The sequence below is a fragment of the Geotrypetes seraphini genome, chromosome 12 (assembly GCF_902459505.1).
Source record: "Geotrypetes seraphini chromosome 12, aGeoSer1.1, whole genome shotgun sequence".
NCBI classification, from domain to species: domain Eukaryota; kingdom Metazoa; phylum Chordata; class Amphibia; order Gymnophiona; family Dermophiidae; genus Geotrypetes; species Geotrypetes seraphini.
The window spans coordinates 115,357,484-115,408,085 of NC_047095.1; the positions used below are offsets into that span (position 1 = coordinate 115,357,484).

The following is a 50,602-nucleotide window of genomic DNA, read 5'->3' on the forward strand; positions in this document are numbered from 1 at the left end:
CCCCTAGATCGACGGAGGCAAAATTAGGCCTGACTCGGCATGTTAGTGAGGGAACATGGTTAATGCGGTTTGCTTACTATTCCTTGGATATTACAGCTGAGTTTTCACTTCCTGTGAAACAGTGAAGCTTCCTCAGCCAAAACAAACCAGACAGGAGTAATTTGATTACTCACCAGCGTCTGATCTAGGAGTTAACCACCCAAATAAAGGATATTATATTACACTAAAAAGACATATATCCCTTATCTACCTTCGTAAGTCAATTGCAGCTTAACAGATGAAAGAGCTAGTAAATTAACTTATAAACCTTGAGAAAAGCTGGAGATAACCATAAAGGACAGCAGATAATCTGAATGGTCCGTTCAGCCTGCCCAATAGGTATATGTTTAAGACCTACAAGCTTTACAAAATGACTTACGGTAACATTACATCATTTTGCCACCTGATATGAAAATGATAGGCCTGATATTCAGCTAGCTGTGATCAGCATGTTGCTGTTGGCATGAAATCCAGAAATTCAACGTTGGGCTACATCGAGGCACCAGCATTGACATTCCGGGTTTGTGGAGCCAGCCAATACCTACGCACTTGAAGTACCATGTTCAACATTTAACCAGCTATGGGGCCCCTGTGTAACTTTTACGCCGTGACCTTGGCCTAGCGGTTAGAGCAGTTGCCTCAGCATCCTGAGGTGGCGAGTTTGATTCCTATTGCAGCTCCTCATGATTCAGGACAAGTCACTTAGCACTTATTGCCCCAGGTACAAAATAAGCACCTGTCTAAAATACATGAACCACTTTGATTATAACCAACCAAGTGCTGACCTTAAAATAAAATAACCAGTTACTTTTGGTGGTGCAAAGTGGTTATTCCCAGCACGTGCTTTAACCGACCAGGTTTCTAGCAGGTTAAATTGCATTTAATATTGACTCTGCTGTATTGGACTAACAGAAGTAAAGGCAGAGAAACTGGTGAAAAGACAATGCTAGACTTGGGTTCTCATTCCAAGCAAGCAAATGGAATAAATGTTTAACCAACTTTATTTCAAACGCACTTTCTTATCAAACTTTCAGGAAGTCAATCAAAACTTATCTCTTTGATAAATTTCTCTGACTCCACTTCTGCCTTGACGTATTCTTAAAACGCTCCCAGATAAACTCGATTAATCTTAACATGCTAATGAAATTTTGAAAGTTGGTTTTTTTGGTTGTTTTTTGTGGGGTTTTTTGTATTTTCGCTGTCTGTCTACAGTCTCTTCCTCTGTAAACCGTTCTGAACTGTTTGGTATTGCGGTATATAAAAATAAAGTTCAAGGGACTTCTTACTGCAGCAGAGTGGCTCTGGATAGAGTAATTGTCTGTACAGCCCAATAAATAGTACTCCAATGAGGAATAAGAACTTCATAAATTGCAGCTCAGAGATATACACGTGTATATCAATTAATATTCAAGCTGTCTAATATTTTCGGCAATAGAACAGGTACGATCACAGTGAAGTAAGTTCAGTTTTCTCTTAATTTTTTAATTACTGATTTTTAGGGGCTCAGTTTGATCCGAGCTTCTGTGGACCACACCCAGACCAGTGGGAAGATTTTCTCAGTGAACCTATGGTAGAATGTGTAGATATGCTCCATGGTTTCAGCGTTATAGAATGAGATCTCCCCCAGGTCAAAGTCCAGGAAAAGCCCCGCTTTCTGGAGTCCCTGACTCAGGGAGAGGTGGTTCACAGCAGAGGTCAGGGCCCTGTACTGGTTCCAGAACAGGCCTATGGCCCAGATGCCTTCCTCTGGGGTAGCTCGAACCCCGCCTTTCCTCCTCACAGATGCTTTGGTGACTCCCAAGGCCCAGTGCCTTCCATCTTCCACTTCCACCTCCCAGTAATGCCTCCCTGAGGTGAAGCCCTCGCAGGTCAGGACGCAGGGGTCGGAATCAAATCTCTCGGGATTGTCTGGCACATCTTGCTTAGTGTCGCAGCGCTTCACCCTCCTCCCGTTCTCATATACAACAAGGTAAGGATTGGCTGTTTTTCCATCTAGAGTCACATCCGCTTTGGGGGGGGGGGGAATATAAAAAAAAAGTGAGAATATGTTAGAACCCCAGCTCAGCTTCTGGGAGAGAAAGCTTAATGCCAATGATAAAATCAAGAACACAAGCCTGGATCAGTTTGACAATATAAATTGTGGCAATGCATGTGCTCAGTGGGTGTAGTAAGGGAGGAGTGGGGGTCCACCCCAGGTGCCATCTTCTTTGGGGTGCTGGCACCCCCCTTTCCCCACATCTCCCCCTGCCGCACGTGTGTCCCTTCCCCGTACCTTTTTAACTTTGGTGCGAAAAGCCACCAACTTGCTGGCCGTGTTGGCATTGGCGCATTCTCGGACGTCACTTCCAGGACCCGCACCTAGGAAGTGATGTTGGAGCGCTGTTCCGCCACTTATCCGAAGCTGACGTGGGTAGTAAGTTGGTGGCTGCTCACACAGACGTTAAGGTACGGGGAAGGGGAGCCGCTCCCCCTTGCTACACCACTGCCTGTGATTTTACCTTTGAAATGCTGACTGATCTCCTTTAGCAGAATACGGGAAGAAAAGAGCTGGCTGTCCTGATGTGGGCACTGAACCAAGGTGTTGCTCCTATCTGGAATGAGGGTTACATTTGGCAGAGGAAGCTTCGCAGTTTCACACCTTAGAAGAAAGTGAAAACTCGGCTGTGATATCCAGGCAGGCAGCATTCACAATGTGCTCCACCAAAATGTCTACCTAATTTCAATTATTTTCAAATCAAGCCTTTCTGATTAGTTGTTTAGTGAAATGGAGTGGAAGAGGAACCCAGTTAGAGCCGCAACCTGAGTCAGGAAAGCCAGATGTTCTCCAGGGTTGCTGCAGCTGGCATTGTGCTTGTTGCAGGTTTACAGGACTCGCTGTGTCTTGTGAAGACCCGGAAACCTGCCACAAGCAGGAAAGCCAAAGTTCATATCACTCTGATGATCTTGTGCAAACTATTTCAAGTACAAATTGCCCCTTTCTTTAGCACTCTCCAGACCAGTAGAGGTTAATCTTTACGAATGGGTATATATCCAATCATGACCAGCAGGTGGAGACTGAAAACAAAACTGTGGGACAGTATATAATATACTCCCTTCTCTATTTACATCAGTCTTTCAGTCTCTAGCAGGTGTTGAGTGAGCTGTACCCATCTCCCTTGACAGGGCTGTTGGAATTTGTTTAGGGCAGGGATCTCAAAGTCCCTCCTTGAGGGCCGCAATCCAGTCGGGTTTTCAGGATTTCCCCAATGAATATGCATTGAAAGCAATGCATGCACAGAGATCTCATGCATATTCATTGGGGAAATCCTGAAAACCCGACTGGATTGCGGCCCTCAACGAGGGACTTTGAGACCCCTGGTTTAGGGGGTTTCTAGTCCCAGTTTTTGGCCGGTCAGAGCTTGGGCAGGCCCTGTTTGGGGGTCCGTCCGACCTTGCGGGTGTTGAACCCGGCGGGGTCCCGTAGTTTGGGTTTTTTTTATCGCAGGCTGCAGCAGTAAAAGCTGTGTCATTCATAGAATTCCTATGAGCATTGGAGCTTTTACTGCCATGGCCAACTATTTTATTTTATTTTTTTAAAAACCCTAACACGACTTCAGCTGGGGGTGGGAAATGAGTGAGGCCATAGGCAGGGTCAGTTGTCCTCTTGTTTTTTTGACTTACCCTCAGTGCAAATCAGCTGTTCTAGGGTTACCAGATGTCCAGATTTTAGAGGACACGGCAGGCATCCAGATGGCTTTTCACAACCCGGCATTTTGTCCGGGTTTTGAAAAGCTTTGAGCTCGGGGCCACATCTGGAGGGCATCTGTGCATGCGTAGTTGCAATGTGGTGACATGCACATGATGTCACCAAGTCACATTCACACAGGGGCAGATGCTCTCCAGTCATGGCCTAAAGACAGGAGGTTGTGGGATGGAATGAGGCAGGGCCATGCCTCCTTTTTGCCCAGCAAAAATCTGGTAACCCTAAGCTTGGGCTATCCTTGGCATCAAACCATTTAATATAGAAATAGGTTTGGGGGAGACAATTGCAACTGGAAACGCTCTGGAACAGAAGAATCCTGGCCTGAGCAGCTGGGTTACCCCCTTCTGCAAATTCAAACATAGAAACATGATGGCAGATAAAGGCCAAAGGGCTCATCCAATCTGTCCATCAGCCATTATCAGTTCCTCTTTAAGAGATCCCATGTGCCTGTCCCAGGCTTTCTTGAATTCAGATACAGTCTCTGTCTCCACCACCTCGACCGGGAGTCTGTTGTAGGGGAAAACACCCTCCAGGATTTCAAGACTAAGGTGGACAAGTTCCTGCTAAACTGGGACCTACGCAGATGAGGCTGAACTCAGAGCACTGGTTTTTGACCTGGGAGCCGCAACGTGAGCGGACTGCGGGGCAGGATGGACCACTGGTCTGACCTAGCAGTGGTAATTCTTATGTTCCACACATTTACCACCTTTTCTGTAAAAAAGTTTTTCCTTAGGGCCTCTTTTACGAAGCCGTTTAGCACGGGCCACTGCAGTAACGGCCCCGAAGCCCATAGAGATTTAAAGAGGCTTCGGGGCTGTTGCCACGTGGCAGCCGCCAGTGCAGCTTTGTAAAAGAGGGGTTAGATTACTCCTGAAACCTTTGTAGTCTGTAGGGCAGTTATAGTGGAACTACTTTGGGAGGGGGGAAAGAAAGAAATAGCAACCATTTAACCAACCATGTTGAAACCTATTGACAAGCAGCCAAAGAAATGCCTCTCACTTCTTCCAAATCTCACAGCTGATGATGGAAGCAGTTCTACAAGAAATGAATCGACCACAGTTTCATGAAAGATAAGGTGGCAGAAATGTGTAGCTTCAGAAAGATGCCATGTTGAACGTAGAAAGATGCCAAAATGAAGAACTTACAAACGGCAAAAAAATAGTTCTAATTCCTACCTCATGATGGTGCTCTTTACATTCTAGAAGCAAAAACAACAAAAATCCTTGATTAAAACAAGTCAATTCAATGTAACCGTCCTCAAATCTCTTATTTGCATGGAAGACTCCAGGCAAAAAAATAGACATTTGCAGGGTTCATAGACAACCCCGCGAAAGACAAAGGCGCGCGCCGACAACTGAGCGCAAGACGGAGGCATGCGCCGAAGAAAATTACAGTTTTTAGGGGCTCCGATGGGGGGTTTTGTTGGGGAGCCCCCCCAGTTTACTTAATAGAGATCGCACCGGCATTGTGGGAGATTTGGGGGGTTGTAACCCTCCACATTTTACTGTAAACAACTTTTTCCCTAAAAACAGGGAAAAAGTGAAGTTTTCAGTAAAATGTGGGGGGTTACAAACCCCCACAATGCGGCGCAATCTCTATTAAGTAAAGTGGGGGGGGGGGTTCACGCCCCCCCCCCCCGTCGGAGCCATAAAAACAGTAATTTTCTGCGGCATGCGCCTCCACGCTGCGCTCAATTGTCTGCGCGCGCCTTTGTCCCGGCGCGCTTTTGACCTGACACCCATTTGCAGCTCTCCAAATTCCTGGCAGTTTCTGCAAAAGCAGGAGGTCTACAGAAAATCTCAGGAGTAAAATCTCATTGAAACAAAGCTGGACCTGTCTCAAGCTAGCCAAAATATATATCTCTCAGGGTGAAACCAAGCCAAATAGCTCTAGGTAGTTGGTAGCTGTTTAAATACCATTTGCAGTTTGGTAGATAGAAGAAGAAATGGGGACATAGGTATTGGGTTCTATATTTGTGAAGACCAAAAAAAAAAAATACATGACTGCCTCATCCCTCTCCTATTATAAAAAGTGCAGCCTCATGAGTGGATAAATGAAAAAGCCTCAGTCCCACCACTCCACCGCTGTAATATCTTGTTACTGCGGGAAGAAATTACGTGGTGCAATCACCACTGGCTATTTCATTCACTTATAAGTGCTTTTTGTTTAAATAGTATGTTTAAATAAATAATTTATTAGGTAATAGTAAGAAATGCTGAGGTTCAGTGTACTTATCTTATGCCAGCTAAACCCTGGGAACATGGCCCGACATGTTTCGCACCGTCTGTGCTGTATCAAGGGTCCCCCGGGTTGCCTATGTCATCCGACGCTGTCTAGGTTTGTAAAATAGTTCTGGGCTTATACTGGAATAAGGACTACTGAAACTAATGAGTCATCCCTCTCCTAGGCATCTTCCGACACGGAGATGCTCTACTAAGGCATGTGCTAGGGAAAATCTGGACCCCCCTAGACCCGCCCTCAGGCGTACCCAGTCCACCCACATGCCCCAGTCTTGCTCCCCACTGCCTGCTCTCATCGGGCAGAAGAGCATCCGCGCATGCAAGGATGTCCTCCTGCCCGACGGCGATTTGATTGAAGCTTTTCAAAACCCAGACCAAGTGCCAGGTTTTGAAAAGCCGTCCGGACATCAAAAGGGAGGACATGTCCAGAGAAATCCAGACATCTGATAACCCTAGCATGTGCTGGTCCGCTGCCCCCTTACAACACAGCCTCATCCCAGACGGCCTCCCGCTCTTCTGCAATTCTGCAGCCCTTGACTAAACAAACAGCATTGCCAGGGCTACCAGATTTTCCCACAAAGAAACCTCGGACACGTGGCCCCCCACCCTGTTCTGCCCCCACAAAGCCTCGTCTTTCTTTTCTGAACTTCGGGCCGCGTCTGGAAGGCCTCCGGGCATGTGCGGATGCCTGCGACATCATCTGCTCATGCTCAGAGGCCCTCCAGACGCAGCTGGGAGGTCGGGGCTTTTCAAAACCCAGACAAACTACTGTTTTTTGGAAAGTCCGGGCAGCCAGACAGTCCTCTTTATTTTTATTTTTTTAAGGTTTTTTTTATTGAATTTTTTTTCCATTTAACAAGTGTCATAAATTTTCATACAATTATCTTAACAATACACTTGATATTTTTATAATATATTTTATATATAACATTTCTTGTCTTATTTTTCTTATGGTTTTATATATCATATAATTGTAATTATTTTTCTTATAAAGTTATACAATATATATATTATAATGATTTTATCAATTATTATTTAAATATGAACCTTTTCCCCCTCCCTTTATTACGTTATTTTCATGTAAGAATATCATCTATTATAATATTTTATTTATAATATATGATAAAGAGAATAATTCCCTCCCCTTAACCCCTCCCCCCCTCCTTCTTTATACTATTTTCTTATCATGGGAAAATGAAATTCAAATATTGCAATATTCTGTTAATGGTCCCCAAATCTTCTTGAACTTATTCATATATCCTTTTTGTGTTGCAAATGCATGTTCCATCTTATATATATGGCAAACTGAGTTCCACCAGAAATTATAGTTCAATCTGTCCCAATTTTTCCAATTACGTGTAATTTGCTGTATTGCTATTCCAGTCATTATAAATAAAAGTTTGTTGTTATTTGATGAGATTTGACTATGGGCTCTCATTGTAGTACCGACGGCACAGTGCGCAACAGCCGCTAAGAAAGCAAATAGAATGCTAGGCATAATCAAGAAGGGTATTACAACAAGGACAAAAGAAGTTATCCTGCCATTGTATCGGGCGATGGTGCGCCCGCATCTGGAATACTGCGTCCAATATTGGTCTCCGTACCTTAGGAAGGATATGGCGTTACTCGAGAGGGTTCAGAGGAGAGCGACACGCTTGATAAAAGGGATGGAAAACCTCTCATACGCTGAGAGATTGGAGAAACTGGGTCTCTTTTCCCTGGAGAAGAGGAGACTTAGAGGGGATATGATAGAGACTTATAAGATCATGAAGGGCATAGAGAGAGTAGAGAAGGACAGATTCTTCAAACTTTCGAAAAATAAAAGAACAAGAGGACACTTGGAAAAGTTGAAAGGGGACAGATTTAAAACGAATGCTAGGAAGTTCTTCTTTACCCAACGAGTGGTGGACACCTGGAATGCGCTTCCAGAGGGAGTAATAGGGCAGAGTACAGTACAGGGGTTTAAGAAAGGATTGGACAATTTCCTGCTGGAAAAGGGGATAGAGGGGTATAAATAGAGGATTACTGCACAGGTCCTGGACCTGTTGGGCCGCCGCGTGAGCGGACTGCTGGGCATGATGGACCTCAGGTCTGACCCAGCAGAGGCATTGCTTATGTTCTTATGTTCTTATGTACCAAATAGAATTGTATCATATGTCAAGGCTACTGGATTTTCTAACATCCTATTTATTTGGGGCCAAATTGATTTCCAAAATGTTAATATGAATGGACAATAGAATAAAAGATGATCTAATGTCCCTGCTTCTAGATGACAATGCCAGCATCTATTAGACTTAGAGCTATCAATTCTATGTAAACGTGTAGGGGTCCATAGAGCTCTATGTAAAATAAAAAACCAAGTTTGTCTCATAGATGCTGACATTGTACATCTTATCCTCCAAGACCAAAGTCGTGGCCATTGAGATGCATTAATTTGATGCTTAATCTCAATGCTCCAAATATCTCTAAGACCATTTTTTTTTTTAATGTATAAATCCAGATATTAAGAGAGGACATATCTGGGTTTTGCCCCTGACAACGCTCAAAGCCGGTGCAGAGTATTGGATGTTGTAAATAAATCTTCAGATGTAAGCCTCTCCCCATCCCCGGTTTACAGCTGAAGATTTATTTTAGGACATCCAATACTCTATACTAGTTCTGGCCCCTAATCTACCCTCAGAATACATTTAAATACTACATAAACAAAAAACTGAACTTAGGGATATTTGGAGCATTGAGATCAAGCACCAAATTTCTGCTTCTCAATGGCCACGACTTTGGTCTTGGAGATTAAAAATTACAAGGTCAGCATCTATGAGACAAACTTGGTTCTTTTTGTTGTACAGAGCTTTTTGGATCCCAGTTCGTTTACAAAAGTTGGATAGCTCTAGGTCTAATAGATGCTGGCATTGTAATGATACTCGAGAAGGTCCAGAAAAGAGCGACACGATTGATAAAAGGTATGGAAAACCTTTCATATGCTGAAAGATTAGAGAAACTGGAGCTCTTTTCCCTGGAAAAGCGGAGACTTAGAGGGGACATGATAGAGACTTACAAGATCATGAAGGGCATAGAGAAAGTGGAGAGGGATAGATTCTTCAAACTTTCAAAAACTACAAGAACAAGAGGGCAGTTGGAAAAATTAAGAGGGGACAGATTCAGAACCAATGCTAGGAAGTTCTTCTTCACCCAAAGGGTGGTGGACACCTGGAATGCGCTTCCGGAAGGTGTGATAGGACAGAGTACAGTTTTGGGGTTCAAGAAGGGATTAGATAATTTCCTGAAGGAAAAGGGGATAGAAGGGTATAGATAAAGGATTACTATACAGGCCCTGGACCTGATGGGCCGCTGCGTGAGCGGACTGCTGGGCGTGATGGACCTCTGGTCTGACCCAGCAGAGGCACTGCTTATGTTCTTATGTTCCTAATAGACTGAAGACGTAAGAATTAAAAGAGAGGAAACAGTGGAGGAAATAAATCCCATATAAACTCTTAAAAACAACATTGGCACACTTAAACTGAATCCTCAACAATGGAGCAAAGCAAAAAAACTAATATAAAAATAAAATTAAGTAAAATAAAGGCCCTTATCGGTCCAGGATCTGTGCAGGGCCGTTGATTCATCAATGCACACTGCCTCTCTTACCTTCAGAAATTTGGCCGCTGGCTTACGACACGTCTTGGACCAGTTTTTGGAGGAAAGAAGTTTCTGTGGAAAGTTGGCTCCCAACATTGCTCTCTGTTTTCGAAAGTTTTGTGTCCACTGCGTCTAACCTGGTGAGCAGGATCTTCTCTTGCTCATCGAGGAGCTGACGCAGCTGCGCAAACCCTACAGTAACCTTCTTTTTCTCACTTTCCACTTTATTCTGTGTTGGGCATAAAGAGAAATATAGTGCTCATCTTTATTGTTTGAAGAAGATATGCCATATCAGGTAGGACCAAAAGTCGATCATCTCCAGAATCTTGTCTCTGACAATGGTCAGTCCAGGCCATAAGTACCTGACAAGACTACGTAGCTAAAGCACAGTTACTTACCGTAACAGGTGTTATCCAGGGACAGCAGGCAGATATTCTTAACGCATGGGTGACGTCACCAACGGAGCCCCGGTACGGACCTTTTTAACTAGAAAGTTCTAGTTGGCTGCACCGCGCATGCACGAGTGCCTTCCCGCCCGACGGAGGAGTGCGTGGTCCCCAGTTAAGATAAGCCAGCTAAGAAGCCAACCCGGGGAGGAGGGTGGGACGTAAGAATATCTGCCTGCTGTCCCTGTTAAGGTAAGTAACTGTGCTTTATCCCAGGACAAGCAGGCAGCATATTCTTAATGCATGGGTGACCTCCAAGCTAACAGAGAGGGAGGAGGGATGGTTGGCCATTAGGAAAATAAATTTTGTAGCACAGATTGGCCGAAGTGTCCATCCCGTCTGGAGAAGGCATCCAGACAGTAGTGAGTAGTGAACATGTGAACTGAGGACCAAGTGGCAGCCTTGCAGATTTCCTCGATGGGTGTGGAACGGAGGAAAGCCACAGAAGCAGCCATAGCTCTGACCCTGTGGGCCGTGACAGCACCTTCCAGTGAGAGACCGGCCCGAGCATAACAGAATGCAATACAGGCAGCAAGCCAGTTGGAAAGCGTCCGTTTAGAGACAGGACGACCTAGACGGTTAGGATCGAAGGTCAGAAAGAGCTGAGGGGACGAGCGGTGAGCCCTGGTACGGTCAAGGTAGTATGCGAGGGCACGCTTACAATCCAGCGTGTGCAACGCCTGTTCCCCAGGATGAGAATGGGGTTTAGGGAAAAAGACAGGCAACACAATGGACTGGTTGAGGTGAAAAGCTGAGACCACCTTGGGAAGGAATTTAGGATGGGTACGCAGAACCACCTTGTCATGGTGAAAAACAGTGAACGGTGGATCGGCGACCAGTGCATGCATCTCACTAACCCTCCTGGCAGAGGTGATGGCAATGAGGAAAAGCACCTTCCATATTAGAAGTTTGAGCGAAGTTGTGGCAAGAGGCTCAAAAGGAGGTTTCATGAGGGCTGATAAAACCACATTCAGGTCCCAGACGACAGGAGGAGGCTTCAGAGGTGGTTTGACATTGAAGAGGCCTCTCATGAACCGGGAAACTAGAGGATGAGCCGTAAGCGGTTTTCCGAGGATAGGCTCATGAAACGCAGTGATGGCACTGAGGTGGACTCTGATTGAGGTGGACTTGAGGCCAGCATCAGATAGAGAGAGCAAATAGTCCAGTACAATTTCCACCGCCAATGAGGTGGGATCGTGGTGATGCAGTAGACACCAAGAGGAGAACCTGGTCCACTTCTGATGGTAACATTGGAGGGTGGCCGGTTTCCTGGAGGCATCCAAAATGCGACGGACGGGCTGAGACAGATTCTCTGGAGAGGTCAGCCCGAGAGAAACCAAGCTGTCAGGTGGAGCGAGGACAGATTGGGATGTAGTAGAGACCGATGCTGCTGCGTAAGTAGAGTAGGAAACGCAGGAAGAGGAATGGGCTCCCTGGAGCTGAGCTGGAGCAGGAGGGAGAACCAGTGTTGGCGAGGCCACCGAGGAGCGATGAGAATCATGGTGGCCCTGTCCCTGCGGAGTTTGGATAACGTCCGCAACATCAGAGGTAGTGGAGGAAAGGCATAGAGGAACCGATCCGTCCAGTTGAGCAGGAATGCATCTGGGGTCAGACGATGAGGAGAGAAGAGTCTGGAACAGAACTGGGGCAGCTGATGGTTGTGAGGAGCTGCAAAGAGGTCCACCTGCAGAGTGCCCCTGCGAGCAAAGATGGAGTGGAGTGTGGAAGGGTCCAGAGTCCACTCGTGAGGTTGAAGGATGCAGCTGAGATTGTCGCCAGGGAGTTCTGTTCGCCCTGGATATAGACAGCCTTGAGGAAGAGATTGCGGGCCGTGGCCCAGGTCCAGATGCTGAGAGCCTCCTGACAAAGGAGGCGAGATCCGGTGCCGCCTTGCTTGTTTATGTAGTACATGGCGACTTGATTGTCTGTGCACAGGAGAAGAACCTGAGGGTAGAGAAGGTGCTGGAAGGCCTTGAGAGCATAGAACATGGCTCTGAGTTCCAGGAAATTGATGTGATGTTGACGCTCCTGAGGGGTCCAGAGTCCCTGGGTGCGTAGATCTCCCAGGTGAGCTCCCCACGCATAGGGGGAGGCATCCGTGGTTATGATCATGGAGTGAGGGGGTAGATGAAAGAGTAGACCCCTGGAAAGATTTGAGGAGTTCAACCACCATTGAAGAGATTGCTGAAGAGACAATGTCACAGAGATGGGATGAGAAAGAAGATCCGTGGTCTGTGACCATTGGTTGGCAAGAGTCCATTGAGGTGTCCTGAGGTGGAATCGCGCCAGTGGAAGCACATGGACCGTCGAGGCCATGTGGCCCAGGAGGACCATCATCTGTCGGGCTGGAATGGAGTGATGAAGGAGCACCTGACGACAGAGGTGGAGCAGGGTCCGTTGACGGTCGGAGGGGAGAAACGCCCTCATCAGTGTGGTGTCGAGAACTGCTCCAATGAACTGAAGTCGCTGTGTGGGAAGCAGATGCGACTTGGGGTAGTTGATCTCGAACCCCAGGAGATGGAGGAAAGAGATGGTGTGATGAGTGGCTTGTAGCACAAGTGGAGACGTAGGTGCTTTCACCAACTAATCGTCCAAGTAGGGGAACACCTGGAGGTTGTGAGACCTGAGGAAGGCCGCCACCACAATAAGGCACTTGGTGAACACCCTGGGCGATGAAGCGAGGCCAAAAGGTAGCACTTTGTACTGATAGTGACGGTGCTGTATCTGAAACCGTAGGTAGCGACGTGAAGTCGGATTGATTGGGATGTGAGTGTAGGCCTCAGTCATGCTGAGAGAGAAGAGGGTAAAGCGTGGCAAGGGAGAGCATTCTGAACTTCTCCTTGACCAGACACTTGTTGAGGTCCCTGAGATCGAGGATGGGACGGAGGTCTCCTGTCTTTTTGGGAACCAGGAAGTAGCGGAAGTAGAATCCCTGACCCCTTTGGTCCGGAGGCACTTCTTCGATGGCATTGAGAAGAAGGAGAGAGTGGACCTCCCTCAGGAGGAGGGGGGTTTGGGAGGAGTGAGAAGCAGACTCTACGGGAGGATGGTCTGGTGGAAGAGTCTGGAAGTTGAGAGAGTAGCCATGGCGAATGATGTTGAGGACCCATTGGTCTGATGTGATGACCTACCAACGGCTGAGGAAGATTTGGAGGCGACCTCCGATAGGCTGAGGAAGAGGCAATGATGGTGGGAGACTGGCTATGCCCTGGAGGAAAAAGTCAAAAGGGCTGAGATGGTTTTAACGGAGGTAGAGGCTTGGCAGGTTGGTGAGACTGTGAGCGAGCCTGAGATTGATGCTGTTGACGAGGTCGGCGAGGCTGTTGTTGGGGCGGGTTGAGAGGTCTGGCCGAGAACCTGCGCTGGTAGGAAGACTGCTGTCTGTAGGGGCGAGCAGGTGGAGTCTTCTTTTTAGGTTTGATCAGAGTGTCCCACCTGGTCTCATGTGCTGAGAGCTTCTGGGTTGTTGAGTCCAGGGACTCTCCGAAGAGTTCATCACCCAGACAAGGTGCGTTCGCCAGGCGGTCCTGGTGGTTAATGTCTAGGTCAGAGACTCTCAGCCATACCAAATGGCGCATGGCCACCGCCATGGCAGATGCGCGAGAGGTCAGCTCAAATGAGTCGTAGATGGAGCGAACCATAAATTTCCTGAGTTGGAGGAGGCTAGAAATATGTTGCTGGAAAAGAGGGACCTTACGTTCAGGAAGATATTTCTGTAAGGAGGAGAGCTGTTGCACCAGATGCTTCATGTAGAAGGAGAAGTGGAAGGTGTAGTTGTTGGCTCTATTGGCTAACATGGCATTTTGGAAAAGGCGCTTACCAAATTTATCCATGGTTTTTCCCTCTCTGCCAGGAGGGGTGGAGGCATATACACTGGAACCCTGAGATTTTTTAAAAGTAGATTCCACCAGGAGGGACTCGTGGGGCAATTGAGGTTTGTCAAATCCTGGGATTGGAATAACCCGGAACAAGCTATCCAATTTACGAGGGGCTCCAGGAACAGTGAGGGGAGCCTCCCAGTTTTTATAGAAAGTTTCCCGTAAGATGTCGTGGACGGGCAACTTCAAAAATTCTTTGGGAGGTTGCTCAAAGTCTAGGGCATCGAGGAAAGCTTGAGACATTTTAGAGTCGGACTCTAAGGGAATGGAAAGAGCTGCTGACATCTCCCTAAGGAATTTGGAGAAAGAGGATTGCTCTGGTTTTGATACGGTGTCGGTCATGGAGGGTTCTTCGTCGGTTGACGAAGCGTCTTCCTCGGTACCGTGAGGGGAGTCTTCCCACAAGTCCGGGTCCCTAATGTCGGGGTGCATACGTTTGGACATCGGTGTGGGGGGCTCGGCATGGCGGGTCTTTGAGAGAGATTTGCCTGAGCGCACCGAGGCGGTACCGGGTGAGGAAGACCGATGTTGTTCCTGGGACCGGACAGGGTCGGCAGCATCACGGGTATGCACTGTAGGTGTTTCTGCCAAGAGCACCGGCATGGAGGTATTAATCGGTACCGAGGGGGTTGACACCGATGGGACAGTGCGAGGCTCGGACCGGTCCTGTACCGGAAGGTGCGGTGCCAGCAACGCCGGCAACAGTTGCTGGAGCTGTTGTTGCAGCTGCTCCTGTAACTGTGTTTGGAGTATGGCCGCGATGCGGTCATCCAGGGGAGGCACCGGTACCGCTTTATTCTTTATCGGTACCATAGGTGCCGCTCTACGCTCCGGCGATGAGGAGGCCGATGATGAGGCACTCACCGAGATCGGAGTGGAGCGTTTGCAGGGCCGGTGCGGTGCCGGGAGGGCCGGTGTCGCAACTGTGGCAGGAGGGCGCTCAAGGGAAGTGGGAGGCTTCTTAGCCGGCTTACCTGGGTCCAACGGCCCCGAGGAAGGGTCCGGTGGTGTCGATGTCGTCGGTGCCGACTTTTGGGGTGCCGTCGACGTCGCAGCCGGTTCCATGGCAGATCTGGTACCAAACAAAATATTTTGCTGGATCTGCCTATTTTTCAAAGTACGCTTTTTAAGCGTAGCACAGCGGGTGCAGGTGTCAGCCCGATGCTCTGGACCCAAGCACTGGAGGCACCAATTGTGCGGGTCGGTGAGGGAGATCGGGCGTGCACACCGCTGGCACTTCTTAAAGCCCGGTTGAGGGGGCATGAAGGGAAACATGGCCTCCGCAAAATCAAAGCCGGAGGCCTGTATGGTGGCAACAAGCCCCGCCGGGGCCGGCCCGAAAAAATAAAGAAAACTCAACGAGTTTTTTTTTTAAGAAAAGTAACGGGATCCGAAAGGAAAAAAACTGAAAAAATGAAAAGTACGCGAGCGGGAAGGCAGAAAATAGTTTTTCAACGGCTGTTGAAAACACATGCGTCTTCTTCGCTCCGCGGAAACGAAGAAACTGGGGACCACGCACTCCTCCGTCGGGCGGGAAGGCACTCGCGCATGCGCGGTGCGGCCAACTAGAACTTTCTAGTTAAAAAGGTCCGTACCGGGGCTCCGTCGGTGACGTCACCCATGCATTAAGAATATGCTGCCTGCTTGTCCTGGGAAAATAATTGTTTATGGATTTGTCCTTTTTTTTTTTTTACAATGCTTTTCAATCCCATAGAATCTGTAAAGAATTAGTTAAAAGGGGTGGAGAAACATCTGTCTTCTGTCCACTCATCCGTCTGCCTGGAGGTAAAATAACTTTCTGGAAATTAAATGGGTGAAATCCAATGAAAATGCACATTGAGTTTGACAATCCTGGCTAGATGAAACTCAGTCTGTATATGCAAACGATTATGATGCAGGTTCCCCTCTCGGAATAATAATAATCATCAATTTATATACCGCAAGGCCGTAAAGTTCTATGCGGTTTACAGTAGTTAAATTTAAAAAAAAAACCAACAAAAGAAGTTGAATAGAACTAAAAAAGTTAAAAGCCAATAATTAGAGACACTAAAATGATCGAAATAGTGCATAATAAAATTTTTACAAATTAGCTGCCTAAATACTTCAAAAAGGGATATGTTTTTAGATGTCTCCTAAATTCTCCATAAGTGCCAGTAAGCAAAAGCAATTGTTCTAAATCCTTACCCCTTAACGCTGCTTGATATGAAACAGAGTCAGTAGTGTAGTAAGGGGGGAGGGGCGCCGGCACCCCTCCTCCCCTCGCCACGTGCGTGCCCCCCTTCCCTTCCCCCGTACCTCTAGTTCTTCACCACCGCGAGCAATAACTTTGATGGGCTCCTCACCACCACGTCATCTCTCCCACTGACATCACTTCCGGGTGTTGCGCATAGGAAGTGACATCAGCGGGAGAGACGACAGGGTCCTGAGGAGCACATTGAAGTTCTTGTTGCTTGGGGTGGTGAAGAGCTAGAGGTTAGGGGGAAGGAAAGGGGGAGGCATGTGCAGTGTGTGGGGGGGGGGGGCAGAGATGAGGGAGGGGCCCCGGGTGCCTCTCAACCTTGCTACGCCACTGAACAGGGTGTTTCTGAATCACTCCCGTTGAGCACCTGATTTGAAATCACTACAATGTGTGCTGATCCTTAATCATCTGGTAACAGCTGGATAGCTGAGAGATGACTAAGGATAATAAGCACATGCCAAAGGTACACATCGCATACCATGCCAGAGATCAAAGGCTACAGAATCCAGTGGCATCAGAAGAGACTGCTGTCTGGACAAATCGCTTAAATAGACAGCATTATAGCTAAGGCACTTGAAGATAAAGTGGTTCACCTGAGGTCATAAATAGGCAATCAGTGATAGAAATCAGAACTGTATTAGACCATAAGAGTTGCCATACTAGGACAGACTGAAGGCCCATCAAGCCCAGTATCCTGTTTCCAACAGTGGCCAACACAGGTCCCAAGTACCTGACAGAAACCCAAAGAGTAGCAACATTCCAGAGCTGAGATTGTGATGTCATAATGCCTCATTCCACCAATGCCTAAGAGCCAGCCTCATCAATGATGTCACAATGGCTTGGTTATCCTCTACTTGGCTCAGATAAGAATATAAGAATTGCCATACTGGGACAGAGCGAAGGTCCATCAAGCACAGTATCCTGTTTCCAACAGTGGCCAACCCAGGTCCCAAGTACCTGGCAGAAACCCAAAGAGTAGCAACATTCAAGAGCTGAGATTGTGTGTTGTCGTAGTGCCTCATTCCACCAATGCCTAAGAGCCAGCCTCATCAGTGATGTCACAATGGCTTGGTTATCCTCTACTTGGCTCACATAAGAACATAAGAATTGCCATACTGGGACAGAGCGAAGGTCCATCAAGCCCAGCATCCTGTTTCCAACAGTGGCCAACCCAGGTCCCAAGTACCTGGCAGAAACCCAAAGAGTAGCAACATTCAAGAGCTGAGATTGTGTGTTGTCGTAGTGCCTCATTCCACCAATGCCTAAGAGCCAGCCTCATCAGTGATGTCACAATGGCTTGGTTATCCTCTACTTGGCTCAGATAAGAACATAAGAATTGCCATACTGGGACAGAGCGAAGGTCCATCAAGCACAGTATCCTGTTTCCAACAGTGGCCAACACAGGTCCTAAGTACCTAGCTAGATCCCAAGTAGTAAAACAGATTTTATGCTGCTTATCCTAGGAATAAGCAGTGAATTTCCCCAAGCTATCTCAATAACGGCCTATGGACTTCTCCTTTAGGAAAGTATCCAAACCTGTTTTAAACGTAAGCTAACTGATTTCACCATATTTTCCAGCAACAAATTCCAGAGTTTAATTACATGTTATGTGAAGAAATATTTTCTCTGGTCTGTTTTAAATCTACTACTTAGTAGCTTCATCATATCCCCCTAGTCCTAGAATTTTTGGAAAGAGTAAACATGTGATTCACATGTACCCTTTCTATTCCACTCCCCTTGGTATTTTACAGACCTCAACAACATCAGAAAGTGCAGGTGGTGGGTGGGATTCCGAAAGCCACCTTTAGGAAGAAAGTTGAACTCTGGAACCTCCAAACCATAGCCAGTGTGGTTCAATAGTGAAGTGGAAGAGGCAGTGATAGCCAAAAGAGTAGTTGAGAAAATGGAAGGCAGACCCTAACGAGGAAAACAGGGATGAGTAATCTAAGGAAATACTTTTTTCACACAATAGGTGGTAGATGCGTGGAACAGTCTCCCAGAAGAGGTGGTGAAGCCAGAGACTGTGTCTGAATTCAAGAAGGTATGGGATAGGCACGTGGGATCTCTTACTTAGAGAGAAGAGATAATGGTTACTGTGGATGGGCAGACCAGATGGGCCATTTGTCCTTTATCTGCCATCATGTTACAAAGTTTCTATACCCATAAAGTTCTATGACATCACAATGCAGGTGTAAAGAGCCTTAGCCAATAGGAAAGGAAGAGATAGTGAATGCTGCAGATTGGCAGACTGGACGGGCCATTTGGCCTTTTTCTGCCATGTTTCTATGAATAATGCTGAGGTGGCATTAACTGGACAGAGCTGTTCAATGCCTCACGGCCATCACTGGCTAAGGCATATTTATATAGATAACGGCAGCTATCTGAATAAATACCTTTGGATTGTTGACACAGCGGCTCTCAATATCATGCAGTCACGGTGCATCGATATTTACTTGGTACTGTATTGACAATGACTGATTCCCTATGATAATAAGTGCGAGTCTGTACTACAGTCATTTCCCAAATTCCCACCCGCCTTCGGCATCCTGCTCCTCAGCTCTTCCTCACAACGAAGGCTCTGAAGATTTTCTATCCTCGGCCTCACGGGGTCCAGCAGCCTCTGGAGCTTTTCCTGGGCAATACAGAGGGAAGTAACAAAGGGGCTCAGTGTATGAAATGGCAAAGGCCTTAATAAAGCACTCGGGCCCTGATTCTATAAAAAACGCCTACAGTTAAGCACCTAGATTGGCACACTTAGCCGATTTAGGCGCTTAACTTACCCCCCCCTTCCCCCTTTTATGAAGCCGCATTAGGGTTTTATATCGCAGGCAAAATCTCTCATATCTGTACCCTTCTCCTCTATTTACCAACCAGTGGCGTAGCAAGGGTGAGAGGCGCCGCCACCACCCCATCTGCTCCTTCAACGCCCCCTCCTTCCCTGTCCCCTCCAACCCCAACCTGCTGCTCACATCAGCGTCGGCTCTTCCTGTAATGTCACTTCCTAGGTGCGGGTCCAGGAAGTGTTGTCAGAGTGCGAGCCGACGCTAACGCGAGATTGGGGTTGCTGCTCACGCCGTGAACGTTAAACAGGCACGAAGAAAGGGAAGGGGCGCACGCGTGTGGAGGTGGGGTGGACAAGGAGCAGTTGGGCGGAGAAGAGGACGGGCGCCGACGCTCCCACCAAGTGCCCCCCACCCCACTGGTGGTTCAGGGCCCCATGTGGAGGGCTATCGCACATGCATGGACATTGATGTCACGCATGTACGTGATGCAGACAAAGAACTGACCCTTGTTGCTCCACAAGAAAGGAATCTGACAAAAACCAAAAGCTCTGTGGAGGAAGTGATGGTCAAGATGTAGGCTTTATTAAAAATGCAAATTAAAAATCCACATAAAAGTATCTCGGATCCGATAGCTTCCAGAGGTTTGGTTCCAAGATACTTTTATGTGGATTTTTTAATTTGCATTTTTAATAAAGCCTACATCTTGAGCATCATTTCCTCCACAGAGCTTTTGGTTTTACGCATGTACATGACATCATCGCATCGACGTCCGCGCGCTCCCAGATGCCCTCTGGGCAATGGCCGCCACACTTAGTGTGCTGCGGCTTTGCAAAGTTTGCGAGACACCGACAGGTTTACATTGAATAATAATCAGGTTTCTCAGGTTGGTCCTGGAGTATCCCCTTGCCAGCCAGGTTTTCAGGATATCCACCATAAATAGGCATGAAAGAAATTTGCATATGCAAATTAAGGCAGCATATGCAAATTAAGTTTATGCATATTCATGGTGGATATCCTGAAAATCTGACTTGAGAAACACTGATATAGGGCATCAGCCACCTAGTCAATCCCCTCTATGGGGATCAAAGAATGAGTTCGGTGTCCCCGGGACACACTGATCAGTGGCATAGCTGGTGGGGGTGCCAGCTCCCCTCCTCCTCTCCGGCCCCACCTCCACCCACTCCTCTCCTTGCCACGTGTGCGCCCTCCCCCCTTTCCTCCATACCTCTAGTTGTTCATTTCCTGATGACATCACTTCTGGGTGCCGCGCATAGGAAGTGACATCAGCGGTAGAGACGGCGGGGTCGTGAGGAGCATGTTAAAGTTCTTGTTGCTCCCTAGAGGTACGGGAGAAGGTGATACGCGTGCAGTAGGGGGAATCGGCGGAAGCAGCAGGGGAGGGGTCAAGACAAGGGCATGGGAGCGGTGCATCGTCCTGGGCGCCTCTCACCCTCGCTATGCCACTGACTGATAATAAAGATACCAACGCACCTTGTATTCCTGCGCAGCCTTCTCTACGGGGATCAGGCTGTGAGATCTGTGATCCTGAGATCGGTCACACACTGCGCAGAGAACGCTTTCATCATTTTGGCAGAAGAGTTTCAAGTTCTGCTGTCTTTTGGCGCACCCGCTCCCCTTGGATGGTTGCGCTTGCTGTGCGTGGAGGTGCTGGACTGCTTCTGCCAGCTGCCAGTTCCTCTCCAGAGTCCTCCGGGCAAAGTGTTGCCTGCACACCGGGCAGGAGAAACTGCCGCATGGAATCTGCCAGCATCGGGAGATGCAGGAGCAGCAAAAGCTGTGGCCACAGGCAAGAGTCACCGGGTCGCTGTAGTATTCCAGGCAGACAGGACAGGTCAGGTCGGTGCAGAGGCTCTGCACGGCAGGGCTCCTCCCAGGCATGGCTCTCGCTAGTGACTGAAAGGAGTGATGTTGTTGCCGACACCCTTAAATGAAGAATCACATCTCTGAAATGTGGGTGTCTCTCTCACTCTACCTTCCACACGCCTCTATCGAAATCACTTATTCTGTTTTCATTCTTCCTACCAATTTCTTCTTTTCCTCTCCCTTTTGTCCATTTTCCTTGGTCCTAAATCTCTTTTTCTGTTCTTTAACTGCTTCCTTTCTTTTGCCTCTGTCCTCATTTGTCTCTCACCATATCTTCTAATTTCCATCTCTCATTTCTTCCCATGTCATCTCTTTGACCTTCCCTCATCCTCTTCCTTTCCATGTCTTTTTTCCCCCATCACTATTCTCTCTATCCTCCTTTCTCTGTCTTCCTTCTTAATTTCTTTCTGCCTCTCCCTTTTCTTTCATTTTTTTTTTAATCTTTTCTTCCTCACTTCATCTCTTTCTCTTCTGTAATAGCTCCCTTTCCTCTTCTCTCTGTCTTTATTCTTCCTTCACAATTTATTCTCTTCCTCTCTGTTTTCTTTTATCCCAGTGTGCAGCTGTGGCAAAAAAAAAAAAAAAAGCAAACAGGATGCTAGTAATTATTAGGTAAGGGATCAGTGGTGCAACACACACCTCCCCTACTCTCTTCTCTGCCCCCACCTGCACCTTCCTCGCTTCCTCCTGCCATACGCATGTGCCCTCTTCCCTTCCTCTACCTCTTTAACATTCCCGGCCCGAGCATCACCGCCAACCTGCTGCTCGCGCCAGCGTTGGCTCTTCCTCCAATGTCATTTCCTAGGCATGGGTATAGGAAGTGACATCAGAGGAAGAGCTGATGCTGGCACGAGCAGCAGGTTGGGGTTGCTTCTTGTGCCACAAACTTCAAAGAGGTACAAGAGAAGGGGGGCAGGGAAGGAGCAAGGGCAGAGAGGAGGTTGGGTGCCAGTGACCCCACCAAGACAGTGCCCGGGGCAGACCTTCCCCTCACCCCCCCCCCCCCCCCACACACACACACACTTACTATGCCACTGTAAGGGATGGTAAATAAGACCAAGAATATTATAATGCTTCTGCTTTGTTCCATGGTGCAATCTTACTTTGAGTATTGCACACAGCTGTGGTCACCGTATCTTAAAAATGAAATAGCAGAATTAGGATATGGAAATACCGTTAAAGCAAATAGGAGGAAATATTTTTCAATCAAAGAATAGTTAAGCTCTGTAACTCATTGCCAGAGGAAGTGGTTACAGTGGTTGGGTTTAAGAAAGATTTGTACAAGTTCCTGGAGAAAAGGTTCATAGTCTGCTATTGAGACAGACATGGGGGGAAGTCGCTGCTTGCCCAGGGAACGGTAGCATACGATGTTGCTGCTATTTGGGTTTCTGCTGGGTACTTGTGACCTGGATTGGCCACTGTTGAAAAAACAAACAAACCAGGAAACTGGGCTAGATGGACCTTTAAAAATATAAGAATTGCTATTGGGTCAAACCAGTGGTCCATCGTGCCCAGCAGTCCGCTCACGCGGTGGCCCTTAGGCAGGGCAGGATTAATTCATCGAGGGCCCCTACGCACACAAGTACAATGGGCCCCCTGGCCATGCCCCGCCCACACCCCCATGCCCCGCCTACCCCCACCCACATTTATTTATGTTTTGTTTTTATGCTTTTTATTAAATGATTATATATATATATATATATATATATATATATTATTGTACAGCACCTAGAAATCGCGATAGGCAATCAAAATTTTAATAAACTGTAAACTATTTCTTCATTTCCATTTGTATTTCTTTTTTTTATTTTATTTTAAAATTCAAAACAATAGACAAATATAGTGCAAAATATAGACAGCAGATATAAATTGCCAAAACTGACACATTTTGATCACCAAGGGCTCCATTTATGAAGTTGCAGTAGCGGTTTAACGCATGTAATACCGCGCGCTAAACCGCCGGCCGCACTAGCCGCTACCGCCTCCTCTTGAGCAGGCAGTAGTTTTTAGGCCAGCGCGGGGGTTAGCGTGTGATGAAAAGTTGTGCGCGTTAAAACCCGCTAGAGTGGCTTCATAAAAGGAGCCCTAAATTGAAAATAAAATCATTTTTCCTACCTTTGTTGTCTTGTGATTTCATGAGTCTCTGGTTCCACTTCCTTCTGACTATGCATCCAATTCTTTCTTTCTGCCTCCTGCATGCTTCCACTCTTCCAGGCCTCATTCCATTCCCCAACCAACATCTCTCTCTGTCCTTCCAGGAGTCCAACTATTTAATATATTCATAAATGATCTAGAAACAGGGACGAAGTGTGAGATAATAAAATTTGTGGACGACACCAAACTATTTAGTGGAGCTCGGACTAAAGAGGACTGCGAAGAATTGCAAAGGGACTTGAACAAACTAGGGGAATGGGCGACGAGATGGCAGATGAAGTTCAACGTTGAGAAATGTAAAGTATTGCATGTGGGAAACAGAAACCCGAGGTACAACTATATGATGGGAGGGATGTTATTAAATGAGAGTACCCAAGAAAGGGACTTGGGGTAATGGTGGACATGACAATGAAGCCGACGGCACAGTGCGCAGCGGCCGCTAAGAAGGCAAACAGAATGCTAGGCATAATCAAGAAGGGTATTACAACCAGAACGAAAGAAGTTATCCTGCCATTGGATCGGGCGATGGTGCGTCCGTATCTGGAGTACTGCGTCTAATATTGGTCGCCATACCTTAAGAAGGACATCGCGTTACTCGAGAGGGTTCAGAGGAGAGCGACGCATCTGATAAAGGGGATGGAAAACCTTTCATATGCTGACAGATTGGAAAAACTGGGACTCTTTTCCCTGGAGAAGAGGAGACTTAGAGGGGATATGATAGAGACTTACAAGATCATGAAGGGCATAGAGAGAGTAGAGAGGGACAGATTCTTCAAACTTTTGAATAATAAAAGAACAAGAGGGCATTCAGAAAAGTTGAAAGGGAACAGATTCAAAACGAATGCTAGGAAGTTCTTCACTCAACTTGTGGTGGACACCTGGAATGCGCTTCCAGAGAGCGTAATAGGGCAGAGTACGGTACTGGGGTTCAAGAAAAGATTGGACAATTTCCTGCTGGAAAAGGGGATAGAGGGGTATAGATAGAGGATTACTGCACAGGTCCTGGACCTGTTGGGCCGTCGCGTGAGTGGACTGCTGGGCATGATGGACCTCAGGTCTGACCCAGCAGAGGCATTGCTTATGTTCTTATGTTTTCTTCCTCTCTCATCTCCCAGATCATTTTTCACTACTGCCCACCAGCCCCATGCCTATTCTCCTTCTATCACCCCTCTCCAACACCATGCCACATCTCTTCCTCCATCACTATGCCCAACATTCCTCCCCCTTGCATCCCCTTCAATCTATTCCTCTGTTCCCTCTCCACCATCATATCCAACATTTCTCCTTCTCATCCTTCTATTCCCCATGCATCTCTACCTCATTTCTCTCTATGCCCAACTTTCCTCTTCCTTTTCCCTATGTGCACCATCTCTTTCCCTCTCACTCACACACTCAGGCCCAATAATTATCCCTTTCTATTCTCTCCGTTTCTCCTTCCTATGTCCTAAGTTAGTGCCCTCTTCCTTCCTCCCTCCCTCCCTCCTTCCTTCCTCCCTATGTCCCCAGTCCGTGCCATCTCCCCCTCACTGCCTTCCAGCCGTTGTCCTCCCTCCATGACTGCCTGCCGAAGCTTGCCTTCCTCCCTACCGAGCCGAAGCCTGCCTACCCATCGCTGATTCCTCTTCCCGGTCCTGATTCCCGGTTCTCCGTCGCTCGCTGCATCTCCAAGAAGGTAAGGCAAGGGCTAGCGTGCAGCGATTGCATGCTACTGGTCCACAAGCCTTCCCCCGACATCAGAACTGATGTCTCGGGGAGGCTTATGGGCTGGTGGCATGCAATCGCTGCACGCTGGCCCTTGCTTTACCTTCTTGGAGATGCAGCGAGCGGCGGAGGACCGGGGGAAAAGGAGGAGGAATCAGCGGCGGGTAGGCAGACTTCGGCTCGGTAGGGAGGGAGGGAGGAAGGCAGGCTTCGGCAGGCAGTCATGGAGGGAGGACAATGGCTGGAAGGCAGTGAGGGGGAGATGGCATGGACTGGGGACATAGGGAGGAAGGAAGGGGCCCTTACCTTCCTGGAGTTGTGGCAGCAGTGGGTAGCAGCGGGTGGACGTGGAGCAGCGACCACGGGCAGGCGAGAACCAATGGAATCATCCGAGAGTGATGACGTACCCGACAAGCCCCCTTGAGGCAACCAATGGGGGCTGGTATTTGCCTCCCCCACCCAGCTTGCAAGACTCTGCACTGCAGAGGGCATGCACGTGAACTTTTTCTAGGGCTTAGCTTGGGATGGTGTGTTCACGTCTTATGCAGGTTGCCGCTGGTTACTATAGTTTTCCAGGGGGGCCTGCTTTGATGATTTTCCCGGGGGGGGGGGGCATTGCCATTTGAAACCCAAAAAATTCTGAGTTGTCTATTTCTTGTTGTTTCTTCAGCGGACCCCCCTGAGAAGTTCAGGCCCTAGGCATGTGCCTACTGGGCCTCTTGGTTAATCTGGCTCTGCCCTTAGGTCAAAGACTAGTGTCCTGAGTCTAGCCTTACCTGCGTACGTTCTGGTTCAGCAGGAACTTGTTTAACTTTATCTTGAATCCCTGAAGGGTACTTTCCCCTATAACAGCCTCCAGAAGAGCATCCCAGTTTTCCACCACTCTCTGGGTGAAGAAGAACTTCCTTACGTTTGTACGGAATCTATCCCCTTTTAACTAGAGAGTGCCCTCTCGTCTCTACCTTGGAGAGGGTGACCAACCTATCTTTATCTACTGAGTCTATTCCCTTCATTATCTTGAATGTTTCGATCATTTCTCCTCTCAGTCTCCTCTTTTCAAGGGAGAAGAGACCCAGTTTCTCTAATCTCTCACTGTATGGCAACTCCTCCAGCCCCTTAACCATTTTACTCGCTCTTCTCTGGACCCTTTCGAGTAGTACTGTGTCCTTCTTCATGTACAGCGATAAGTGCTGGACACTGTATTCCAGGTGGGGGCGTACCATAGCCCGGTACAGCGGCATGATAACCTTCTCCGATCTGTTCGTGAGTCCCCTTGTTAATCATTCCTAGCATTCTGTATGCCCTTTTTGCTGCACATTGCACAGACGGCTTCATTGACTTGTCTACCAGTAATCCCAAGTCTCTTTCCTGGGGAGTCTCTCCGAGTACTGCATCAGACATCCTATATCCGTGTATAACATTTTTGTTATCAACATGCATCACCTTGCACTTATCTACGTTAAATCTCATGTGCCATGTTGCGGCCCATTTCTCGAGTGTGTTTATGTCACGTTGCAGGTCTTCGCAATCCTTTTGATCTTCACTACTCTGAATAACTTCATATTGTCTGCAAATTTAATCACCTTGCTCATCATACCAATTTCAGGTCATTTACAAATATGTTGAAAAGCACGGGTTCCACTCATGACGCTTTTCTAGTCCGATATTGTCCATTTACCTCCACTCTCTGTTTCCTATCCGCTAACCAGTTTTTAATCCACGTATTTCACCCTCGATTCCATGGCTCGCAATTTTTTGAAGAAGTCATTCATGCAGGACCTTGTTGAACGCCTTTTGAAAATCCAGATATACAATGTCGACTGGGTCACCCTTGTCTATGTGCATGTTTACTCCCTCAAAGATGTGCAGTAAGTTCGTCAAGCAAGATCTTCCTTTGCTAAAGCCATGCTGGCTGGTCCTCATCAGATTGTGTCCGTCAAGGTGATCAATGATGCGGTCCTTTATCAGCACTTCTACCATCTTTCCCGGTACCGAGGTCAGACTCACAGGTCTGTAGTTTCTTGGATCTTCCCTCGAACCTTTCTTTAAGATCGACGTAATATTTTCCAGTCTTCCGGAATCCTTCCTAATTTGACCGACAGATTGGCTGTTAGTTGAAGCAGTTCAGTTATAACCCCTTTTAGTTCCTTGATTACCCTTGGATGGATGCCGTCCAGTCCCGGGGATTTATCGTTTTTAAGCCTATCAATCTGCCTGCATACATCTTCTAGACCGACCGTCAACCTTGTTAGTTTCCCGTCTTCATTTCCTGTGTATAGCCTGTCGGCTTCTGGTATATTGTATATATCCTCTTTGATAAATATAGATGCAAAAAAATGTGTTCAGTTTGTCGGCAATGGCTTTGTGATGGTCATGGTCATCCAGTGGCCCCACCACTTCCTTCGTGGGTCATTTCCCCTTAATATATCTCTGGAAAAAAGGAGGCTCAGGGGAGATATGATAGAGACCTTCAAGATCATGAGGGGCATAGAGAGGGTGGATAGGGACAGATTCTTCAGACTGAAGGGGACAACAGGTACGAGGGGGCATTCGGAGAAACTGATGGGAGATAGGTTCAAAACAAACGCAAGGAAGTTTTTTTTCACCCAAAGGGTCGTGGACACTTGGAATGCGCTACCGGAGGAAGTGCTCAGGCAGAGTACGGTACAGGGATTCAAACAGGGATTGGACGGATTCCTGAAGGATAAAGGGATCATAGGATACTGAGGGAGGAACTGGGATGTAACACAAGTATAGAAAGCTAACCAGGTAATGAGTATAGAAACCAGGTCGTGCATGTGCAAGACCGGAGGATTAGGACTTCGATAGGAAGACAGGACTTAAATGAGAAACCAAGGTGGCAAGGGAGCCCCCTCTGGTGATACAGACAGGTCGTGACCTGTTTGGGCCGCCGCGGGAGCGGACTGCTGGGCGGGATGGACCTGTGGTCTGACCCGGCAGAGGCACTGCTTATGTTCTTATGTTCTTATGTAACAGTTTGAAGTTTTTTGCCTCCTTGGCTATTTTTGCCTTGTAGTCTCTTTTGGCCCCCTCTTACTGCCTTATGGCACCTTCTTTGTTGTTTGTACTTTTACCAGTTTTTCTCTGTTTTTGACCTTTTCCATTCCTTAAACGAAGTCATCATGTCTCTGATCACTTCCTTCACCTCTACAGTGAGCTACACCGGTTCTTTGTTTTTTTTCCTCTTGGATCCCTTGTTGATACGTGGTATATATAGATTTTGCACATCGGTGACTGTGTCCTTAAAAAAGGACCATGCTTGCTCTTGAGTTTTTACAGTGCTTATCCTCTTCTTAATCTTCCTCCTCATCATGATTCTCATCCCTTCGTAATTCCCTTTTCGAAAGTTCAGTGCCATGGCTGTCGTTCTGGATCGATGTTTTGCCCCTGTGTCCAGGTTGAAGTGGATCATATTGTAATCACTGTTTCCCAGCATCCCTTCTACTTCTACACCTTGCGCCGGTCCTCTTAGTCCATTTAGAATTAAGTCCAGAATTGAATTTCCTCTTGTATTTTCCTTGACAAGTTGTTCCAGGAAGCAATCGCCTACAACATCCAGGAACTTGGTCTCCCTACTGCACCTGGAGGTGCCTAGGTTCCAATCTATCCCCAGATAATTGAAGTCGCCCATGAGAACTGCATTGCCTCCCTTGTAGTTGCATTTAATCTCATCTGTCATGTCTCCATCAGTTTCTTTGGACTGCCCTGGGGGTTGGTAGTAGATGCCGATCTTCGTTTCCGTTCCATTTGTTCCCGGTATTTTGGCCCATAGAGACTGTACCTTATTTTTCATTTCCTGTATGTTCTCTCTGGTAGATTCGATTCCCTCTTTGATGTATAGGGCATGGACATTCTTATGTGAGCCAAGTATAGGACAATGAAACCATTGTGACATCACTGATAAGGTTAGCTCTTAGGCATTGGTGGAATGAGGCTTTATGACATTACATTACATTAGTGACTTCTATTCCGCCTATACCTTGCAGTTCAAGGCGGATTACAAAAGAGCTGACTGGACACTTCCAATGAAGTTGCAATAGTTTTTTTGGGGGGATAGTAAGATGACTGTACATTTCTAGGTAATATAACAAATAAGTTACAGTTAGGTTACAAATAAGATTACATTACATTTCAGGGATCTGTACCGTGTTTCCCCGATGGTAAGACACTGTCTTATTTTTTTTGGAAGGCCAAAATATGCTCTAGGGCTTATTTTCGGGGAGATGCCTTATTTACCCTTTCATGTCCCCTCTGTATCTCTATCCTTTCTCTCTCTCTTCTGCTCCCTCACCCACGAGTCCTGCATCTGGCCCTCTCCCTTCTACCTGCACCTGGCAACACCCCCCTGCTCCGCGGCTCTCTTCAGCAACTTGTCAGCAGCGGTGATCAAGACAAGCTACCGACATCGAGGCCTTCCCTCTACGAGTCCCGCCTTTGTGGAAAAAGGAAGTTGAAACAAGCGGGACTCGCAGAGGGTAGGCCCCGATGTCAGAAGCTTGTGTCGATCGCTGCTGCTGAGTTGCCGAAGAGAGCCGCGGAGCAGGGGATGTGGCCGGAAGCAGGTAGAAGGGAGAGGGAGATAGGAAGGCTGTAGATCTCCGGAGCATGACACCGACCCCGGCCAGGATGATTTCTTTTTCAGGCGTGCATCTTACAAGTCCGGCGTCGCGGCGGGAAATAGCCATGCTGAGTGAGCTCAGCACTACACAGATGAAAGCCTTGCTTGCTGATTGGTCCGGCGGCACGGCCGCCAGACCAATCAGCAAGCAAGGCTTTCATCTGTGTACGTGCTGAGCTCACTCAGCATGGCTATTTCCCGCCGCGACGCCGGACTTGTAAGATGCACGCCTGCGTGACACACTACCGGAGCCACGGCAAAGGTGGAAAAGAGCCGCATGTGGCTCTGGAGCCGCGGGTTGCCGACCCCCGCGGTAGACGGAGGGACCACACGGAGTCACCCACCGTACCACCCGATTCGGGTAAGCGCAGGTATCGGTGGGTGGCTTATTTGCGGGGGGGTGCCTTATTTTACAATTTTTTCTAAAAAGGGGGGGCTGTCTTATTTGATGGCCCTGCCTTATCATCGGGGAAACACGGTATTCTTGGTTGGTGTTTTGAGGAGGAAGAGATTACCTAAGTGGAAGCTTTGAGAGAGAAATTTATCTGGGGGAGGGAGAAAGGGGGGTGTTAAGATATCTGGATAAATTTTTTGAAAAGCAGGGTTTTGCTTTCTTTTCGATATGTTTTGAGGTCGCCCGTTGCCGTCAGCAGGTTGGAGATGAAGTGGTTAAGTTTTGCTGCTTGCGTCGCCAGAAGGTTGTCAAACATCTTCTTGCGCTGAGTGCCCTTGGGCGGAGGGAAGGCAAAAGTGGTCAGGGTTCTTCTTTGTCTGGTGGTGGGGGTCTGATTTAAACGGTTGTTTAGGTAGGAGGGGGCAGAGCCGTTTAATGCTTTGAATAATAGACAGTCTCAGCTCTGGAATGTTGCTACTCTTTGGGTTTCTGCCAGGTACTTGGAACCTGGATTAGGTACTGTTGAAAGCAGGAGATTGGGCTAGATCAGTGGTCTCAAACGCGCGGCCCGCCAGGTACTATTTTGAGGCCCTCGGTATGTTTATCATAATCACAAAAGTAAAATAAAAAAGTTTCTTGATCATATGTCTCTTTAGCTATAAATTACAATATTATTATTTAGACTTAGCCAAAAGGAAAGATTTATAAACTATAAAGAGTTTTACCTCATGCAAAATTCTCATTTCTTTAATAAGACATTAACTATTTTTTCTGCGGCCCTTCAAGTACCTACAAATCCAAAATGTGGCTCTACAAAGGGTTTGAGTTTGAGACCACTGGGGCTAGATGGACCACTAGTCTGACCCAGTATAGCTGTTCTTAACCTCTTCTTATAAGGATAGTAATTGGATCATTCAGTTAGATTTTCAGCCCAATACTTTCCATATAAGTTTCTAAAACCTATACATAATGATGTTACACATTCACCAGCAGCTAATGAATGTATAACTTTTTTTGGAATATTTGGCCCATTTAATAATTACAATAGTAACTAAATGATAAGACAAACATTGAAGTTAACTACCTAAATTGTCACACTACGGTCAGCTTTGGCTGTTACATAGAAACATTGTGGTAAATGCCCCCCCCCCCCCCCGGTCGTCCCATTCCTTTTATCATTTTCGTTGCCCTTCTCTGTACCTTTTCCATGGAATTAGTGAGAACAGAGAAACTATATGCCTCTTCATTTTCTGAAGGCTTTTGCCCGACACAGTGCAGAGCAGTGAAAGATACCCTAGCCTCACTTTTCCTCTCAGGTTACCTACTAGTGTCAATGCTGTGGTTTGATTCTTTGCTTGCCCCGTGCTTTCATAACTTCTGATCTAAATCATCCCCATTCTAGGAAAGAAGCAGGAAGTTCCAGTCTTTCCAGCAGCCCAATCCCTGGAAATGGCTCATGCTCAGGGCTGTGGACATGTAGAATCATTCCTCATTGAGAGACACCCAGTGAGTATTTATAACTTCCTTCAGCTGATCTCTTTGTAGATCAAGTGGCAGAGGAGGGATAAACTTGAATGTTTCATTTAGCCACTAATCCATCAAACCTGAAATACAAGACAGAAAAGCATGGCCTTCAATAAAGTATAATAATAATACTTATTTTGGCAGTGCTACCAGCTGTGCACAGCATTGTATAGTGATGAAAAGTATTGAGGCACATTTATTTTATTCACTATTGTTCCCTTTTCAAAATCTTATGCTTTAGAACAAACGCTAGGAAGTTCTTTTTTACCAAGAGGGTGGTGGACACATGGAACACGCTTCCGGAGGTTGTGATAGGCCAGAGCACGCTACAGGGGTTCAAGGAAGGTTTAGATAGATTCCTAAAAGATAAGGGGATTGAGGGGTACAGACAGAAGTAGAGGTAGGTTATAGGAATAGTCAGGGACCACTTCACAGGTCATAGGCCTGATGGGCCGCCGCGGGAGCGGACCGCTGGGTGCGATGGACCTCTGGTCTGACCCAGTGGAGGCAACTTCTTATGTTCTTATCTCTAAATCACTCCAAACTAGTTTTGCCCCTGTATCTCTCCAGACTGCTCACTCCTTACAGCCCATCACGTCAACTAGGGTGTATCAACGCCCACGCCAGGCTCATTCCAAAGCCACTAGGAAGACCACCTTCTTCTTTCTGGCTCCCAAATCCTGGAACAACCTTCTTGAATTTATTCACCTAGAACCCAGCTTCTCAAAATTCAAATTCTTGTTGAAGGCCTGTCTATGAGGAAGCTTTCAACCTTTCTCTTCCCTAAGCTTTTCCGTTCTTTTTCGAATCTGGCTTGTAACCTGGGGAGACAAAAACATACATAATTTTAACCCTTTTAATTTTTATTTTATGTTAACTTTTCTTTAAAGTGTCAATGTGTTTCTTTCCTATCTTTAAGTGGAGTTCTCTTCCCAAAATTTTGTTTTGTATTTGTACACCACTTTGGCTAGGGTTATCAGATGTCCAGGACTGTCTGAGTTCCTGGACAGATTTTCCAAAACCTGCCAGTTTGTCCGGGTTTTGGAAAGCCCCAAGCTCCAGCCACATCAGGAGGGCTTCTGAGCCTGTGCGGATGATGTCAAACACACATCTGCGCGTGCTCCGGGTCCTCCAGACGTGGCTGCAGCTCGTCAGGGAAGAGAGGAGGCTTGGTGGGGGGTGGGGCTGGAGGCAGAACTGGTGTGGGTTTGTGGGCAAAATGTGGCAGGGTCATGTGTCCAGGGTTTTGCAGAAGAAAATATGGTAACCCTACCTTTGGCCTATGTGTTGGAAAAAATAAACACAAGCGCATGTTTCTCACTATTGCCACTTAGAGGCTACATACATACTTGCTGCCTACATCGAGGTTGCTCTGTATAGAATTATCACTTAAATGTTTGCATTATGAGCATCCAAGGAGAACGCAGAGGCAGAATTCTGCTGATACCAAGTTTGCTTTAGCTTGGAGGGTGAAGTTTCACTGAGCTTGAAAAGCCCATGCACATGCTACATAAATTGTTTTTAAAACCAGTTGATATTTTCTCTGTCCCTGTGGTTTGTATATACTGTATTGTAGTTGCATTATTTTCTTACTTTTTGGTTACTTTGTGCTGTATACATCTTAAGCACATAGTGACACCCTTTAGAACTAATTTCCCCATTCCATTCCAGTGACTTCTTTTCCTGTCCCTGCCCCATTCCTGCAAGCTCCGTCTTCATCTGCACAAGCCTCAAACACTTTTAAAATCATAAGCAGCCACATTCTAGAGCTCAGATTGTGATGTCATAATGCCTCATTCCACCAATGCCTAAGCTCCGTTCTCATCTACACAAACCTCATAAGTAGCAACATTGTAGCGCTCAGATTGTGATCTCATAATGCCTCATTCCACCAATGCCGAAGCTCCGTTCTCATCTACACAAGCCTCAAACCCTTTAAAATCCTAAGTAGCAACATTCTAGAGCTCAGATTGTGATGTCATAATGCCTCATTCCACCAATGCCGAAGCTCCACCCTCATCTGCACAAGCCTCAAACCCTTTAAAATCATCAGCATCATTCTAGAGCTCAGATTGTGATGTCATAATGCCTAAGCTCTGTCCTCATCTTCACAAGCCTCAAACACTTTTAAAATCATAAGCAGCCACATTCTAGAGCTCAGATTGTGATGTCATAATGCCTAAGCTCTGTCCTCATCTGCACAAGCCTCAAAAGTAGCAACATTCTAGAGCTCAGATTGTGATGTCATAATGCCTCATTCCACCAATGCCTAAGCTCCGTCCTCATCTGCCCAAGCCTCAAACACTTTAAAATCATAAGTGTTTGAGGCTTGTATAGTTAAGGCTGATCGTTTGGTGTGTTTCAGCATGTGGTGTAGCTCTTTCCTGTGCACTATGGGAAAGAGGAAAGGGAACACTCGCCCTAACTCTCCGGCGACTGGAACTCCCCAGCAGATGACACAGCAGACTATAATGAGTGCTTTTGCCCATTCAGGTGAAGATGAAGACCTACCTCAGGGGAGAACCCAGATTCATCGGGAGACCTCAGCGTGGGAATGAGCTGGGCATTGTTAAGCCCAGAGCAGAGAATGGTTCCTCCCCAACCCGGTAGTGATTCAGTGAAGGGAGTTGCTGGTGTCCTGTTACCCCGAGAGGGAAGATTGGACCTCAGCATGAGAGTGACGCCTTCACCGTGCTCCTTAGGGGAAGGTGCAGGTAATTTTTGTCAGCATTCTCCCAGCACAATGGAGGAATAGTTGAGAACTGCTTCAGGAATGTATACTATTATATTTGGGGAGTTGAAAAAGCCGGAGAAAATTGATTTGGAAGCGCTCTGGCAAGCCATATCTGTCATGGACTCCAACCTAAAATTGACTCTTTCTACTCTTAAAACTGATTATGGAACTGTCTATTCTAAGGTGGAGCAACAGGGGGTACTACTATCAGTTTTATGTTTCAATCATTTTTATTAAACACCACAAAGGTAATACAGAGCGCAACAAATCACATTTTCATAACAGAATACAACTCCAATCCCTACCCTCCCAACCATCCACCCTCCCTCCCACCCTCCACCCCACCCAGGCAGCAGCGGTAGCAGAAAATCAAATAAAGGTAAAAGTAATATAAGATGTAGACTGATTAATTTTTCCAAATTTGGTTTTGAACGTAAGGAGTGAAAGTCAAACTAAAAGGGTACCAACAGTGATAAAACAATCGTCCAGCTTTGGTCGACATATCCACAATATCTCGTCGTTCCAATAGCATTTGATGTAACATTAATGCTCTCCATTGAGATCTATTGACCACTTCTGAGCCAAGGTGGAAAAGTCCAAGTCACCAGCACGTTCCTGTAACCACTTATGATAGAATCTTAGCGGTATGGGCTCCTGAGCTGTGAGGGAAATCGCCTCCTGCAATCTGTCCTGAACATCCTCTCGTAGCATCGTCGGAGTCAAGGTCTGTAGATAGTGTTGAAGTTGTCGGTACGCAAACCAGTCCGTGGGCAATAGACGAAACTTCGTCTGCAGGTCAGTGAAAGAGACAGGAGAACCAGTATGTTGCACAGCCTGTGACACATATTGCAGGCCCGCACTGGACCAATGCCGGAACACTGTAGAATCCAAGCCAGGTAAGAAGTCCCCGTTGCCAGCTATGGGAAGGCAAGGTGTTCTGCGTGAAGAAATCTGCAACATCTTACACAACAACTTCCAGGCTTTGCGCATAGCAGGTAAAAGCGGGTGAGACTGCAACTGGGGCAAGTCTGGCAACTAGAGAGCATGCAGAAGATAGCTGAAATGGTAGGGCTGAAAATGAAAACATTCGATCTCAGGCAATGAAAAATCTGCAGTATTACAAAACCAATCATGAATGTGGCGTAATTGACATGCAAGGTTAAACCTAGATACACATAAAAGTCCTAAACCCCCTGAGCAATTGGAAGCATCAACTTAGCCAAAGAAATCCTAGCTCGTTTACCCTGCCACAGATATGCTGATAAATGAGACCTATGAAGAGATAAATGGTGTGCAGTTAACATAATAGGAAGCATTTGTAGTATATATAGCCATTGGGGCAGTATCATCATGTTATAAAGAGCTATACGGCCAGAGAGAGATATAGGAAATTTCCGCCAGCCATGTAACAGACTTGAAGTTCGACGGAGCAAGGGCAAGATATTAGCTGTATAAAGCCTATTTAGATTTTGGGGAATAATCACTCCTAAATATGTCAAGTGAGAGGGGGCCCACTGCAAAGGAAACTCTCCAGGCCAAGTCAGTCGCACCTCAGATAAGGTAGGAAGCGCCAAAGACTTCTGCCTGTTGAGGACTAGTCCTGAATAAATGTGAAATTCATCCAATATTTCTAATGCTCGCGGCAACGATCTATGAGGATTGCCCAATGCAAGCAAGAGATCGTCTGCAAAGGCTAGTACCCTTAACTGCGAAACACCCTCAGATAAGCCCATAATCTCATCATCTCTTTGTAAAGTGCGTAACAGGGGATCTAAATATAAAAGAAAAGTAGGGGTGATAGCGGACAGCCCTGTCTTGTCCCCCTACCAATGGAAAAGGAGGGAGATCTCACTCCATTGACCAACACCGAGGCCGTTGGTCCAGTGTATAGCGCCTGTACCGATGTCAAATAACTGACGGGAATCCCCACATATTGTAAAACCTGAAATAAGTAGTGCCAATGAACCTTATCAAAGGCTTTTGCCGCATCCAACCCAACAAGCAGACCAGGACATTGTTCCTGTTGCGCACGAGAAAAAGCTAAAAGAATCCGTCTAACATTCAGTACTGATTGTCGATTCCCAACAAAACCCACCTGCTCAGGTACAATAATAGAAGGCAGAATGGGTGCTAACCGATCGGCCAAAATTCTAGCAAATATTTTAATATCAACATTCAGTAATGATATCGGTCGATAGGATTCTATGTCAGCTGGAGGTTTAGATGGTTTCGGAATTAATGTAATCAGGGTGTCATTAGAATAACGGGGGAATACCCCTTGTTCCTGAATAGTCAAGTAGTAGTCTAAAAGAGAGCCGCCTATGGAGAAGGATAAGATCTTGTAAAACTCTGGTGAGTAACCGTCCGGTCCCGGTGCAGTGCAAGGCCTCAATTTCTGTATTGCCTGCATCACCTCCTGTAAATGTAAAGGCCTATCTAACATGGATATCTGGGTCGCCGTCAGGCAGGGTAACCCCGCATCCTCCAGGTAATCACACACATCAGGACCCGTGTAAGGACCTGGGGATGCGTAAAAGGCCTCAAAATAATTCTGAAAGCCAGCCAAGATATCAACCGAGGATGTTAAAATCCTCCCCGAGCTCTCCTGTATCATAGATACGTATCTAGATCCCTTCCAACTTTTAGTTATAGACGCTAGTAATTTCCCGGCTTTATTACCATATTTGTGAAAATGGAATTTACGATAAAACAACAGTTTCTTAGTACGTTCATGAATAAGAGAGTTTAACGCTACCAACACCGCCTTATACGCCTCACTATTAGCCTCTGAAGGATCTCGCAATAGTTCCCGTTTCAACAACACTAACTGTCGTTCAAGCTGTACTATGCGATGTGCTATTCGACGAGTTCTAGTAGTGACATAAGCAATGATATCTCCACGTAATACCGCTTTGGCTGCATCCCAGAACAAGGTTGGTTGGTCTACGTGTTGGGCATTGTTAGAGCAATAAGCCTCCCGCTTCTCAATCAAGAATTTCTGAAAATGGGCATCTTTATGTAAATAGGAGGGAAATCTCCAACCAGACCCCGGGCCTACTGGGCCACCCAGTGCTACATCAATCCAAATCATGTTATGATCCGATATTTCAAGGGGGCCTATCGTGGCCTCAGAGACCCGAGCAAACAATGTTTCTGAGATTAAAGTGTAATCAAGCCTAGAAAAGGAGCCATGCGCTCTGGACTGGTGGGTATAATCTCGTTCGGTAGGGTGAAGCAATCTCCAGGGGTCCACCAACCCCAAAGCTCGACAAAGATAAGGAATACCCTTAGTCTGCTTCACCGTTGCCACTCCAGATGACCCAGAGCGGTCCATATTGGGGTTTAGTACTTGATTCAGGTCGCCCACCAAAATTAATGGGCAATCGGAGTCTTGTAAACAAATATTAACCAAATTCTGAAAAAAAGAATGCTGATAACCATTAGGGCCATATCCCACTAATAGTCTAAAGGTCCCACCAGGTCCCACCACTCTCACCAAAAGGTAACGGCCCTGGGAGTCACGTCGTAAGACCTGTACTTTACATAAAAAGCCCTTTCGAATCAGTATGGCCACCCCTGCCCTCTTCCCCGGTGAGGATGCGTAGTACAGTTCTCCAACCCAACCTCTCTGAAGTTTCTGATGTTCAAGATCAGTAAGCCTAGTCTCCTGTAGGCAAGCTATGTCTGCAGAATGATGTTTCAATTGTGATAATATTTTTGTGCGTTTAGCAGGGGACGTAATTCCCGATACATTCCAGGAAAGTATACGTATCTTTCGGTCACTCATAGGAATCCTCACCCCGCATGTTAAAGCAAATAAGCCACCTAAAATTAAGTGTCCCAGGGCGCCCAGCCTCACCCCAAGACATCACAATCACACTCCAGTCAAACCATCCACTCAGCTGTGTATAAATCAACCTAAAACAAAAAAACATAATAGAACATAAAATAACAATACCATACCGTTGCTGCCCCCAAATAATCCCTTTCCCCCCTGTGCCCCCCCAACAAACCCAAAAAACCCCATCCCGTGGGAGAAATGTTTATCACAAAAGATATCTCCCCCAGGGCCACCCTGACCATCAAAATATAGTGCCCTCAAAAGGGGCCAATGAGACACCCTTCCCTCGAGTGTGTGCAGCAACTAGTGTCCCAAATCATCAACAAACCCCTCTAGGTGTGTCTCAAATCAAGCAGTCAATCCGCTCCAGAACCGGGGCTCGCAAGTTGCTTTATATATTCATCTGCTGCCTCCGGGGTCTGAAAAGATTTCCAGACTCCATTGCATTGAATCCGCAGTATGGCCGGATAATTAAATTGAAAGCGTTGTTTCAGTTCAGATAGTCGTGCACAAAGAGGGTAATAAGGTCTCCTCCGCTCCTGTAGCGCCACAGAAAAATCTTGACTAAGGCGGACCGGGTTTCCATCATATTTTAATCCATCTTTCCTGGCTCGGTACTGTTGCAGTAATTCCACTTTATGTCGGAAATTTAAGAGTTTCAAGATGACCACTCGCGGGCGTGTTTCCAAACCAGGGCGGGGGCCCAAACGATGCGCCCGCTCCAGGCGCAAAGGCCCCACAGAGGGCTGAAGAGGGAATTCATCTTGCAGCCAACATTCCAACCTCTCCAGCAATAATCGATCAGACAGCGTTTCAGGGATGCCCATCAGGCGCAAGTTAGAGCGACGAGATCGATTCTCCAAATCGTCGAGTTTTTCAGCCTGAGCTCTAAACTGCGCCTGCAGCGCGCCAAGATCCGTGCCATGCACCGCAGAGGAGTCCTCCAGGTCAGACACTCGCTTTTCTAGCTCTGTTGTGCGAGCTGCAGCTGCGGCTAGCAGTGTCTCGATTTTAGTGATTTGGGTAGTAAGCGATTCCACTTTGGGCCCCAATACTTGCGCCAACGCTTCTTTAATATCGCTCAGTGCCGTTTCAGTGAGATTGGAGACCGCCGCTGCGGGGCTCGTCGCCATCTTGGGATCCACAGGCCGCGCTCGCTCGCGTTCTTTTCGCGCTGATTTTGCCTGCATGGATTCCTGAGACCTTGTTAAATAACGGTCCATATAATAATGATATCTCACAGGGCACCACTCACGCGGTGAAGATCGGGAAAGAGTCTCTAATTTGCAAAGTTAGGCAGGGCAGCCCCGGAGTGAACGAGGAGACGTCTTCACTCGTTCATGACATCACGTGACCTCCTATCAGTTTTAAATGAAATAATGGAGAAGCAAGAAGTTAAATTAAAGGAAATGAAAGCTGTAGAATCAGAAATGGTTAAAGAAAGATAATTTATCTCACGTAAGATGGAAAATTTTGAAAACCAGCTGAGAAGGGGAAATTCAAAAAGCTTAAATTATTCTAAGTGTCCTATCATCTCACCGGTTGAGATGGTCAGAAAATATTTGGGGGGAGACTTTAGCCATACCACCGGAAAATTTACCTCCAATTGTGAGATCCTACTACCTCAATATTAGGAGACTTCAACAGGAATCTACTCCAGCAGAAAAGCCGGCAGATAAGGAGGTGGACATGAATTTGCCTTCATTTTTGGAAAATTCCTTATAAGTAGTTACCAATAGAACTACCATGCTTGTAACTCTTGCTTTGGAAAGTGATAGGGAAGTAAAAAAACAAAACAAAAACTAACTCTTTCCATTCTTTCTGCCCGTTAACAAAGGTTATTTTATTTGATTCACAGAAAATAAGCAAACAAGCCATTTTATCATTTTTATGCATTTACTGTATTTGCAAACTGGACTAAAAGAACAAACTTCCAGGTGAACAGGGAAACGGAACCACCAGGCCAGTCGGGTTTTCAAGATAGCTCTAAAGAATATGCATGAGAGAGATCTGCGTATAATGGAGGTACCAGACATGCAAATCTGCTCCATGCATATTCATTAGGGTTATCCTGAAAACTCGACTGGCCTGGTGGTCCTCCAGGACAGGGTTGGGAACCACTACTTTAACCTGCAATATGAGTTCCTGCAAACATCATTCCTGTCTCTCCGAAATCTCATTTTCACCCTCTGCCTCTTACTGTAAAAGCTGGTTATTTAAGGTTCCCATATTCTATTGCCCTTTGTGCAATGGAGAGTACTTAAAAAAAAAAAAATTGATCAGTGATCATTTATTTTTTGTTTCTTTAATCTGTTACATTAGAAGAGGCCATCTTTAGAAGAAAGCCTCCCAAACGTGACTACAACCACCCATGGAACCAGCGTATTCCCTATATGGCCACCTGGGTAGGGTTACCAGATTTTACTCCTGTCAAAGTGCTGGGTTTTGAAAAGCCATCTGAATGCCCGGATATAATAATAATAATAACTTTATTCTTCTATACCCCCACAATCTTGCGACTTCTAGGCGGTTTACAATCAAGAGTGCTGGACATTCAGCGAAATACAATAAGAAGATATTCAGAGGAAATACAGAGATCAGAGACCTCAGGAGGCAATAGTATAGAAATACAATATGCTGAGCGAAAATGTAATATGTACATTTTAGTAGGTAATGTCCGACAGGACCTGTTGGGGATAAATAGCAACGTAAAGTTACGATAAGATGAAGATAGCAGATTATATTTATAACAGTGCTGTAAGTTCAGGTGGAATAGGGAGGGGGGAGGGAGAGGGAGCGCGGGTCAATTGTTTAGGTATTTCTGGAACAGGTACGTTTTTAGGCGTTTCCTGAATTCCCCGTATGTAGTGGGCGAAAGCAGTTGGTCTAGGTCTTTGCCCCATAGGACTGCTTGGTGAGAGAGAAGGTGTTCGTGGTGTTTTTTCATTTTGCAGCCTCTAACTGAAGGGGAAATGAGTTTTGGGTGTGTGTTTCTCTTGAGTCTGTTATTAGAAAATGCGAAAAGGTCCGTTATGTACTTGGGGGTCAGGCCGTATAGTACTTTGAAGCAGAGGCAGGCAAATTTAAACCTTACTCGGGCTTCCGTTGGTAGCCAGTGCAGCTGCCGATAGTAGGGTGTCACGTGGTCGAATTTCTTCAGCCCGAAGATAAGTCTGACCGCAGCATTTTGCATTATTTGGAGACGTCTCATATTCTTTTGTGAGATTGCTTTTTCCCTAATGTACCTAGTTAGTGATGTAACCCCTTAAGTTTTAACATTGTATGTCAAAAATTTTTGCTTTTCAAAAATTTGTTAAGAAGTTTTGTTTTTAATACTATTTGTTATCATACATGATATTTTAATTGTACATCGCTTAGAAAGTGTTATAGGCGATTCATCAAATAAAATTGAACTTGAACTTGCAGGATATGTCCTCTAAAAAACAGAACATGCGCGGGTAAATCCGGACGTCTGGTACCCTACACCTGGGATGACATAAGCTCTGTGAATCACATCAGAACCCTAGCGACTCTGTGAAGAGACGGTTCATAGACAACCCCGGAAAGACAAAGGTGCGCGCCGACAACTGAGCGCAAGATGGAGGCGCGCGCCGAAGAAAATTACAGTTTTTAGGGGCTCCGACAGGGGTTTTTCTTGGGGAGCCCCCCCAGTTTACTTAGTAGAGATCGCGCCGGCGTTGTGGGGGGTATGGGGGGTTGTAACCCTCCACATTTTACTGTAAACTTAACTTTTTCCCTAAAAACAGGGAAAAAGTGAAGTTTTCAGTAAAATTTGGGGGGTTACAACCCCCCAAATCCCCAACGCCCCCACAACACGATCTCTATTAAGTAAAGTGTGGGGGGGGGGGTTTCCCCCCACGCGCCCCCCCCGTCGGAGCCCTAAAAACAGTAATTTTCTGTGGTGCACGCCTCTGCGCTGCGCTCAATTGTCTGCATGCGCCTTTGTCCCGGCGCCCTTTTGACCTGACACCGAAGAGACAGTTCAAAGGAATCCAGAAACAAGTGATAGAGCGCATGTTTAAGCATGATTCAGATCTGGGCACAGACGCTTGCCAATGTGTTCTCTAATGTACCGCAAAGCAAAATAGACAAGACTTGTATTCCTCTAGCATGTGACAGGCCTTCTACACTACGTATGATTCTAATTATAACTGTTAGTCATGCAAATTAGTCACCTGTTTAAAAGTGTTGATCGCAATTAATTGAGTAGTATCCTGCCAACAAGAGCCAATCCTTAAAGCCTTTCACCGATACAGATGATGACTAACTCTTCCCCCCAGCTCCCAAGCCATTAATATGAGAAAAGTTCTCAGCCTAACCAAGAACAGAATGACATGGAGTCATGAAACTTTTATGTTATTCCACATATACACCCACATCGTGCATGCAGTTTTGGTAACCATTCCCAACAATATGCTGATGTCTGGTCACTGAAAAACTGCTCTGCTACTGCAATCACCTCTGAATCTCTTGAAAATTGTCACCCTTTCAAACTATTTTTAAGGTTTGGAAACAGAAAATAGTCAGATGAAGCAAGATCTGGTGAGTACGGTGGATGGTCTATGCACTAGTGCTTCCTGATTCAGGAAAAATAATTTCGATTCGATTCAGCCTATTGAATCGATTTTTTGATTCGATTCTCCTGCCCAATTGGGTGTTTTGTTTTGTTTTTTCAAACATCCTGGTGGGTTTATTTTATAGCCTCTTCACCCCTTTTATGGCCTCATAAGAACATAAGTACTGCCATTACCGGATCAGACCTTTGGTCCGGCGATCCGCATGCGTAGAGGCCCAGCCAGGTGTACACCTGGTGCAATTTTAGTCACCCATATCTCTCTATGCCTCTCGTAAGGAGATGTGCATCTAGATTGCTTTTAAATCCTAGAACAGTGGATTTCGCAATAACCTCCTCTGGGAGGGCATTCCAGGTTTCCACCACTCGTTGTGTGAAGCAGAACTTCCTGATATTCATCCTGGACTTGTCTCTTCACCCCCGTTTGTCCTCTCCTAACCACATTGGTGCTATGGTGTAAACCAGTGGTCCCCAACCCTGTCCTAGAGGACCACCAGGCCCATCGGGTTTTCAGGCTAGTCCTAATGAATATGCATGAGAGAGATTTGCATATAATGGGAAGTGATGGGCATGCAAATCTGCTCCATGCATATTCATTAGGGCTATCTTGAAAACCCAATGGGCCTGGTGGTCCTCCAGGACAGGGTTGGGGACCACTGGTGTAAATAAAATAAACAAACAAAAAAGACTTTTCCTCTCTCTCTTAAATCCTAGCTCACGTTCACGGTCTAACACCAACTCTGGCAGGATACACATTTCAAATCTGACATGTTGTAATCACAAAACAGAAAATAAAATTATTTTTTTCTGCCTTTTGCTCTAGTCATTATTCAAATCATGTTGGTCCCAAGCTCTGGTTGTCTTCTGATAATTCACTTGCCAGGGACTCCTTTCTTTGTGCTAACCATCCTTCTTCCATTTCTGTCCTTCCCTTCCCTGGAGGTCTGGCATCTTTCCTTATTTTCATCTCCATCCCTGAGAGTCAGGATGGGTCTCAGACCGTCGGCCTACTTGAGTACCTCCTAGGGTTGTCATGGAGAACTAGAATATCCCAATGCCCTTGCGGAGTCTTGGTAGTTGGGTTGGATAATGGCATTCAGTGATGGTCAGTCACAGTTCGGTGGGGTTGCTGCCTTTACGGTGGACCTCAGCAATGGGGTCAAAAGGGTGGTTTGGGGGTATTGAGGGGTGGAGGCTTGGCAAGGGGGCCATGGTATTGGGGCTCCTGCATAGTCACTGGGGAGTTCCCTGGGGGAGCGGGCACTCAGGGATGGGGTGTTTATCTCAGCGTGCTGCAGGGATGAGCCTCTTAGGAGGCATTCTGCGCTCCTGCTGTGCAGGGGAGTGCACTGAAAAGGTGGTGGGAGTGGATGGTACTACGGCCATCGCTCAGGGAGGCCTGTCCCCTAGACATTGCTACCTGTTGACCGAGTGGAGATGTCCACAGGAGGCCTTCCCATGGGCTGTTTGTGGAGTAGACTTGCTGCCTCCATATCGTCTGGGACGGGGGAAGTGGATTGGGCTTGGCAGGGGTACGGTGGGGTGATAGGCAGGGATTGGGGTGGTTGCAGTCGGGGCCTGCAACGAGGGTCCCTGTGGTGTATTGCTTGCCTGTTGCTGCTGTTTCCTTCTGTTCTCTTTTCAGGATGAGTCTGATGGTGGAGGTCATCTGGCAGGTGCTAAGCGATGGTCCCAGGGGGTGTTGGAGCTAGAAGTTGCAGGTGCATCCAGCATGAGAGATGGATGCAGATGGATGACAGGGTGGTTGCTGCGGAGGGCACCACTTCCTCTGTACTCCTTTTTATATCTTTTTGAAAGTGTGGTCACCATTGTACACAATATTTTAAATGAGGTCTCACCAGTCTTATACAGGGGCATCAATACCTCCTTTTTCCTACTGGCCATACCTCTTCCTATGCATCTTAGCATTCTTCTAGTTTCACCACCTTTTCAACCTATTTGGCCACCTTAAGATCATCACGTACAATCACACCCAAGTACTGCTCTTCTGTCATGTACATAAGTTCTTCACTTCCTAAACTGTATCATTCCTTCGGGTTTTTGCAGCCCAAATGTATGACCTTGCATTTCTTGGCATTAAATTTTAGCTTCTAAATTTCAGACCTGTCTTCAAGCTTCGCTAGGTCTTTCTTCATGTTATTCTCACCATCGGGACATCTACTCTATTGCTAATTTTTGTATTATCTGTAAAGAAGCAAATCTTACTAGACAGCCCTTCAACAATATCACTTATAAAAATGTTAAGAACAGGCCCAAGAACAGAACCTTGAGGCACGCCACTGGTAAAATCTTTCCTCAGAGCAATCTCCATTGACCACTGCCCTCTGTTGTCTTCCACTTAACTAGTTCCTGACCTCTCCGTTACTTTGGGGCCCAACCTAAGAGCACTCAGTTAATTTTATACATCTCTGTGAACACTGTCAAAATGCTTTGCTAAAATATACCACATCTAGTGCACTCCCTCTACCCAATTCTCTGGTTATCCAGTCAAAGAAATTGATGTTGCCTCTGGTTCTGTAATCCATCGGATTCCAGAAACGTCACCCTTCTCTGTTTTAAAAGCATTTCCATGAATTTGCTTCCCACAGAAGTCAGACTTACTGGCCTGTAATTCCCTACTTCTTCCTTACTTCCACTTTTGTGTAGAGGGACTATATCAACCCTTCTTCAAACCTCCAATACCACTCCCGACTTTAGAGAAAGATTGAAAAGGTCCAGCAGAACCACCAGAACTTCCCTAAGTTCCTTCAGTACCCTCGGATGTACACCATCCAGCCCCCATCGCTTTGTCTACCTTTAACTTAGCTAGCTCCTCACGAACGCAACCCTCTGAAAATCGATCAGGATTTACCATCCCTATTCACATTTGTCTTCTGTGGCTCCGCTCCCAGCTCTTTAGTTGTGCTAGGTCTACCATTTGAACCCGAATTGCAAAGTGGTTGCTATTGAAGTAAGGTTTGATCACTCTCTGTTGCTTTAAGCTGTACAAAGTTTTTTTCCCCCAGAGGTTGAATATTTGAGATTCATACGAAAGTGTGGAATCAAGCAGGATTCTAAGGACTAGAGAATGACACAGTGACAAAATTCATCACCGTTCCCGTCCCCGCGGATAACCGCGGGAAATAATCCCATGTCATTTTCTAGTGTCTATTTCAACCTCGGTCCTTCTACACCAGCATTCTTCAAAGCAAAGCTTGCGGGTCAGTGGTTGTGCCCAATTATACTCTGATTCTTCCCTCTCTCCTTAAAGAATGACATGAAGATGGTTTCCAGCGATTATCCGCGGGGACGGTGATGAATTTTATCACCGTGTCATTCTCTACCAAGAACCTTAGATGTCTTCTCCACATTTAGGGCTCCTTTTACAAAGCCACGCTAGCGGTTTAACATGCATAATAGCGGTAGTTTTTCGGCCAGCGCAGGGGTTAGCACATGATTAAAAGTCACACGTGCTAAAGCCGCTAATGCGGATTCATAAAAGGAGACCTTAGTGTCACACCAAAGGATAGGGTTAGGATCATGGGTGCTGTGTGGCAGTGTAGAACCAAAGCTTGGTTTTTGGTGGTGTTTAGTTTTAGTTTGCTGGAGAATGTGAGAGTAAACAAAATGATTCGATCAAGGTGATTGACTATTAGAGACATTTCTGAGTATCTGAACACAGTTCCGTTCAACACATTTTAACATTTTTGAACAAGAAAATGACCAGAGAACTGGGCAAACATTTTCATCCTCCATCATGACAATGCTCCTCCGTGTCACACACTGCTTCCGGTACGGCAATTTTTGTTAAATAAAAACATTATGTGTGTCCTCATCCACTGGATCTGGCACCATGCGACTTATGGCTCTTCCACAAAGTCAAAATGAACAGTTTTGTCCAAGCTTAGCATTTAATTGATTCAGGACAGCAAGGCAGCCATAACAGTGCAACTAAAGACACTGACAAAAGAGGACTTCCAGAACTGCTTCAGAAAGTGGCAAGAATTATGGGATAAGTATGTTCAAAGAGAGGGGGGGAGTATTTTGAGGGGGATTAATGGCAATGTGCCTTTTACTGCAATAAAGCACAGTTACTTACCGTAACAGGTGTTATCCAGGGACAGCAGGCAGATATTCTTGACTGATGGGTGACGGCACCGACGGAGTCCCGGTAAGGACAATTTTAGAGTGATTGCACTCTAAGAACTTTAGAAAGTTCTAGCTCGGCCGCACCGCGCACGCGTGAGTGCCTTCCCGCCCGACAGAGGCGCGCGGTCCCTCAGTTAGTATAAGCCAGCTAAGAAGCCAACCCGGGGAAGTGGGTGGGACGCAAGAATATCTGCCTGCTGTCCCTGGATAACACCTGTTACGGTAAGTAACTGTGCTTTATCCCAGGACAAGCAGGCAGCATATTCTTGACTGATGGGTGACCTCCAAGCTAACAAAAAGAGGGATGGAGGGAAGGTTGGCCATTATGAAAACAAATTTTGCAAAACAGATTGGCCGAAGTGTCCATCCCGTCTGGAGAATGCATCCAGACAATAATGAGATGTAAAAGTGTGAACTGAGGACCAAGTAGCAGCTTTGCAGATTTCCTCAATAGGAGTGGAACGGAGGAAAGCTACAGATGCTGCCATAGCTCTGACTCTATGGGCCGTGACAGAACCTTCCAGTGTCAGTCCGGTCTGAGCATAACAGAATGAAATGCACGCTGCTAGCCAATTAGACAACGTACGTTTAGAAACAGGACGTCCCATTTTATTCGGATCAAAGGACAGAAAAAGTTGAGGAACTGATCTGTGGGGTTTTGTACGCTCGAGATAGTAAGCTAGAGCCCGTTTACAATCCAAAGTATGCAGAGCTTGTTCCCCAGAATGAGAATGAGGTTTTGGAAAGAAAACCGGCAGAACAATGGATTGGTTGAGATGGAATTCAGAGACAACCTTAGGGAGAAACTTTGGATGTGTACGCAAAACCACCTTGTCATGGTGGAAAACCGTAAAAGGTGGATCTGCGACCAGTGCATGAAGCTCACTGACCCTCCTGGCAGAGGTAAGAGCAATAAGGAAAAGCACTTTCCAAGTGAGAAACTTGAAAGGAGATGTAGCCAATGGTTCAAATGGAGGCTTCATCAAGGCGGAAAGAACCACATTGAGATCCCAGAGAACAGGAGGGGCTTTAAGAGGTGGTTTCACATTGAAAAGCCCACGCATGAACCTGGATACCAGGGGATGAGCTGAAAGAAGTTTTCCATGGACTGGCTCATGAAAAGCTGCAATGGCACTGAGGTGGACTCTGATGGAAGAGGACTTAAGGCCAGAGTCAGACAAAGAAAGTAAATAATCCAACAACGTCTCCACTGCCAGGGAAGTGGGATCAAGATGATGAAGAAGACACCAGGAAGAAAATCTCATCCACTTTTGATGGTAACATTGCAGAGTGGCTGGTTTCCTGGAGGCATCCAGAATGGAACGAACGGGCTGCGACAAAAGAGTATCAGTCGAAGTCAGCCCGAGAGATACCAAGCTGTCAGGTGTAGAGACTGGAGGTTGGGATGTAGAAGGGTTTCCTGCTGTTGCGTAAGCAGAGATGGAAACAGAGGAAGAAGAAAAGGTTCCCTGGAACTGAGTTGAAGTAGAAGGGAGAACCAATGTTGCCTGGGCCACCTCGGAGCAATTAGAATCATGGTGGCTCGTTCCCTCTTGAGCTTGAACAAGGTTCTCAACATGAGAGGTAGCGGAGGGAAGGCGTACAGGAACAGATTCGACCAGTCGAGGAGAAAAGCATCTGCTGCTAGACGGTGCGGAGAGTAAAGTCTGGAGCAGAATAGGGGCAGCTGATGATTGTGAGGAGCTGCAAAGAGGTCTATCTGAGGAGTGCCCCATTGAGTGAAGATAGACTGCAGAGTTACAGGATCGAGTGTCCACTCGTGAGGTTGGAGAATTCTGCTGAGTTTGTCCGCTAACGAATTCTGTTTTCCCTGAATGTAGATAGCTTTCAGGAAGAGATGGTGATCTATGGCCCAAGTCCAGATCTTCTGGGCTTCCTGGCATAAAAGGCGAGAGCCTGTCCCACCCTGTTTGTTGATGTAGTACATCGCAACCTGATTGTCTGTGCACAACAGAAGGACCTGAGGAAAGAGAAGATGTTGGAAGGCCTTGAGGGCATAAAACATCGCTCTGAGTTCCAGGAAATTGATTTGATGCTTCCTTTCCTGGGCTGTCCAAAAACCTTGAGTCTGGAACTCGTTCAAGTGAGCTCCCCATGCATACAGAGAGGCGTCGGTGGTGATGACTAGTTGATGAGGAGGCTGATGGAACAGAAGACCTCTGGATAGATTTGAGGATACCAACCACCATTGAAGAGACTGACGAAGAGATAATGTCACAGATATGTGTCGTGAGCAAGGATCCGACGCTTGGGACCACTGAGTAGCCAGGGTCCATTGAGGAGTGCGCAGGTGAAGACGTGCGTGAGGTGTGACATGAACTGTGGATGCCATGTGCCCCAAGAGTACCATCATCTGTCTGGCTGAGATGGAAGGTAGTGAAAGCACCTGCTGACATAGAAACTGAAGGGTCTGAAGACGATTGGATGGTAGGAAAGCTCTCATTTGGAGTGTATCTAGGATCGCTCCAATGAATTGAAGTCTTTGAGTGGGGATGATATGAGATTTGGGTAGATTGATCTCGAACCCCAGAATTTGTAGAAACTGGATGGTTTGGTTGGTGGCCAGGAGAACTGCTTGAGCGGATGTGGCTTTGATCAACCAGTCGTCCAGGTAAGGGAATACATGAAGGTGGTGAGAGCGTAGAAATGCCGCTACCACAATGAGACATTTGGTGAATACCCTTGGAGATGAGGCTAGACCGAAGGGCAGTACCTTGTATTGGTAATGACAATGATTGATCATGAATCGGAGATATGGTCTTGAGGTTACATTGATCGGTATGTGAGTGTAAGCCTCTTTGAGATCGAGGGAGCATAGCCAGTCGTTTTGATTTAGAAGGGGATACAGGATGGCTAAAGAAAGCATCTTGAATTTTTCTTTTACCAAATGTTTTGGGCCCAATCCTATTCAACATCTTTATAAGAGACTTGGCAGAAGGGCTTCGAGGTAAAATAACATTATTCGCCGCTGACGCCAAACTGAGTAATGTAGTGGGCAAATGCACAACAGACGAAGATTCAATGCCTGACAACATGATGCACGACCTACTCCTACTGGAGCGATGGTCTAGGACATGGCAACTCAACTTCAATGCCAAAAAATGCAAAGTTATGCACCTGGGCAGCCAGAATCCATGCAAGTCTTATACCCTTAATGGCGAGATCCTAGCAAAAACGGTAGCAGAACGAGACTTGGGGGTAATCGTCAGTGAGGACATGAAGTCTGCCAATCAAGTGGAGCAGGCTTCGTCCAAGGCAAGACAAATCATGGGCTGCATACGAAGGGGTTTCGTCAGTCGTAAGGCGGAAGTCATTATGCCATTGTATAGATCCATGGTGAGGCCCCACCTGGAATACTGTGTGCAATTCTGGAGGCCGCATTATCGCAAGGATGTGCTGAGACTGGAGTCGGTGCAAAGAATGGCCACCCGGATGGTCTCGGGACTCAAGGATCTACCATACGAAAAACGGCTTGACAAATTACAGCTATACTCGCTCGAGGAGCGCAGAGAGAGGGGAGACATGATTGAGACGTTCAAGTATCTTACGGGCCGCATCGAGGCGGAGGAAGATATCTTCTTTTTCAAGGGTCCCACGACAACAAGAGGGCATCCGTTGAAAATCAGGGGCGGGAAACTACGAGGTGACACCAGGAAATTCTTTTTCACTGAAAGAGTGGTTGATCGTTGGAATAGTCTTCCACTGCAGGTGATTGAGGCCAGCAGCGTGCCTGATTTTAAGGCCAAATGGGATCGGCACATGGGATCTATTCACAGGGCAAAGGTAGGGGAGGGACATTAAGGTGGGCAGACTAGATGGGCCGTGGGCCCTTATCTGCCGTCTATTTCTATGTTTCTATGTTTCTATGAGATCGCGAAGATCTAGGATGGGTCTGAGATCTCCTGTTTTTTTGGGGACTAGAAAATAACGGGAGTAGAATCCCTGCCCCTTTTGATCTAGAGGA

General features: G+C 46.6%; 1 protein-coding gene across 1 annotated transcript; it reads right to left on the bottom strand.

Annotated features, from left to right (window-relative positions):
* Nucleotides 1–1,222: 1,222 nt before the first annotated feature.
* LOC117346324 (zinc finger protein RFP-like) lies at nt 1,223–21,260 on the bottom strand. Its single transcript, XM_033915724.1, has 5 exons — nt 20,495–21,260; nt 9,667–9,789; nt 4,957–4,979; nt 2,538–2,677; nt 1,223–2,046 (listed from the first exon to the last, which is right to left on the bottom strand). Exons 1-5 carry the CDS (start codon nt 20,900–20,902, stop codon nt 1,535–1,537), a joined length of 1,206 nt encoding a protein of 401 aa, XP_033771615.1. The 5' UTR covers nt 20,903–21,260; the 3' UTR covers nt 1,223–1,534.
* Nucleotides 21,261–50,602: the final 29,342 nt, after the last annotated feature.

Bases quoted from the DNA above. Each gene is read 5' to 3' on its own strand.
- LOC117346324 (XM_033915724.1), bottom strand. From the start codon at position 20,902: ATGCCTGGGAGGAGCCCTGCCGTGCAGAGCCTCTGCACCGACCTGACC. The intron at 9,790-20,494 runs GTGCGTTGGTAT...TCACCAGGTTAG, and splicing joins AGGCTGCGCAGGAATACAAG to ACGCAGTGGACACAAAACTT. The intron at 4,980-9,666 runs GTAAGAGAGGCA...TTTTGCTTCTAG, and splicing joins CAGCGGCCAAATTTCTGAAG to AATGTAAAGAGCACCATCAT.